This window comes from Ochotona curzoniae, unplaced genomic scaffold (genome assembly GCF_017591425.1).
Source record: "Ochotona curzoniae isolate NIBS_2020 unplaced genomic scaffold, NIBS_Ocur_1.0 contig_4502, whole genome shotgun sequence".
NCBI classification, from domain to species: Eukaryota; Metazoa; Chordata; class Mammalia; order Lagomorpha; family Ochotonidae; genus Ochotona; species Ochotona curzoniae.
This window is the reverse complement of record NW_024466308.1, coordinates 1154463-1206256: the sequence shown is the minus strand read 5'-3', so window position 1 is coordinate 1206256 and position 51794 is coordinate 1154463. Positions and strand designations below refer to the sequence as shown.

Genomic DNA, 51794 nt, shown 5'->3' with positions numbered 1-51794 from the left:
ATGAGAGGCCGGGACGGGCGCGCAGGCACCTGCCAGCCCCACGGTGCGCGGGAGAGGCGCTCCGGTGTGCCCCCCGTTGCACGTGGGCTGGGAGGAAGACCGGAGGTCTGGGCCCCGGTTAGGGTGTTCCCCCCCACCTTCTGCCTCTGCAGGGAGAGGGCTGGAGTTTGTCCCCACTCGGGGCGGCGGGGGGTGGGGTGGATAGGAGGCAGCAAGACAGCAGGACAAACACCTGGGTCCTTACTGCTGGGCTCCCTTGTCAACACCTCACGGGCCACAGCGCTGGACCGCAGCCCCAAGGGCTGCCAAGGGGAGGCGTTTGGCGTCCCACGGCCCGCTGGACAGCACCTGTGCTGCTGTCAGCCCAAGGGGGCAGGGAGGAGGCATGGCCACGTGCCATCCTGGGCATGCAAGGTGGGCCCACCCTGGTCTGCCTTGTTAAGAGACCCCCAAGTCCCTGACACACACACCCTGAACCGGATCCTGCTTGGAGCCCAGGGCTCCCTAAGGCCGCCAGCCATGTCCCCTGAGCCAAGGGCCACCATTTCCCTCTCTTTGTTCCCAAGCTCCCTGTGGGGCCCCAGAAATGCATCTCCAGGGGCCCCCAAGCCTCCCGGCTTGAGAAATTAGCGCATCTGTCAGCAGAAGGTAAAGCAGAAAGGGACTCTGCCCTCGGCCCAGTGGCATCACCCACCCCCATGTCAGGGGTGCAGGAGCAGGGGCTGGGTGGGGCGGGGGTGGGAGGACACGGTGCCTGCAGCTTGGACTCTGCCATCGCCCGGTTTGACAAACACAACCCATGCCAGTGCCCATGCCAGTGCCAGTGTAGGAAGGGACCGCAGGCAGGCCCAGGGGCTGCCTCGCACGGAGGGACCCGAGAGCTGTTTTTTTCTTGGGGTCCTGAAGACTCCAGGGTTGAGGAGTGTGGTGTCTGGCCCGCCTGATGCATGGTAGCCAGGTGCAGTGTTGGGCCGTGGTGGGTGTTGGGCAGGTGCAATGAGGATAGCAGGGAAGCCGGTGTGGCTTGGCCAGGGAGCTGGACAAGGACAGAGAAGTCGCAAGGGCACAGGGCCAGGCAGTGGGGAGGTGTGTGAGCAGGGGAGGGCTGTGGCTGACTTTGGGGTCCCCAGGAAGGTACCCGTCCCTTGCATGGCAGGAGATGGGCAGTGTCGGCAGAGTGAAGGAGGCAGGCCCGTGGCCACACCTGTGGTCAGCGCACCCCAGGGGATCAGCCTGGATGGCAGACAGGCTTGGAGAAGGAGGGCCCGTGGCAGGGGGCAAGGAGAGATGAGCTCAGACAGCGCTCGAAGGCTCCTGTGCCTGCTGCCAGCTCCGACGGCACCCAGCAAAGAGCTGGCTGCCTCCCCTCACCTTGGGGGCACGGCCATACACCACGACCCTGAGGTCCTTCCTCCGCTGCCCTGTCCAGGCGACAGATCCACGGAAGGCCCTGTAGAGGCCCAATGTACATGAGGGACAGCACAGACCAGGGCTGGGACGGGCTCCCCAATTCCAGACGGGCAGCACTGATGGCCAGGGCCAGAGGCACCTCGAGTCTTCCCAGAGGCTGCGGCCCCGATGTGTGCACAGCCGCCAAGCTGGGCTGCAGCTCTCTCCCAGACAAGCGGGTGGGATGCCGAGGTCAGCCTCAGCCTGCCTAGGCTGTGGCCAGGGAGCTTGGAGAAGGGCTGAGCAACCTTCCCCACCCTCAGCCTGGCTTTTGTCTTCCCAGGGACTGAGGAATGGCCTTAAACCCGGTGTCTTTCCTGGCACCGGACCTTAGCGGCTAAAGTCCTTATTTTATATGCACCAGGATCCCAGATGGGCGCCGGCTCTAAAATTCCGGCAGCTCCACCTCCCATCCAGCTCCCTGTCTGTGGTCCGGGAAAGCAGTGGAGGACGGCCCAGAGCCTTGGGACCCTGCACCCGCGTGGGAGACCTGGAGGAGGCTCCTGGCTCCTGGCTTTGGATCAGATCGGCTCAGCTCTGGCTGTTGCGGCCAGAGAGTGTTGTCCGCTTGGAGAGTGAGCCAGCGGACAGAACATCTTTCTCTTGGTCTCTCTTCTCTGCATATCTCTCTTTCCAATAAAATAAATCTTAAAAAACCCAGCACCTGTGTCTGCTGCACATGAACTTGCTGTCTCCTCAAATCCTGAAATTCTCTCCCCTGGGAGTCGAGGTGCGCTCCCAGCTTCAGAAAGCCGTGGTAAGGGAAGGCCGGCTTTCCAGGGAACCCTTGGGCCCTGGATTTGAACCTGGCACACTCGGGTCCTTCCACATCTAATTCCTCTCGTCGCTGCAAACAGTCCATGGATCCAAAGTCCCTCTGAGGACTCGCAACGGGCCCGGCAGGAGTGTGGCCTCACACCTTCCCCACACTTCTCTATTCTGCAGCTGGGGGAGCTGGGACTTGGAGCTTGGCGGGGGACAGGGGTGGTGGCCACTGGCCCAGGTTGCCAACCGTCGGCAGCGCTGGGCCCTGAGGTGGTTGGGGGGGGGGGAAACATGGCTGAGATTGGAATGGACACTCCTGGAGTGGTGTGGATGAGTTTGTCCCTGTACCCATTTCCCAGATGGGGACACTGAGGCACACAGAGCTGCTAAACTTTATGGTTCCGTGGCTGCTATCTCCGGGGCGGGGGAAGGCATCACAGGCTAGGGCTCAAAACTGCTCCCCCACCTCACTCCCCCTGCCTGCGGTTAAAGCTGCCAGGCACACCTCCTTAAACACACACGACTCCTACAGCACCCCCAGACGCTGGACCCCCATCAGACAGCGCTTCATGCTCACACACACACCCACACATGCCACCTGCGGCCTCACACCCTTACTCCGCTGGGACTCAACGCCCCCCACACCTCGCAGACAAGTTCCCCTGGGATCCACACTCCCTCGGACGGACCGACGCATCCCTGAGCCCCCCACACCTCGCAGACAAGGCCCCCGCCCACAGAGGCCCTCCCGCCGGCCCGACACGCACCTGCTCGGCTCGCCACCTCCGTCGGATGCTCCGAGCTCGCCCCACGGCCGCAGGTGCCTTGCAGAGGCCGGCCCCGCCCCCGGGAGTGGACTGGCCAGCGGCGGGTCCGTTTGCATAGAGGGCGTCGCTGTGGGCGGGCTCTGGCGGGGTGGGCGTGGCCTCTCCCTGGGGTGTGCAGGGGGTATTTGGGCAAGCAGGCTGGGTTAGGGGGTCTCTGGAGGAGGGGGTGCTGCACCAGGCTTCACCGCTTCAGGACCCCCAACCCTGGACTCTCCCTTCCGGAGGTAAATCCAGCTGTGTCCGGTTCCCACCGAAACTTGCTCGGTTTGCAAGGGACTCACGGATTTGGCCTCCTGGGAGCAGGCATGTGCAGGGGCACGCGAGAAGCCCGCTGTCACCCCCAGCCATGCCCCCCTACCTCCCCGTCCTGTGCTGTTCCAGAATTGGACCCCAAGCCCCCAGCCCAGCACCCTCCGGCCCCCCACACACCCACCCACCCTTTCCTCGCAGGCAGCGACACTTCTCAGCACAGGGGCCTCGGGGCTGGCGAGGGACGGTCAGAGCCGCGTTGGTGAGCTGAGGGATGCGGAAAGAATTCATGACCGACAACACCAGCAGGTGTCTGGCCTAGCGGTTAAGACACCCACTGGTTCAGAGGTCAGTGACCCAAAACAGTAGTCGGCTTTGGGGGGGCCCAGTTCTCCTGACATGCACACCCCGGGGGGGGGAGGCAGGCAGCAGGTGACAGGGCCTGTGGGGGCCCCCCGCCACCCACGTGGGAGACCCAGATGGCGCCCCAGGCTGCAGCCTAGCCCAGCCCTGGCCCTTGCAGTGGGGCTGTGGGGGGAGAGAGCCAGCTGGGCTGACGGAGCCGTCTTGTCACAGTCTCAAAGGACTAATTAAAAACAAAAAGCTACAGGGTGAGGAACCCTATAGATTGTAGGTTGGGGGGTTAGGACAGGCCCCCGCCCCAACTTGCAGGCTAGTAATGGGATGCCCGGGTGGGAGGATGGCCAGACAGACCCGAACTGGGTGTGTGTGTGTGTTTCGGGGGGCAGGGCTCGGCTGCTCTCAGAAGAGGGGACATTTCATAGGGGCAGAAGTTGGTCACCCAGAGAGGGAGGCAGGAGCTGAGGGCTGGGGTGGCTGTGGCGGGGTGAGCGGAGGAGGCCGAGGCCAGCGACTTGGAAGTAGCCGCCCGCTGGTGTGCGCCTCCTTGGGGACGAGGAGAAAGTGGCTGAGGGAGGTGGGGTCTGTGCAGTAGGGGGTGTGAAGGTGACGGCTCGTCGCCCTCCCCGTGCCTCAGTTTACTGTCCTGCTGCTGTGAGTCTGTCCCCGGGACCCACGCCGTGTCCCAAGGGCCCGGATGGGAGTCGAGAGGGTGGGGGGATCGACGGAGCCAGGCAGAGGCTGGGGAGCCCCAGGCCACCCCCGCCCCCCGGGGGGCCGCTGTTTACCCGCCTCCAGCTCTGCTTCTGATGCAACAGGCAGGCTCTTGTTACATGAGCGTGGCTCTGGGAACAGCTGGGATGTGGCCCAAGCCAGTGACTGAGTGAGCCAGGGAGCAGGAGAGGGGATGGCCAGCTGGGGGGCCGCCCCTGCGGTGAGCTGCAGCCCCCTCCTCATCCCAGCTTCTCCCCTAGTGCCAGGGCTCACCCTCCTCCTCCAGGCAGCCCGCCGTGTCCTCTGTGAGGTGCCCCCACCCCCAGGATGGGAGGGGGCAGTTGCCTGAGTTGCTGGGGTGGGAGAGAGAAGGGGCTAGGACCCCAGTGCGGGGCGGGCAGTGGGCTGGAGAGGCCCTCCCTCCGTGCCCCTACCGCGTGACCAGTCAGTGGCCGAGGCCTTGAAGGTCCTCACACATCAAGGGCAGTGTGGACCGATGGGTGGGGAGCGAGCAGCTGATGTATAACCACTGTCCCAGACACCTGGAATGAAGGGGGCTGGGGAGGACCACCTCCAGGCCACTTCCTCTTCTGGGAGGCACTAGGAATGCCCCTTGCATGGAGGGGTGTTTGTGTATGGGGGGGACCTTCCTGTACCTTCCCCTCTCGCACTTTGTGGGGGTTCCCAGCCTGGGAGGACCCCCCCCCCCGGGAGCCTGCGAGCTCCTGTGTGCGATGGGGCACAGGCAGAAGGTCCGTCCCCAAGTGCCCTTCCCCACCCAGGAAACCCACCGGGAGACCGAAGGCTCGGCCTCTCCCGCTGGTGGCCCACCCGGTGAGAGCCATGCAAATGAGATGCAAATGCACCCCGCCAAAACCGATCCCACCCACCTTCAACACCCCGGAACCCTGGTGGGACAAGGGAGGGAGGGGTCACGCTCGGGTCTCCTTGGAGGGAAGACACTGGCACCCCAAAGCCTTTGGGGGACGGAGACACTCCCTGAGCCCCCCCAGACTCCGAGCACCCCAGGGCAGGAGAGAGGCTGGCAGCCCAGAGCAAACGCATGCCGAGTTGAGTTTTTCCTGTGGGTGACAGGTGCGGTGGGACCCAGGCCCGCTCCCCGCTGACCGCCCTCCCTCTGCCTCCCACCTCTCTGGGTCGTGAGCTCGGCTCAGGCCAGTCACCTTGACCAAGGAGATGGGGGATGTGGCTGGCCAGGCCACCATACCCACTCCTGGAGCTGGGGGTGGACCCCGAGGATCCCCAGAGCAGACGCGTTAACTGTGCACCTGCTGGGGCTGGGCAAAGCCTCGGCCTGGACACTCTGGTCCAGCCCCCTTGCTCATGTGCCCAGGGGGAGCAGCCCGGTGCCTGGGGCCCTGCACCTGTGTGAGACCAGGACACAGCTCCCGGCTCCTGCCCTTGGGAAGCTGGGTTCTGTCCCGGGCTGCGGTGACGCTGTGCAGGGTGGGGACCACGGAGATGAGATGTGGGCACCTCCGGTCTGCCCATGACCGGCACACAGCCACGCGACCCCAAGTCCGGCCCAGTGAGAGGGGGTACTTCCTGGGTGCCCAGGAGAGGGGACTGTGACCCGCAGGTCAAGGTCAAGGGGAGCACGGGGTGGGTGGGAAGGAGGCCCCCCCAGCCGTTGTCAAGTGGCCAGCGGGGACAGTGTGTGAGCCCACGGGCTCTGAGCTGGCTGGGGGAGTGGACAGCAGGCGGCAGCCCCGGCCAGGCGGGTGAGAAAGATGGCGAGGCCAAGCCCCAGATCACCTGGAGAGCCCGTGAGTGCAGACAGCAGGTGCCCTCTGGGAAGTGGAGTTGAGTGGGGAGGGCAGGGTGGGACTGAGCTGGGTTGGGGTGCGGGAGGCCCCAGTCTCTCCTGGGATCAGGCTGAGGGAAGCAGGGAAGGGGGACTGGGTCATACCGGGTCATTGCGTTCCCCCTTCCAAACCAGGACCCAGCTCGGGCCAGGCACCGTGGTGCAGCGCGTTAGCCTGCCATTGGAGCGCCAGCTCCAGTCCCAGCTACCTTGGACCTGTGAAGGTAGTGGAGCATGGTCCAAGTGTTTGAAGCCCTGCCAGCTGTGCGGGAGACCCGGATGGAGCTCCTGCCTGGTCCAGCCCGGGCGCCGTGGGCATCTGGGTGACTTAACCGCACGGGTTAGATAATTCTGAACTGCATTTCGAGTTCAATGTTCAGGGAGTCCACAGCAGGCACAAGGGGGCGCTGGAGAGGACGGATGGGGACAGCCAGCCAGCGTCCACCCGGGCAGGAGGGATGTGGGTGGAGTGTCCCCCGTGGGCTGTGACTGCCTGCAGGAGCCCGCAGCCCTGCCAGGGGAGGGCACCCCTTTCCCGCCCCTTGTCATGGAAGCTCTAGGTCTTCCAGCCGCTCTCACACCGCGCGTTTATTAAATTACAGGGAAAACGAAAGGGTTGCCGAGAACAGCTCCCGGGGTGAGGCCCTGCACCCACAAGGGCTTCACCCCAAGGGTCTCACCTGCCCGCTGCCCTGCTCCAAGCCCCCCCGTGCACGCACACCCCCCCCCCCAGGCTCCACTAGCCGGGGTTCCACAGACCGGCCACTCCTCCCCGCCCAGTCCGTCAGACCAGCCACCTCCTGGGCCCCTGCTGCCCTCTGTCCGTGGACTGCAGGGTGAGCTGGCGACCAGGGGCAGAGGCGTGGCCGCCTGAATGCATCGCGTTGCTGTTCTCCCGCCCAGCGCCCAGGTCCACAGCACAGTCAGGCGCCAGAGGTGGAGGGGAGTCGCCAGAACCCACCCCCCAGGAGACGCTGGGCCGGCAGGTGCGTGGGCGCGGCTGCAGGATGGCTACCTGTGGCCCTGGGCGGCCGCGTTCATGTGGTCGCGGATGCTGATGGCCTGCCTGAGCAGTCCCTCGACGCTGTGGAAATACACGCTGCTGTCCACCAGGCTCTTCACCGCGCTGCCAAAGTGGGGGCGGGAGCGGGGCAGTGAGCCCACCGAGGGGCTGTGGCACACACCTGCTGGGCGACCCATCCCTCCTCCTCTGCGACAGACGGCAGGGGTGGCCAAGGGGCCGGGGCAGGGTGCACGGGCAGGCCAGGGGCTGGGCAGGGGGCACAGGCCTGGGGCATGCGCGCACCTGCAGGCATACTCCACCGTGTAGATTGCTCCCTGGCTCTGCTCCTCCCAGCGCTGCATGTCGGCCTGCAGGTAGGGGCGGGCAGGCGGGGCTGTCAGCCGGGGTGTGGACAGCATCCCCGCACTGTCCACCCTAACCTGCCACGGGGAGGGGCTGGCCTGCCTCCCACACAGGAGGAGGGTCCTGCAGCCCCCTGCCCCTGATGACAGGACCCTCCTGACCCCTGCCCCGTCCCCACACGGCAGGACCCTCCTGCAGCCCCCTGCCCCGTCCCCACACGGCAGGACCCTCCTGCAGCCCCCGTCCCCACACGGCAGGACCCTCCTGCAGCCCCCGTCCCCACACGGCAGGACCCTCCTGCAGCCCCCTGCCCCGTCCCCACACGGCAGGACCCTCCTGCAGCCCCCTGCCCCTGATGACAGGACCCTCCTGCAGCCCCTTGCCCCCGTCCCCACACGGCAGGACCCTCCTGCAGCCCCCTCCCCTGTCCCCACACGGCAGGACCCTCCTGCAGCCCCCTGCCCTGTCCGTCCCCACACGGCAGGACCCTCCTGCAGCCCCCTGCCCCGTCCCCACACGGCAGGACCCTCCTGCAGCCCCCTGCCCCGTCCCCACACGGCAGGACCCTCCCGCAGCCCCCGTCCCCACACGGCAGGACCCTCCTGCAGCCCCCTGCCCCGTCCCCACACGGCAGGACCCTCCCGCAGCCCCCGTCCCCACACGGCAGGACCCTCCTGCAGCCCCCGTCCCCACACGGCAGGACCCTCCTGCAGCCCCCATCCCCACACGGCAGGACCCTCCCGCAGCCCCCTGCTCACCTTGTGCTGGGCCAGCTCGGGCAGGGAGCGGCGCACATGCTCCTGCAGGCGGTACAGGGCCACGGACGGCTCGTTGGCCAGCACGTACACGCTCTCGGTGAACTTGTCCGTGACTGAACGCCCACCCCGGGGACGGAGACAAGAAGACCAAACGTTAGAGCCTGGACTGCTCTCCCCTCGGCCCCGTCAGGCGCCGGTTCGAGTCCCGGCTGCCGCAGCTCCGGGCCCGTGGCCCGAGCACCCTGGGCCCGCGTAGGGGACCCGGCGGGGCTCGAACCGGCCTCCCCGCGCGCAGCCCCGGCCCGCCGCCCCGACCACCTTTCTTCCCCTTGATCTGCATCTCCGCCTCCTCCATGGCGGATCCCGGACTCGGGACAGCCAGCACCGGAACCGGAAGTCGGGACGGCGCGCGGCGGCAGTTCCGGGTGTCGCCGGGCCTGGTCTCGGGGTCCCCGAGGTGGAGAGTCGGGGGGCTGCGGAGGGGAGCAGCCCGGAAGCGGGTGAGGAGAGGAAGGGGCCGCCGACCTGCCCTCCTACGCAGACCCAACCATGGCACGTCCCCCTTTAAAGACAGGACGCCCCGCCCACTTTCCCGGGCGATGCCCCGCCCTAAGCAGAAAGCGGATTGGTTCGTCCTCGAACGCTCCTCCCTTGTGGGCGGAGCCGCACAGGCAGCGTTTCCACCCCCTCCCGCCCGTCGCTTCTTCAGCTTCGGGAAGAAAGAATGCGCAGGCGCTTGAGTCCGGCGGAAGCCACGCCCTCCCTGTTCTTAAAGAGCCAGACAGCCTGGGTGTTGGGGTGCGCAGGCGCGCTGGGCGGGGAGCGCTGGGGGTGGGGAGCCAGCCGAGGTGCGTTTCAAGTTGCTTTCTGTCCCAGCAGCGGCCGGCGGTGCCCTGAGGGTCCGGCCTGCCGCCTTGTGCCCAGCTAGATCGGAAAAAAGGGAAAACTTTGTGAATTGCACCCCCAACTTTTGCGGGGGGACCCCGGCTTGCGGTGCGGAGGGCCGGAGACCGCTCGAGGGGGAGGTGAGTGGAGCCCTGGGCGGGGGGTCGGTCGTGCCGGGGAGGGAAGGGAGGCGCACACCAGCTCTGGGGACCCCCGAACCCCAGAGAAGCCCCTGCTGTGGACAGGCGCCCCTGCCCAGCGCCTGTCGGGGGACATGCTGGCCTGGACGCCTCCTGACCCCATTGTCTCACGGCTCAGAGTTCTAAGTCACTTCTCCCGGGCTGGAGGGTGGAATGCACCCCCGACCCCCCCGACAGGCTGGCCACAGCACCCCAGCTTTGAAAGGGGGTGCAAGCTGCAGGTTTAGGGATGCGGGTGGGCTGGTGGAGTCGGGGATTTTTCAGCTCGCAGTTCCAGCCATGTATACAGGGGCGAGCATTTGGGGGTGCAGCCGTGAGCGCGCCCCACGAGGCACAGATGCAGTGTTGGAGGGCTTGGTGTCGGGGTGCCAGGTCTTTGCGTTTTGTTCCAGTTCCCTTGTGTATGGGCCGCGGCGCCCGGGCACCTGCCAGCCCCAACACCCACCCGTCGTGGGCGTCTAGGGGTGGGAGATCTCTGTTTCGAAATCAATATTGAAAACAACAAGAACCCGGAGTTGTCACGCCGTGCACGCCCCTCTGCCGGCTCCTCCACCCATGGAGCTCACACAGCCTGCGCAGGAGCTGGGGCTGGGCCAGCAGCTGGCCCCCGGCCCGGGCCCCGGGGACCCCGAAGAGGACGCCGCCGATGGCTCGGACACGGTGGTTCTCAGCCTGTTCCCCTGCACCCCGGAGCCGGGCAACCCTGAGCCGGAGGCAAGCGTCTCCCCGCTGCAAGGTGAGTGCCTGGACCTGGGGGGGAGAGAGAGAGAGAGAGAGAGGGAGAAAGGGAGGGAGCCCCTATCCGCTGGTTCCTGTCTGCTCCATTTTCCAGTCCAGCTCCTTGCTGCTGGGCACCCTGGGGGCAGTAAGGACCAGCTCAAGGACCTGGGCACCTGCCAGCGACCTGGGAGACCCGCACAGGGCGCCCGGCAACACAGCAGGGTGTCCCGGGCTGGGCATGGTGGGAGATGCCAGCCCCGCACCCTCTTCCCCCGCTTGCAGGCAATTCCCTGAAACACTCCACTACGCTCACTAACCGGCAGCGGGGGAACGAGGTGTCGGCGCTGCCTGCCACCCTGGACTGTGAGTGAGAGCACCCCGGGGTGCGGAGGGAGGGAGGAGGCAGGGGGCTGAGCTGCAGAGGGTAAACTGAGGCACGGCGCGAACTCTGCCTCCCGCCCCCAGCCCTGTCCATCCATCAGCTCGCAGCGCAGGGCGAACTGAGCCAGCTGAAGGAGTATCTTCGCAAAGGTGTGTTTTCTGTCGGGGATGCGCGGGCGCGGGGCACACACAGCCCGTCATGCCCCCGTGGCACTGTGCCCCCTCTGCCCGCCCGGCAGGCGACAACCTCGTCAACAAGCCAGACGAACGCGGCTTCACCCCGCTCATCTGGGCCTCGGCGTTCGGGGAGATCGAGACGGTCCGCTTTCTGCTGGACTGGGTACGTGGCTGCCCGCCCGCGGCCGTGCGCCCGGGCAGCAGCATGGGGCGGCCGCGGGGAGGGGGGTCCAAGCGGACAGCCGCCTCCTGCCCTCCCGTCACCGCCCGCCCTGGCTCGTCTCCAGGGGGCTGACCCCCACATCCTGGCCAAGGAGCGGGAGAGTGCCCTGTCGCTGGCCAGCATGGGCGGCTACACGGACATCGTGGGGCTGCTCTTGGAACGGGACGTGGACATCAACATCTACGACTGGGTGAGCGGCCCCTCCTCCATCCACGGTCACCCCAACCTGTAGGAATGTCAGGCCCAGGCACCGCCCCCTCCCGGTCGGGGTGGGGATGTGATGGCAGGTGCACAGGCAGCTGTGAGGGGAGCAGGCGTCAAGTACTGAGATCCTAGGGAGGAGAAAGACATGCCAAGAGGGGGTGAGCAGGGAGGGAGGAAGGGGATCCCCTTTAAATCAGGGGGTCTGGGGCAGCAGGAGGCGGGGCTGGAGCCAAAGCTTCAGTCCCCCCCCCATCACCACCACCCCCGCCGGACAGAATGGAGGAACACCTCTGCTGTACGCCGTGCGTGGGAACCACGTGAAGTGCGTTGAGGCCTTGCTGGGTGAGTGAGGGTGGGGTCCCCGAGCCCCCCAGCTGGTCCTGCCCACGGGAGGTCACACTGCCTGCACTGCCCACGGGAGGAGCTGGGCGTGGGAGGGCGGGTCATGTCCTGGCCCTGGGCCTCAGGTCTTGGGGACCCCGGAGCTCTTTGTTGAGTGCAGACCAGGCTGGAGGGATGGAGGGGTCACCCAGGCTGTACCCCGAGAGCTCCCCGCACCTGCTGTCTCAGCCCGAGGCGCTGACCTGACCACCGAAGCCGACTCTGGCTACACTCCGATGGACCTGGCCGTGGCCTTGGGTTACCGCAGAGGTCAGCCGGGGATGGACGCAGTGGGCAGAGGGGGCGGGCACGGCAGGCTGCACGGGCACAGCGGGCTGCACGGGCACGGCGGGCTGCGTGGCCCACTCTTCCCTGGACACTGAATGAGGCAGCTCCCGCCCAACACTGCGATTTTTTTTTTAAGATTTATGTCATTTATTTCATTGAAAGACCAAGTGACAGGGACAGAACAAAGGTCTTCCACCGCTGGCTCACTCCCCAAGTGGCTGCAACAGCCAGAGCTGAGCGCATCCACAGCCAGGAGCCAGGAGCCTCTCCAGGGTCTCCCACACGGGTGCAGGGTCCCAAGGCTGTGGGCCGTCCTCCACTGCTTTCCCAGGCCACAGGCAGGGAGCTGGGTGGGAAGCGGGGCCTCACACAGCCACCAGCGCTGCAGGTAGCAGCTTAACCCACTGCAACCTCAGAAGATACTTTATAGAACTCTGAAAATAGTCTTCAGGACTTTTACGGGCTGGGACGCGGTGGGTGGCTTCCTCCAGGCAGGCCCCCAGGACTGGGTAAGTCTAGCTTGGCCAGGGCAGCGTGTCCAACCTCACGGATGCCTTTCTTTCTCCTCCCCTCTGCCCTCAACCGGACAGTGCAACAGGCGATGGAGAACCACATCCTGAAACTCTTCCAGTGCGACCCCGAGTGACCGCCAGGGACCCCACGCGCGGCTGGGCGCAGGCCGGGCGACTCCAACACTCAGGGAATTCAAGCGGCCCACCCGGGACCGGGGCGCAACCCGGGACTGGCTGGCATTGCGGCAGCTCCTGGACAGACGCGGGGAGGACGGGAGGGGAGCGGGGCCTTCCCCACAGCGGCCAATAAAACGTTCCGCACATACAAGCTGACTTGCCGGGGCCGGAGGAGGGCTCCCAGGAGGAGGCGGCTGCCACCCGACCACCGCCACCTTCCCTTGCGATCTCACGCCACCTTCTCCCCCAGCACCCGTAGGTGGTAGACGACGACGCGGCCGAAAAAGTCCGTGGCCTCCTCGAAGGTCACCTTGAGCCGGTCGGCCTCGGCTGCCGGCACGGGGAAGCTGTGGAGCTGGGCGGTCAAGGACAGTAGCCGGCAGGGCCTGGCGCTCCCCACCCGCTCCCCGACCCTGAGTCGTGCCCCCCAGAGCCAGGATATCTGGAGGGAGTTACTGTCCTCGGGGAAGAACTCTGTGACCTTGCGGAGGGCATCCTGCCCTTGGGAAGCTGCGACAGAAGGAGACACACACAGGGCAGGGCCTGGGGTGCAGCCCACCCCCTCTCCTCCCGGAACCTTCCAGTACCTTCCAGGCGCACGCGACGACTGGCGAAGCCCCCCTGGAACTGGATCTGCAGCTGGAGGATCCGGCTGCGCTGCGGGAACTCGAGCGTCACCCACTGGCAGGGACCCTGGGGGGGTTTCAAAGGCCCTTACGCGGCGGGCCCAGCCATGCGGGCGACGGCCGGCCATCCACATCCCTGGGGTCGGGGCGCCCCGTCACTCGCCACCCTGTCTCCTTCACGTCAGGGCCCCCAGTCACTCGCCACCCCCGTCTCCTTCACGTCGGGGCGACCAGTCACACGCCACCCCCGTCTCCTTCACGTCAGGGCGCCCCAGTCACCCGCCACCCCGTCTCCTTCACGTTGGGGCGCCCCAGTCACACGCCACCCCCGTCTCCTTCACGTCAGGGCGCCCCCAGTCACTCGCCACCCCCGTCTCCTTCACGTCGGGGCGCCCCACCTGGTCGGAGTTCCAGCACGTCTCCTCGTCCTGGTCAAACAGGTGTTTCTTTCCAAACTGCCGCGTGTCACGATTCAGCACCGAGCTCACCCTGCAGGGACGCCACGGGAGGAGCAGGGGGCGGCTGAGCCCAGCACCGTCCCCCACACCCCTCCCTGAGCGCCCCACACCCCTCCCTGAGCGCCCCACACCCCCACACCCCTCCCTGAGCGCCCCTCACCCCTCCCTGAATGCCCCACACCCCCACACCCCTCCCTGAGCGCCCCACATCCCCACCCCTCCCCGGGGTTTCCCTCCATACTCCCCTTCCCTGGGTACGCCCCCATCCCTTCCCTGGACACCCCCACACCCGTTCTTGTGGTGCACCCCACAACCCTTCTCTGCGTGCCTCCACACACACCGGACACTTCTCTCCTGCTCCCCCTGCCCCTCTCCCCTGCCCCTCTCCCCCCGCCCCTCTCCCCCTCCCCCTGTCCCTCTCCCCCTGCCCCTCTCCCCCCGCCCCTCTCCCCCTGCCCCTCTCCCCTGCCCCCTCTCCCCTGCCCCTCTCACCTGCTCACAGTCTGGGCGCAAACCAGAGACTGGGGATTCATCTCGGCTCCCCAAGCCCGGAGTTCGAGCCCCGCCGTCCGGTCACCGTGTCCACCGACCACCTCCCGAAGGCGTTGGGAGGGAGAAAAGTAGGAAGAAAAACTGCCCTTTCCCGCGGATCCAGAAAGAAGGAGGGAAAAAAACAAACAACAATGTCGGTTCGGATCTGGAACCCGGAACCGCGTGGAAGCCGCGCCTGCGCACAGGGCCCTCCCCGGCTCCGCCCACCGCCCGGCCCTGGGCGGGGCTTGGGTGTGTGCCCGCCTCTGGGGCGGGGCCTGCGCGTGTGCCCGCCCCCCGCGCCGGCTTCTTAAAGGGCCCGTGCTGGAGCCTCCCGGGCGTGCTCCAGGCGCCCTGACCCCTGGCTGTCTGGACTCCTAGCTCAGGAACTCCCACAGCGGCCAAAGAAGCCGACTGGGGAGGAGGAGGCAGGCCTCCATGCTGCGAGGTGTCCCAGGAGACCCGAGCAATCCCATACAGATGGTTCAGGCATGGGACCAGGCGGACAGTCCCAGCCCCATGGCGCCAGGGCCGAGGGCCAGCAGAAGGCTGGGAGAACTGACCCGGGGGGCAGTGTGGCACCTGCAGCTGCCTAAGTGGGGGACAGGGTGACAGGTGTGGAAGGGGACCTGTGGGTGGGTGAGCCATGCTGCATTCCAAGGAACCGTGTGTGTGTGTGTGTGTGTGTGTGTGTGTGTGTGTGGCTGCATCCCAGGGAGGCGTTTGAGACAGGACCCGGCTCCGTCCGATCCTGCTGTGTGACTACAAAGTTCTCAGACAGTGGCTGCCGGCAGGATGCGGCTCCCGGCTGCAGCTGAATGGTGCGTGGTCCAGGTCCTTTCTCAAAGGGCTGGGAGTGAGAAGGACGGGAGTCCCTCCTGGCGACAGGGGGCTGGAAACTGGGTCACTGGCCAAAGGAGCTGCTTCCTGGACCAGCTGCTGCCTTCCAGATCCGGCTCTGCCAACACCCCAGTCCCAGCCCCACACTGAAGGCTGGGCCAGTGTGCCCTGCCTCCGCTTGACCCATTTTCTGCCTTCCTAATTAAGGAGGAAGTTGCAGCAGGGTGTCTGGCTGGGTGGGACGCTGTGAGCTCATGGCACCTGTTGTGCCTGAACTTGGACACTCCCCCCACGACCCACTCCAATGCCGTTTGACAGCGGACACTGGGCCAAGGGACGGCCCTCCCACTCTCCAATCAGGGAGGTGTGCCTGGCCCCAGCACACTCCATGCCATGCCTCCTGGCCAACTCCTGGCTCTCCTTCCCTCTCGCCTCACTGGCGCCCTGGGCCTGAAAGAGCCTCCTGTGGCTCCCAGCACGGCTGCCAGGAGTGGAGCATTTACCCCTAATGTGAGCCTGTATAGACAACGCCCACCTCCCCAGCCTCCATCCCAGGGCGGCTGCAGAAAGCCTAAGAGTGGCGCCTCTGGTTTGCTGAGGTGGGTGGGGGCACAGAAGCTGGCACCACGTGCTAAGCCACCACCTGCTGCCCATCCCACACGGGTGCCCCCGGCTGCCCCACTTCCCATCCAGCTCCCTCCCTGCTGTGGCCTGGGAAAGCAGTGGAGGACGGCCCAAAGCCTTGGAACCCTGCACCTGTGTGGGAGACCCGGAAGAGGCTCCTGGCTCCTGGCTTCTCCCTTGGCCCAGCTCCTGCTAGACGAAAGATCTCTAATGGTCTTTCCCTTTCCAGCACATAAATTAATTAATTCACTTGGGGAATTAGCCGGCAGATGGGCAGCTCTCTCTCCCTCTCTCTCTCTCCTTTGTGCCTCCCTGCCTGTCACTACATGTTGGAGGAAGCAGTGCTTTGAACGGCTGGGTGAGCTGCCCCGTAAGAAGCCTTTGCCAGAACCGCTGTCCACACATGTGGGTGTCAAACCTTTCCTTGCCCTGGAGATGACCTCGATCATGCTCCATGAACTTCAGCAAGGACCCTGGCCACCTCGCACGGGAGCCGCCAGAGCTGGTCCGGGCTGGGCTGCCACTGTGTGTGGGGAGTTCCGGGGGACTTGTGCCTGACTTGGGTCACCTTGGGAACTTGCTGGAGCTGCGGGAGCGGTCGGTCGGGTCCGGGAGGGTACTTGCACTGGTTTTTTTTTTGACTCTGTTCCACCATCCCTCCCCACCACCGCCAGCCCCCTTCCCCACACCGTTCCCACTGCTCCCAGCAACTGGCCCAGGGCCCCAGTGTGAGTGCATGGGGTGGGGGTGGGGGCGGTGGGATAAGAGAAGGCCTTGAGGGCTTGGGACCGGGGGCTTGGCCAGCCAGCCCTCCTTCAGACCTAGAAATAGCTCTTTGAGCCCCGGCGGATTCCCAGGGAAGCCTGCTTCATTCAAGGCCCCCCTGGCAACAGGCTGCGCCCCTTCCCTTCTTTCCACCAGCCCTGGGACCACGGCCAGCCCCTCTCGGCCCAGCCTTGGCACAGGCCAGGGCTTCCCCGCCCCCACGAGCCGCCCCCCGCTAGGCAGGAACAGGAGTGAGCAAGGATGAGGACGGCAGAGTAGGTCTCCCACAGAGCTCGGCACCTGCACAGCCACACCGGCCCGCGCTGGGCCACGCCCAAGCCAGGAGCCAAGGGCTTCATTGCAGTCTCCCACATGGGTGACAGGGGCCCGAGGACTGGAGCCTCCCGGGGTGTGCACCAAGCAGGGAGCTGGATGGAAAGCGGAGCAGCCGGGACTTGAACTGGCGCCCCTGTGGGATGCTGGCACTTGCTGGTGGAGGATTAGCCAATGGAGCCATCACAGCAACCTTCTATTAACTTGATGCCCCAAACAGCCTGCCCCTTCTCCTCCCCTGCCCTGGTCCTCCTCTGCATCACTGCCCATCCCCTCCCTCGGCCTCTGGCCACCGCTGGGGCTTTCGGCCCTGGGCAGTCACCGTGTGTGCGGTCTTTCGTGTCTGGCATCTCTCACGCGGCAGGAAGTTGCTCATGTTCCCCGTGTGCTCCAGCGTCTACAAGTCCCAGAGCCTCCGTGTTGTAAATGGTTGGACCAGGGTGCTTTCGCGCAGGTGGGGCTGGGGCTGACAGCGTTGTGGAATGACACGGTAAGCATGGGGTGCCAAGAGCTCCTATCTCGGCATCGGTTCGAGTCCTGGCTGCTCAGCTTCCCACCCAGCTCCCTGCCTGTGGCCTGGGAAAGCAGTGGAGGACGGCCCACAGCCTTGGGACCCTGCACCCGCGTGGGAGACCTGGAGGAGGCTCCTGGCTCCTGGCTTTGGATCGGCTCAGCTCTGGTTGTTGCGGTCACTTGGGGCGTGAACCAGCATATGGAAGATCTCTTTGGCTCTCCTCTCTGTAGATTTGCCTTTCCAATACATATAAATAAATCTTTCAAAACAAAGATTGGGGGCCTCCCAGGGTGGACATATACTTGCTGAGTCCAGAGCCATGGAACCCGCTGTGTGAATGTTGATTGAATTCAGGTTGAATGAATGAGTGACTGACATGTGTCGGGGCTGGAGCTGTTGGAAAGTGTCTGGGGCCAGGGGTGTCACAGCTGGATTTGCAGCTGTGTTTCCTGTAGCTGAGCGTGTGGTGTCTGTGTGTGTGTGTGTGTGTGTGTGTGGCGCGGTGGGGGAACGCCAGTTCCGCCCATGCCCTGGGCGTGACCCTGGCAGTGGCCCCCGCCCTGCTGGGCCTCAGTCTTCCCAGCTGGAGGATGGGGCGAGCCCCGTGTTGGGGCGTGCGGAGTGCCTGTGTGTCATTCGGTGAGGTTCCCGGGGTGCAGGGAGGCGGCCGAGCCGGGCACGGGGCCCCGGGGGAGGTTTGCATTGTGTGTGTAGGGAAGGTGGGGAGACCCCCGATAGCGGGGAGCCCCTCGCCCGCGGCCCGAGGCGCGCATGCGTAGAGCGGCCCCGCGGCCCCTTTATAAGCGCCGAGCGGCGCCGGGGCGAGCGGAGCGCAGGGCGCAGGGGCTGGAGCGAGCCGGAGGAGCCAGCCGGGAGCCAGCCGGGCAGGGCCGGGGCGTCCTTTGTGCTGGGCGGGCGCCCCCACCCCGGGATGCGTCCGCGCTAGGAGCCAGGTGGGGGCGGGGGTCCGTCATGGGGAGGTGGGGGGCTCCGTGCTGGGAGGTGGGGGGGGGGAGAAGAGATTGGAGCTGGAACCCCCTCGCCGGGATCGGGAAGGTGGCGGGAAAGGCGGGGGCAGAGAGCAGGGAGACCCCCCTTACCCCACGCCACCCCACTCCCTGCTGGGGAAGGGGCGGAATGGGGGAGGGGAGCCCCAGCTTGGGCCAAGGAGCCCCGGCTGGGAGGGGGCTCGGCTGGGCCGGGGTGCGGGGGTTGGGGAACAGGGGGGCACGGATTTGCAGGAAATAGGAGATAGCCCCACTGAGGGGCAGGGGTCGGGCTGGGCATGGGAGGTAGGGGTGTCTTGGGGCTCTTCAGGGAGCCAAGGTACGCTGGGATTGGGGTCTGGGATAAGGGCACCCCGAGTTTGAAAGATGCCCAGTTGTGCTGAACCGGGGACCCCCGGATGGGGTACCCCCACCATGACACCCCAGTCTTGTAAGAAAGAGGGGGTTCCCAATTTGGGGGTGCAGGGACGAATCTGAGCTGGGCTGCAGTGGGAGGGGTCTCCCTGCATGAGCTTGAGCCCAACATGGGTAATGGGGAGGAGGCGGGGGTCTGCGCTGAGACTGAGGGTCCTGGGCAAGGGGCGCCTGCCCTGTGAGAGGCTCCGACTCTGAGAAGGCGCGACAAGGGGGGCCCCTTCCCAACGTGCTCCCGGCTGTCCCCCACGCGCCACACTCTGGCTGTCCCAGGTGAATCCGGCCTGGGTGGGGGGAGGTCGTTGTGGGAGCCCCTCGTAACCCACAAGGGACCCCAGCTCCAAAAAAGGAGGAGCCCCCTTTCGCATGGCACCTCCGCGTCTGCCGCCTCCCGGGACCGTGCCAGCCCGTCTTGCCTCACTGCCTTTCCCATCTGTGCCTTTGGGGGTGTCTGTGGGAGCCCTGGCTGGGTGTGGGGGCCATAAGCCCTTGGAGGTGGGAGGACCAGGGCCCCGGGTCAGCCTGGTTGGGAGCGACCCCCACATCCTCCCGCCGGGGGGCTTTGTTCTTTTCTAAGAGTCTCTCCCATTGGGGGTGGGTGGCAGGAGAGAAGATGGGCCAGGACAGGGTGCATGGGGGTGGGGCGGGGAAGAGGGGGTACACCATGGAACCCCAGAACCCAGCAGTAATCTCAGTAGACTCTCCGACTGTCGCCTAGTGGGAATTGGGGAGGGGAGAGCCTTGTGAGGTTGTGTGTGCTCCACTGCCCTGGGGCTGGGATGCAAGGATATCTTGAGTCCGTGACGTGGGGGCGTCCGGACTTTGGGTCTGATGTGACTGCGATCGGTGTCTTTGTGAGCAAACTTGTGCTGGAGGTCACGTCACCAGGTGGCAGATATGTCCCCATCGGTTGCCAATGCCACAACGCCGGGGCTTGTGTGTGTGTGGCGCCAGGCGCTGGCTCTGGGGGAGTGTGTAAGATGGGGTGGGCTGGGGGCGGGGTCTGGGGGTGCTGGGTTTCCTAGGGGAGGGAGAAAGGCCTGAGTCTTTGTGTGGAAGACACGCTGCCTGCCGTGGGAGTGCCCACTCAGGCTGTCTTTGTGTGTGTTTCTCCTCCCCCATGCGTGGACACCGAGCCTGGGTGGGGGGTCGGGAAGGTGGTCTTCGTGTGTGGAGTTGGCTGAAGTCTGCACCCCCTCCAGTGGGTGGCCTTGGGGGTTCCTCTTTAAACCCAGCTTTCCTCCTGGTCCCAGACACATTGCTGCAGCACCTGCTGGTGCCCGAGACACACCATGTGCTCATGGCCTCTGCCAGCGGTGGGGGGGGGGGGACACTCAGAGCCACGCATGCCACCCCCAGGACAGACGCCCCTAAACCGCGCGCGGGCCAGCTCAGCCACACTCAGCATGTCCACGGAGACGTGGGGAGGAGGGGATGGACCAGGGAGGGGACAAAGTCTCACACTGATCCGGGCCGCCCCTCCCCCACGCCAGGCAGGCCCCTGCTTGCCTATGCATGAGGCTTATGCATTATTCAGCAGGGGACGGGCTCCAGACAGCTGTGTGAACGTTCGACCTCTGTGAGCCCCCGGGTGTGTGTGTGGGGGGGGTGGGAAGGGGAGGGGGAGGAGCTATTTTTGGAGCCAAGAGGGCGCAAGGTGCGAGCGAGTGGGTGCACCTGATGCTGTCTCTGCAGACAGGAGAGGGCCAGACCGGGAGCTTGGGGTACAAAGAGCCACTCTTAAATGGAGCGTGTCCAGGACTTCCCAAAGCTCAGCTTGTTGGGTCCTTGCTGGGAAGACCGGCTCAGAGACTTGAAGACCGTTGTTGGGGTCACCCAGCATAGGGAGAGGAAAGTGACCATGCATGCGTGTGTGTCGAGAGAGAGGACGCCTCGAAAGCCATGCCCACAGTGACAAATTAGGAATCTCTGACACCAGCAGTGGCTTTTTTTTATTATTATTATTTTTAAAGGCTTACAAGCCAGGGACCTAACCTTGATCTCTGAAGCTTGGCACAGACCACTGTGACGCCAGACGAGCTGTGTCAGCAGCAGGCAGGGGTCGGCTGGGCAGGCAGGGGCAGCTGGGGCAGGCAGGGCTGCCGTGAGAGCCCCCAGCCCACCCCCGGCCAACCTCAGCTTTCAGCACCACGGACAGGTCGCGGCCAGCCTCCGGAAGTGCTCAGGGCAGGGGACCCCTGCTGTCCCCCGGACCCTCCCACTGCGGGACCCACTCCGACACCCCCTGCCTCACGCTGCCCCGTCCTCTCCGGCTGGGTTAAGGAAAGGTGTCTTCCTTTGCCAGCCGGCCCCCACCACCTCCAGATTAGAAGGTTCCAGAGGGGTGTGTGTGTGTGTGTAGGTGGGAGGCCTTGGGGACAGCCCTGCCCAGTTCCTTGGCTTGTGCAGCAGGCGCTTGATAATTGCCATCTCTTAGGTTCCCCCACCCCCATCAGCACCGCCACCACCAGACCTCATTTGCCTGACCCACGCATGGGGCTAGGGTCTTCCGTGGAGTGAGGGTGGGGTGGCGCGTAGCTGGAGGGTGGATGCAGTGAGCAGGGGGGACGGGGGCTTGCTCCAGCTGGGACTTGCCAGTGCCTACACACACACACACACACACACACACACACACACCAGACACCCAGAATAGAAACTCGGTGACAAGCCGATCTGGAATCGAAGCCGAGAATCGTGTCTGTGCCGGCTTTGAGGCTGGTTTGGCGGCCGGCCGGCTGGGGATCCGAGCAGGGTTAGTGGGACCCAAGGAATGGTCATCTCTGGTGACCCCCTAGTCTGAAGGCGGAGGCACACTTATTTCAAAGAAAAAAAAAAAGCATAAATTTTCCATCTTGCCTGCGTTAAGGTCAATTGGTTACAATAGCAACAGTTCAGCAGCACATGGCGGTCCTGTGCTGTGCCAAGCAATTTCCTCTCTGCGCTTGAAGCATCTCTCTTCCTTCTCGCCACCTGCTCTTAACTCCAGCTCATCCAGGAAACAAGTGATGCAGGCACAGAGAGGCAAAGCCACTTGCCCACCATCACACAGCAAAGGGCTAGGCAGAGAGAACCCCGTGGGTTCGAATCCCGGCTCTGCCTCCTTGCTTGCCCTCAAGCCTTGGCGTGGGACACTGGCCTCGCTGAGCTCTCGATGGCTGGATTTCCCAGGATGTGGGCGAGTGACGTGAGCGGTGGATTTGGGTGGTCGCTGCTGTGCGTCTAGAATGTTCAAGTCCCTCTTCCTCCCTCCCTCCCTCCTTCTCTCTGCCATCGGCTCCAGGTCCAGGATGGGGACGGCGTCCGTCGGGGCCTCAGCCCTGGTGCTCCTTCCGCTGCTGCTTTTTGCGGCTGGGGACGAGGGTGAGTCTGTCCCTCAGGAGGGGGTCTTGGCGGCTGGACAGCATGGGGGCAACAACCGCCATGTCCCTCTCTTCCCGCTGGTGGCCACTTCTCCAGGATAACAAAAAGAGTGAGAACGGATGAAAAAGGTCTTTGAACCATCAAAAGAGCCAGCAAGATACCGGGGGGTTATTTTTAGTCATCTGCTGAAATGAGCTGAAAAAGAGAGAGGAGGTGGGGGAGGAGAGAGAGCAGTGCTGAGGTCGAGTGGCGATGCAGGCTAAGGCGAATCCGATGACTCACTCCCCAAGCGGCCACAGTGGCCGGAGCTGCGCCGATCCGAAGCCAGGAGCCGGGGCCTCTTCCTGCTCTCCCACGCAGGTGCAGGGTCCCAAGCACTTGAGCCGCCCTCCTCTGCTGCTTTCCCAGGCCGTAAGCAGAGAACTGATCAAAAGTGGAGCCGCCGGGACTCGAACCGGCGTCCCTGTGGAAATCTGGTGCTGTAGGTGGAAGCTTAGCTGACTATGCCATGTTATTGGCCTCATGTGTTTTTCAAATAAGGCCCACCTGCTTGCCACCACGAAGCACCTGCTACAAACACTGTGTCTCCTTCGCCGGGGGCTGGCAGCGCCCCGAGTGGAGCCAAGGAAGGGGAGCAAGGCTGTAGGAAGGGCTGTAACTTTCCCGAGGCCCCGCGGCAAGGGGGGCGGCCCGTGGCCTGCCCCGTGATGCAGCCCTCCCAGCGGAGGCGAAATTCCAAAGGGATTGGCTGGCTGCGTTCCTGGTGGTTCGGTTCACCTTGGGCACAGGTTGCAGATCTGCCTGTTGCTTTACGGCATTGGGGGTGGCACCCTGTGCTGGCCCAGCCTTGGCTTTCGTGTCTCCAAAAGGAAAGTGGGGGGGGGGGGGGTAGCCACATCTGCCTTCCTCCCTAACCTGTCTCTCTCCTCCACCCCAGGCATGGAGGACACGGCCCACAGCACCCCGGGCATGGAGGACACGGCCCACAGCACCCCGGAGCTGGGCCTCCGGATGCACAAGCTGGGCTCTGGGGCCGTGCGGGCCGCCCTGGCCGAACTGGTGGCCCTGCCGTGTCTCTTCACCCTGCAGCAGCCACGGCAGCCCGCCAGCACCGCCAGCGCCCGAGACGCCCCTCGCGTCAAGTGGACCAAGGTGCGGACAGCGTCCGGCCAGCGACAGGACGAGCCCATTCTGGTGGCCAAGGACAACGTGGTGCGGGTGGCCAAGGGCTGGCAGGGCCGAGTGTCGCTGCCCGCCTACCCCCAGCACCGGGCCAACGCCACGCTCCTGCTGGGGCCACTCCGGGCCAGCGACTCCGGGCTGTATCGCTGTCAGGTGGTCCGGGGCATTGAAGACGAGCAGGACCTCGTGCCGCTGGAGGTGACGGGTCAGTTGGAGATGGCAGGTGGGGTTGAGGCCTGGTGGGAGGAGGGACAGAGACTCTCCCTGGGCAGGACGTTAGCCACTAGGCTACCGCACTGGGCCCGGTTGCCTGATTTTTATGTAAGAAAATATTGGCCTCCTCTTCGAATCAGAATGTGGATTTCCTTCCAATAGAAGTGCAATTAGACTTCTTCCGAGTGAGGCTGTTTCTAAAAGGTGAGTCGATGAAAAACCTCTCCTGAGTAAGCAGCAGGACTGAGCGCCTCCTGCGCCAACTCCCTTCTCAAATCCCACGGCCAAGGAAATGCAAGTACATTGTTTTCCTACGTGATCAAGGTGGTGGAGCCTGGAGAAAAGAGTCCAGCAGGAGAGGGCTTCCCAAAGGTCATGAGAAAATGCAATTTTAAAAAGAAGCTTAGGGACCAGTGTGATGGCTCAACAGGCTAATCCTCCCCCTCCAAGCGCCAGGACCCCATAGGGTCACCGGTTCATGTCCCTGCTGTCCACTTCCCATCCAGCTCCCTGCCTGTGGCCTGGGAAAGCAGTGGAGGACGGCCCAAAGCCTTGGGACCCTGCACCCGTGTGGGAGACCAAGAAGAGGCTCCTGGCTCCTGGCTTGGGATCAGATCGGCTCCAGCCATTGCGGTCATTTGGGGAGTGAATCATCAGACGGAAGATCTTCCTTTCTGTCTCTCCTCCTCTCTGTATATCTTTTTTCCAATAAAAATAAAGAAATCTCTAAAACAAACAAACAAAAGAGATACATTCGAGGTCTGTGTCGGCTTCGCATAGGCGAAGACTCCATATTTCCGACACTGGGTGTGTTTCTCTAACTCCAAATTAGTAACTAAACATTATTTAAAATTTAAATATATACTAAGCTTTATTTCTTCACTTGATCAAGTTACAGAGAGAGAGCTTCCATATGCTGCCTTGCTCCCCACATGGCAGCAGGGACCCAAGCCCTTGGGCCGTCCTCCTCTGCTTTCTCAGGTGCCCGAGCGGGGAGCTGGATGGGAAGTGGGGCCGCCAGGACTTGAACTGGTGCTGCCTTGGGCCTCTGTGACCCATTGGGAATCCCAGATGAAGCTCTTGGCTTCCGGCTTCCGCTGGGCCCAGCCCTGGCATTTGCGGCCATCGTGGGACAATGCCAGCATCTCCCAGTACCATCACTGTTGTCAGTCTGCCCATCTGTGAAATGGGTGCGCAGCAGCCAGTGTTGAGGAAGTGGACATGGCTCCTGCAGAGGTGCAGGGGGAGGGCCGGTCCCCATCGCACCCCCATCCTGGCTACACCGTCCCTCCCTCCAACAGGCGTGGTCTTCCACTACCGGGCAGCCCAGGACCGGTACGCCCTGACTTTCGCCCAGGCCCAGGAGGCCTGCCGACTGAGCTCAGCCACCATTGCCGCCCCACGGCACCTGCAGGCTGCCTTCGAAGACGGCTTTGACAACTGTGACGCTGGCTGGCTCTCGGACCGCACCGTCCGGTAAGTGGGTGCCTCCAGGGAGAGCTGGCCTCTGGGGGGCTGGGGGGGTGCAGAAGTCCCCTGGAACCGTGCATCTGAGGGGAACAACTGTTACCTCGGATTGTCAAGGTACCCCATCACTCAGTCGCGACCTGGTTGCTACGGCGACCGGAGCAGCCTTCCGGGTGTTCGCAGCTATGGGAGGCGTGACCCGCAAGAGCTCTATGACGTGTACTGCTTTGCCCGGGAACTGGGAGGTGAGTTCATGGAGGGGCCTAGCAGGTCTCCCTGCATCGTCACGGGCCTCTCCTTCGCCCCCGGCCCCCGGCCCCCGGCCCCCGGCTCAAATGGGGGCCATGCAAATCCAGCCGGGTTTGGATGTTTGGGGTCCCACCGCCTCCTGCCCTCTCCTTGCTGGCCTGAGGGGTGAGGACCACCCAGCCCGGCCGGGTTCGGCTCCCTGGGGTCCCACCGCCCCCTGCCCTCTCCTTGCTGGCCTGAGGGGTGAGGACCACCCAGCCCGGCCGGGTTCGGCTCCCTGGGGTCCCACCGCCCCCTGCCCTCTCCTTGCTGGCCTGAGGGGTGAGGACCACCCAGCCCGGCCGGATTCGGGCTCCCTGGGGTCCCACCTCTCCTTGCTGGCCTGAGGGGTGATCACCCAGCCCAGCGGGGTTCGGGCTCCCTGGGGTCCCACCGCCCACCTGCCCCTGACCGCCCGCCCGTCTCCTCAGGCGAGGTCTTCTACGTGGGGCCCGCCCGCCGCCTGACCCTGGCCGGGGCGCGCGCCCAGTGTCGGCGCCAGGGGGCCCGGCTGGCCTCGGTGGGGCAGCTGCACCTGGCCTGGCACGAGGGCCTGGACCAGTGCGACCCCGGCTGGCTGGCGGACGGCAGCGTGCGCTACCCGATCCAGACGCCCCGCCGGCGCTGCGGGGGCGCGACCCCGGGCGTGCGCACCGTCTACCGCTTCGCCAACCGCACCGGCTTCCCTGCGCCCGCAGCGCGCTTCGACGCCTACTGCTTCCGAGGTGCGCATGCGCGGGGCGGGGCCACGGCAGGGCACGCCCCCGGGGAGGGGCCACGCCCCGGGGAATGACGGCCACGCCCCCTGGAGGTGGGTCTCGTCCCAGCCCTGTCACTCTGAGTGACGTGCCTCCCTCTGGGTGGAGCTTGTCCTCTTTTAGCCCCGCCTCCTGTGGAGGAGGAGCTGATGCGATTGGCTGTGCCCCCCGGGGCGGGGTCGCTTCCGGGGCGGGGCCAGGGCTGATGGACGTTCAGCCTGCAGGACTGCCACCAACTTGGACCCCAATGGCCGCAGCACCGGGTGAGGGCTGCACCCAGTCCTGGGTGATGAGGAAGGGGACAGCCACTGGGCACCCGGTCCTCCAGCGCCCACCCAGGCAGCCTGCCCCCGACCCAGTGGGCTGAGGCGTCATCCGGCCTCCCACCCCTGTCTCGAGGGAGCGACCCCGCACGGGGGGCTGGGGCTCGGAGCCTCCACCAGGCAGGGCTCTGTCTGTCCTGCAGCATGCTGGACCGGGGTCAGGTCCCTGGGGACACTGCCCGCCCCTGAACCTGACCCCACACCTCTTGTCACAGCTCATCACACCGCAACCCCGCATGGAGACCCGGAGATGCCCTCCTCCGGGGACGAGGGGGACCTGCTGTCGGCAGAAGGCCCCCCGAGCCCGGAGCTGGAGCCCGGCCTGAGGGAGGCGGAGGACGTGGTCACACCCGAGTCCCAGGAGCCCCTGGTGTCCAGTGGGGAAGAGCAGGCGCCCCTGATTGTCATGGAGGAGCAGGCGTTGTCGGACACCCCCAGGCCTGCCTCAGGGGGCCCCACTCCAGCTTCGTGGCCCACGAAGGCAGAGGAAGCGTGGCTGGACAGCGTGGCGTCCAGCAGCAGCAGCAGCTCAGGCTCTGTGGCGTCAACACCCACGGATGGAGCCCCCGTGAGCCCCCCACCGCGAAGGAGAGGGCGCTTCAAAGGGCTAAACGGGCGTCACTTTCAGCAACAAGAACTGGAACCGGAAGCCAGCGCCCAGCAGCCTCTCATCCCAGAAGCTGCTGGAAGTCCTGTGGGGCCTCCCGTGGCCACGGCAGCCACCGACAGGCTGGGGCTTGGCTGGAACCAGAGTCCCTGGGGCGAGCTGACCAATGAGCTGGGTGTGTCTGATGCCGGTGAGTGGGGGTCCAGGGGGCAGCCTGGGAATATGTGGGGTCCATTTCGGGATGGGCAGGGATTGGAGGATTATACCCAGGCCGGGATGAACTGCTGGGAAGCCACTGTGATGACTCTCTGGGTGTCGTTACAGATTTCCATGGTGGCCCTCCACGGTCCCCAACCAGGGCCCCTGCCAGTATCCCAGGTCCCAGCCGGACTCCTGCCATGATGCAAAAGGAAATTACAGGCGCCAGCATAAAACCAGCCACCTCCGTCCTGCCCTGGTCCCTTCCGGAAGCCACTGTCACCACTCCCATCCCTGGCTCTGAGGACCCCCGCACGGACACAGGGTCCCCAGACTTCCCAGTGGTGGCCATGCTGCGTGCCCCCAAGCTCCAGCTCACACTAGACCCCACCGATGGGCACCGTGAGGCCACGGCCACAGCTCCCCCCTCGCTGGTGACCGACGCTGAAGTGTCTGCCCCGTCCCCTTCCTGGGATCCCACCGGACGGAGTGGAGAGGCCAGGCTGGTGACAGCTGTGGACACGGGCACTGGAGCTGGTTCAAGGACCCCCAACACAACTGGGGGGCCCAGCCCCAGGACGCCCGTGAGAGCTGATCTCGCCCCGGCAGAGCCGACACGCTCAGGAAATGTCTTGGGACCCGAGTCTGCAGTTCTCAGCATGGCGGACTTGTCTAGCTTACAGGCCACTGTGGATGAGGTGGACTCCGTGCCCTCGGCCGCCCCCTCCGGGGACCCTGGGGTTTTCGTGGCTGCTAGAATCGCCCCATCCACTGTGGGGCCTGGGGCTGCCACGGAGCAAGGGACCGTGGTGGGTCGCACGGAGTCCACTGTCCCGCCGGAATCTAGTGACGCTGGTGGCGCTTGGGACTCTGGGTCGCTCGTGGTGGTGGGGACCCAGCATCCCACGGGGCACCCTCGGGTGACAGTAGCTGCAACGTTGGCAATGCCCCTCACACCTCCAGACCTGGAGACCAAGGCGGACGTCCTAGCTACATGCATACCAGCTTCCTCCAGCTCTCAACCCCAGCCAGAACCGGAGGGCGGGGTGCTGGCCGAGGGGGCCACACCTGGAGTGCCAGTGGCTCCACCTCACGCGCCCCCTGCAGCCAGCGTGGATGAAGGAGAGCCTGCAGGACCATGGGACGCCCCCAATACCCCGCCACCTGTCTCCAGAGGCACAGAGGAGTTGGAGCTGGGGATCTTGGCAAGCGGCCCCGCCTTGGACAGCTTCTGGGAGGAGGTGGCGAGTGGAGAAGAGCCGGCTCCACCAGGAACCCTCAGGAATGGGAGTGCAATGGGGGGTAAGGTCAGACTCCAGCCCCCCAGCTGTGGATGACCCTGGGGGAGCATGAGAACCAGGGGACAGAGTGCCCTGGGAATCTGGAAGCTTCTAGAAAGGGGTGTGTGTGGCATGGGAGGCAGGTGCTTGTGAGATGGAATGAAAAAACTGGGCCCGATGGGTTTGGAGCACGGTGAGTGTGTCCCAGGGGCCAGCTGAGGGGTGACCAGACGTGGAGTGGATTGGTTCTGCGTGGTGGGTTTAGGGCAGAATTCCGGTCCAGGTCCCCCTGGGAGCCCCGGGGTGGATGTGGCGTTGGGGGCCTCCCCGCAGTCTGTGCATTAGGCCAGAGAGGGTACAGGGAGGGCATGGGTGGGCGTGGCCTGCGGCTTGCAGTCCGCAGTGTAGATGACCGAGGGGATGAGTCTCCAGCCACAGGCAAGGCGTGGCTGGGGAGGAGTGGCTCCCTTCCCTGCCGGGGTGCAGACAGCAGACCGAGACTCCGAGGCCACCGGAGACATTGACGCAGGGCTGAGCGCATGGCCTGGTGGAGGGCAGGTGCTGGGGTGCAGTGGGCGAAACTGCCCCTTTGGACACCAGCCAGCTTTCATGGCAGTCGCATGGTTCTGGGAGGCTCCAGGGACTGGGTGCCTGCCTCCCCCAGTGGGGAAGTGGGGCTGCCGGGATTAGAACCAGTGCCCCTATGGGATGCTGGCATGTGCAAGGCAAGAACTTTAGCCACTAGGTTACTGCACCGGGCCCTCACATTGCTTTTTTTTAAAGTGTATGGAAAGGGGAATTGAAACAAGCAGCTTATTTGGGGGCAGAGGATTTCTACATGAGGCGGTCGCTGGTCGCAGCGAGCCGGCGCACGCCAGGCGTCTTGATCTGGTGTGCAGGTGCGCTAACTGCTTTGCTGACTCCTTGGCCCCGCGCAGCGGCGCGCGATGGCAGGTGCGGGGCTTTGCCGCTCACCCTGCCGCCACGTCCAGCCGGGTCCGTCTGAGGAGGCTGTGGCGGGAGGGAGAGTCTGTCTTCCCCCAAGCTTGCCCTTTCCTGGGGTTGACTTGGTGGATCATCTCACAGCCGCGTGGGACAAGCAGGACGTGCCTCGGTCAGGTGGAGGAGCCCGAGTCCCGCGGAGTCCCGGGACTAGGCTATTCACGGAGGTTGCGCATGCCGCCCCTGGGGGTTCCAATCGTGACCATCCGAAACCAGTGTCCTGACAGCTGGGCTGTGCCCAGACTGGCTTGTGGGTGTAAAAAAAAAATACATATGCGGACTGGGGCCGTCCGTGCCACTGTGTCCTCGAAGGGGGTGCAGGGGCTGCTGGAGGCATTGGAGAAGGGGCAGTCGGAGCAGGGCGTTGGGAAGAAGGGAACTGCCCTGGCGGATGCACCTGTACCCCGGGCTGGGGCTACCTCAGGCTCACCCCCTCCCCGCCCCCCGATTCTGGGCTCCAGGCTGAAACCAGCGGCCCTGGGAGGGGGAAACCCAGGCGCCTGGCCTCCCCCCGCCGGCAGCCGGAATGCTAATGAGACCAAAAATAAACCGCGGCACCAGTGAGTGACTGAGTCAGCGCCAGTCCGTGGGCAGCTGTTGGCAGCAGCAGCAGAGGGCACCTGGCGGGGACACACCGCCTCCCGGCAGCCCCACGCATATGCACACGGCCGTGCTGGGGCCTCCCCACCCATGGAGGGCAGAGGAAGGGGAGGGGCTCTTCCTGAAAGAAGGAGAGAGGCCACGCGCCACCCCCAGTGCGGGAGGACCAGCCACAGCACCCGCTGTGTGCCAGGCCACCCCCCCGTGGAGACCAAGTTGTCTCCAAGATGGACAATGTGGAGCCACAGGCTAGACCTCCCCCAGGGGTGCTAACGATGTCTCCAGGGTCCAACATGACCTTGGCCAACACGGCTCAACTGGCTAATCCTCCACCCGCCGATGCCAGCATCCCGTGCGGGCACTGGTCTGTGTCCCGGCAGCCCTACTTCCCATCCAGCAGCAGGAGATGGCCCGAGTGCTCAGGTCTCTGGCACCACCCACAACAGCTCCTGGCTCCTGGTTGCCACTGTGGCTGTTGTTACACAGGGTTCCAAGCACTTGAGCCGTGCTCCACTGCTCTGCCAGCTGCACGAGCAGGCAGCTGGATGGGAAACAGGGCAGCTGGGACTGGAACCCATAGTGGGCGCTGGCTATTGCAAGCAGAGGCTTAGCCCGCTATGCCGTAGCACCAGTCCCCTTCACAGACAAGATGTTGATGAGACGGGCTACGGGGCTGAGTTCTGGATCCTCAGGAAGACATGTGATGTGAGAGCCTGTTTCCCCTCCCCGACACAGCCGCCTCGGATCCCTGTGAAAACAACCCTTGCCTGCACGGAGGCACGTGCCGTGCCAACGGCACCATGTACGGCTGTAGCTGCGACCAAGGCTTTGCCGGGGAAAACTGTGAGATTGGTGAGTGCCCCCCGAGTTTTACCACAGTGGCCCAAGTCCCCCCCGACACTTAGGGATCGCCAGCAGCCCCTCCCCGCCCCCTATGGCTGGAGTCCGACAAGGCTTGGGGGTCACAGCCTCCAGGACTGCCAGAGCGGGATCGAGGGGGGATGGTGCTACTACAACTGCTGCCGGGAAACCCTTGGGAAATTCCGTGTTTTCCAGCGTGGGCAGGGATAGAGCAGCAGCCGCACCGTCGAAGCTGCAGGACGTTAGCAGTGAGCACCACACATTGGCACCCCTTAGGAAAACGATAAATATCAATGATTGAATTTCTTGAGCTCTTTGCTCCCGCCCTACTCCGACTCATGAAATTAAAACGCCAGCTATTGTGCTATTAAGTGATCTGGCAATGCAATAGGAAGAGTGCAGCTTTTTGAGCTTTTGTACCGACCACAAGCAAAGAAGCACTCGGAGTCACAACATCTCTGAAGTGTTGGATGCTGCCAGCGCTGAGCACACAGGGCCTGGCAGAAGTGCTCCCCCAGACACCCGGCACTACCTCCAGACAGCCATGTGAAGGTGCACCATTCTGCAAAACCCACCTCACCCCCAGCCCCAGTTGGGGGCTGGACCAGAAGCACTTGTGGGCATTCATCTCTGGTTTATGGGAAGTTCCACCCACCATGGCCTGCAGAGTAAATCAGGGCATCTTCCTGGAGCACCAGTGCCACACACAGGAGCAGGCCCACGGGGGAGGATCGCGCCCCTGTCTCAGCCGTGGACTCCCACGGGGGCTCAGAGCCAGAGGCAGGGCTGTCCTGTGACGTGGTGACACCTCTCCCCGACCCGCCCCCTCCACCAGACATCGACGACTGTGCGTGCAGCCCCTGTGAGAACGGAGGAACCTGCATTGATGAGGTCAACGGCTTCGTCTGCCTCTGCCTGCCCAGCTATGGAGGCAGCCTGTGTGAGAAAGGTGAGTGTGCCCGGCCACGCCGGAGACAAGGACAGCAGAGGTGTGACCGGGAGCTGGATGGGAGGCGCAGCAGCCTGGGCTGGAACCAACACCCCTATGCGATGCTGCCACTTTTAAGTGGGAGGTTAGCAGCTCCCACACGGGTGCAGGATCCCAAGGCTCTGGGCCGTCCTCCACTGCTTTCCCAGGCCACAGGCAGGGAGCTGGATGGGAAGTGGAGCAGCTGGGACCTGAACTGACGCCCATGTGGGATGCTGGCACAGTAGGCAGGGGTTTAACCCCCAGTGCCACAATGCCAGCCCCTCTCCTTCACTCCCTGAGCCACATTCCTTTTAAGCTTCTGCATGGTTCTCCCTTCCCATCCACAACGCCCAAGGGTTCCCGCTGCCCACATTCGTTGACTCTCTGCCCCTTTGTTGAACTCCTCATCCTCCTTGTGGGTGTGAAGTGCTGCCGCCTGGGTCTGTGTCCCTCGTGACTGACGGTGTGGCGTCACTTCTCCTGGGCCTGCCGGCCACAAAATGACAGAGAGAGAAGAGAGAAGCAGTCACAGGCATGCCTGTGGGTCTAGCGAAGTGGCTTGGGCGGCCCCTGCCTGTCACCGATGTGTGTCCGTTCCCAGACACGGAGGGCTGTGACCGGGGTTGGCACAAGTTCCAAGGCCACTGCTACCGTTATTTCGCACACCGGCGGGCGTGGGAGGATGCCGAGCGAGATTGCCGCCGCCGGGCCGGCCACCTGACCAGCGTCCACTCCGCGGAAGAACAGAACTTCGTCAACAGTGAGGACTTGGTGGGGGGCCGGGGGGGCCGGGTGGCCGTGGAGGGCGAGAGTTCCCAGCCAGCATGGGGCAGGGGTGGGTAGGGGTGGTCTCTTTGCAAGACGCCATGTTTGCAATTTGATGAAGAAAGGAATGAATGAACACAGCAGGGAGCAAAAGCAGACATCCCCGTGTGTCCACCCGAGGGAGCCATCTCGGCCTGGGCTGGGGCGTTTAGTAATGAGACAGCTCGTCTGGGAGGAAGGCTGGCGTCCTTCTGCACGTGGGCTGTGCTGGGGACTGTGGCCATGTGCGCGCGCACGGGGTCGGGGAGCAGCTGGGAAGCGTGGGCTGAAGCGAGGATTCAGCAGCCGAGCCTGGCATCCTTTCAGCCGCCGGGGGCCGCGCGTCCTGCCCTCCCTCCTGCCACCCGTTCGCCCCGTGGAGTCCTGGGCTGACGCGTCCTCCGGATACCCCATGCCCCTCGCCCTCTGCACCCGCGTCCCCCGCATACCCCATGCCCCTCGCCCTCTGCACCCGTGTCGCCCGCATACCCCATGCCCCTCGCCCTCTGCACCCGCGTCCCCCGCATACCCCATGCCCCTCGCCCTCTGCACCCACGTCCCCCGCATGCCCCATGCCCCCTTGCCCTCTGCACCTGCTGCTGCGCCCCCTCCCTCCCTGAGGACAGCCTGGGCATGCGCAGAAAACGGAAGGGCCTTGGGAGGGGGCTCCTCCCCGTTGCTACCTCTGCCCCCCGCGCTTCCTCCCCATCCATCACCTGTAAGTGCAGGGTGCAGGAGGGACGGGTCCACAGCCCTCACAGCCCTCCCCTCTCCCACCCCTCACTCCGTAGGCTTCGGGCATGAAAACACGTGGCTGGGGCTGAACGACAGGACCGTGGAGAGAGACTTTCAGTGGACTGACAACACGGGGCTGGTGAGCGGCCTGGCCTCAGTTTATCGTCTTATGCCAAAGACACTCCCTTCCCCCGCGGGCGCTGGGTGGGCATCCAAGGGGAGCATACGGCTGGGTGAGGGTGAGTCTCCCGAGCTTGGTCCAGAGAAGAGACCCCCAGGCCATGTGGCTGAGGGACCCAGCACCGCCCCCTTCACCGGGACAGAGAGGGGACGGGTGGTTGAGCCTGGCTTGCCTGGCACGCCGGTCTTGCGAGGACACGGCGGCTTCTCCTCCCTCCTGCAGCAATACGAGAACTGGCGAGAGAACCAGCCGGATAATTTCTTCGCGGGCGGGGAGGACTGCGTGGTGATGGTGGCGCATGAGAGTGGCCGCTGGAACGACGTCCCTTGCAATTACAATCTCGCCTACGTCTGCAAGAAGGGCACGGGTACCCAGTCCACCCCGCCCGCCCAGTGCGGCTCCCCCATCTCCCCGGAGCTCAGCCCAGCCCCCTCCGGGGCCGCCCCTTACCACCGTGATGGGCAGGTGCCCACCCTCTGTCCGTCTCACGACTCCGCCCCTTCTGGGACACTTCCTGTTATCCTGTATCCGGTTTGTGGATGCATAAACTCTCGGATGTGTTTGCGGAGATCTCCATCCGCTGGTGCCCTCCCCAAACGGCCACAGTGGCCACAGCGGAGCTGGTCCTTAGCTGGGAACCCGTTTCTTCCAGGTCTCTCATGTCGGGGGGTGGAGGGGTGTGGGCCCCAAGCACTTGGGCTGTCCGCTGCTGCTTTTCCAGGCGCATGAACAGGGAGTCGGATGGGAAGTGGGGCAGCCGGGACTCGAACCTGTGTCGATGTGGGATGTTGGTGCTGCCGCTGGTGGCTTAAGCTGCTGTGCCACAGCGCTGGCGCCTCTGTTCTTATTGATTTCTAAGAACTTTTTACATAGGGAGGACACCCTTTTTAGGCATGTTCCTGTCCCACTTTCTGCTGTTGCAGAGACCGCCCCCTCCTCCCTAATTGGAGATTCTTGTGCCCCCAGTGCTGTGTGGGCCCCCTCCCATGGTGGAGAACGCCTCCCTGGTCGGCTCCCGCAAGACCAAGTACAACGTCCACGCCACCGTCCGCTACCAGTGCGATGAGGGCTTCTCCCAGCACCACGTGGCCACCATCCGCTGCCGCAGTGACGGCAGGTGGGACAGGCCTCAGATCGTCTGCACCAAAGGTAGGTGGCTGACACCGCGGCTCTGGCTGAAGGCCCCGACGCAGGCCCCAGTCACGCGTAGCTCTCCATCCACACGTCCCGCTCGCCGCGGGAGGGTGCTGCGGGGTGGGCCGTCTCCCGGCTGCTCCTGTGGTGAAGTCCCCTTGCAGCAGCCTGCGCCTGCGCGGGGTCCCCTCTGCTCCTGTACCCTCCCCACTTCGTTTCTGAAGGTGTATTTGTTTTTATTGGAAAGGAAGATTGACAGAGAATAGGATCTTTCATCTGTTGATTCACTCCCCTAGTGGCTGCAATGGCCAGAGCTGAGCCGATCTGAAGCCAGGACCCAGGAGCTTCTTCCGGGTCTCCCACGCAGGTGTAGGGTCCCCAGGCTGTGGGCCGTCCTCCACTGCTTTCCCAGGCCACAGGCAGGGAGCTGGGTGGGAAGTGGGGCTGCCAGGATACGAACCGGCGCCCCTTATTGGATGTCGGCGCGTGAGGGTGGAGGATTAGCCCATCAAGCCACCTCTTTTTTTCGCCTCCCTCTCCTTGTCCCCTTCCATGCCCGCTCCCCTGCAGCTAGACGCTCACACCGGACGAGGCGGCACCGCCACCGCCACCGCCACCGCCGCCACAGAACCCACAGGGAACGCAGAAAACACAAGGGCCGCCCCGCGGAGGACTGGGAGAGGGACGAAGGCGCCCTGTGCTGAGAAGCAAGCAAGACAGACGCGAGCAAGCACAGCCCCCTCCCGCAGCCCCCTCTGGATTCTTCCCGTGGGGGCGGAGACCGCCCAGAGAGCAAAACAAGAAAGTCTGGGAGCCCCTGAACCCCAAAACACGGCCCTCCCCGCTCACCGTACATCCCCCTTTGTACAAATTCCCTTTTTTCTCTTCTCTCTCTTTTTTTTTTCACACATGTGGTCCCGGGTCGCCCAGTCCCCCACCGCGCCCGTGGCTGGGCTGCGACGTGCCCATTCCGGAAAGCCGGTGAGGGAGAGAAGGCGGGCTGCGCCTCTTCCCAGCCGGAGCGACCGATCGCTGGCCGAGTGAGGCTTGGTGGGACGTGACGACGTGTAGGAGTTCAGCAAAGACTGGAAGTGCTGCGTGCTCGCTGACTTTTCGGGAGGAATCCGGGGACCCGTCTCCGTGGGTCCTGGGTGGTAGAAGACTTCATCAGCGTTAGATGTCAGCGTTAGATGTGGGTATGGAGGCTGGGGGGGTGCAGTGCAAGGAGAGGCTGTGGTTGTGCACCTGCAGAGGGATGGCGCACGCGGCGTGGGTAGGGGCCGGGAGAGCCCAGCTTCCAAGCCCTCCATCTCTCAGGGACCTCAGCACCCAGCTCTCCTTCTGGAAGCAGGGGGACGCCCTCTGGTGGACACACACCCTCTTTTCAAGATCCTGAGGCTGGGTTAAATAAAGAAATCTGTAAATGAGAGAAAGAGCAAGGCGGATGATGAAGGAAGCGGCTCCAGTGTGGTCACCGAGCAAGGAGCTGCTGGCTTCGGGTTCCACACGCCAGGCGCCAACCTTGAGGGGGTCCCCCTCAGTCTCCGTTGGGTTGAAAGAAAAACAAGACCTTTTCGGGTGCCCCCGTGACACACGAAATGAAAGCTTCTCCCTTGTTATAGGGGTGGGTGGGGACTGGGGACCCAGCATGTGTGCGTGCGTGCGTGCGTGTGTGCGCCCATGTGTGTTCCTTGTGCGTGCGTGTGCGTGTTGGCATGCGCCCAGCCGCGGGGCGCGTGTGGGTGCGGGCGTGGGCACCGTGTCGGGAACCGTTGGTTCCGCCGTGAGCTGCAGCGTGCTGTGGGTCTGACACTGTGCACATTCATGAACTTCTCGGACATTTGAATAAAAGTTTGTGTTTTTTTTTTTAACAGTTCCACTTGCCCGTTGAAGTCCTGAGCCTTCTGTCCCTGCAGCGCATCAGCACAGAGCAGTGTTGGGGAGCTGTGTGTGGCGCTGGGAGGCGGAAGTAGATGCCCCGGGGTCGGGGTGGCAATCAAGGAGGGCTTGATGGAGGAGGTGTGGGCAGGGGCCGAGCCTGCAGCTGGCAGAGACTGGCTAGGCAGGCTGAACTGCAGTTCCTCCCGCAGGAGGGAGCATGAACTGCTTGCCAACGGCGACCAGCCTGTGGTGGCTGGAGCAGAATGTCAGAGGCCGGCGGCCAGAGGCGGGTGAACGGCTGCCAGTCAGGCTTTTGTCTCTTTTTTTTTTTTCTGAATTATTTGATTTTTATTGGAAAGGCAGATTCACAGAGAGGAGAGACAGAGAGGAAGATCCTCCATCTGCTGGTTCACCCTCCAAGCGCAGGCTCTTTTCCTTGTCATGGTTTTACCAACAGTGCCACAACTGTGTCAACACCAGGCGCGATGCGATGTTAGCCGGCCACCCAACATCAGGTGGGACCCAGAGGCTGCACGCTGTGTGGGAGCGTTGCGTGGGTTCCAGCAGATACGACCCTGTATTTAGGATTCGGATCTGACATGCTGAGCTAAAAAATGACTTCTGAGATGTGAACTTGAAGGCAGGTGGCTCCGCCTCCCTCAGCCCCCCAACAGCACAGGAACCCCAGGAGAGGGAGGGTCTCTTGGTTGCCAGCCTTGAACCCACATCCCAAGGACTGAAGTCTCATTCATGGGTTGGCTTTGAGGGGATGCCACACCAACTTCTAGACCAATCAGGATTGCCCACGGCAATATATCACAGTATTTATTGGCTGGACCGGAAGGAGGTGGAGGCAGCCCTTCACCAGAAAAGGGGAATCTGCATGCTGGAGTTCCAAGCAGGGAGCAGGTGTTGGGGGAAAGATCTAGCTTGGGATGCTGAATCACACAGCCCGGGCTCAGCTCCCTGCACCCAATCGGGCCTCTTAAAATTTCCTTTTTTTTTTTTTTCCTCTCATTTTCTTTTTGTTTGCATCCTGGAAGCTTCCCAAGTTGGCATTGATACAGAGCAGATCTGGGGGCCTGGGGGGGGGGGTGGCTCAGGGGGAGCAGTGAGGAGGGGAGGGAGAAAGAGAAGGGTCCGGAAGCCAGGACGCAGGGAGTGAGAGAGGGGGGCTCCAAGCGACTTTCAGCGGAGTCAGAACGCAGCCAGCACCAACCCCCCAAGAACACTGAGCAGGCGCTGCTCACTGGCTGCCTGGTTCTCATTCACCACAGGAGATTTATTGAGTGCCTGCTGTATGCCAGGGAAGACCTCCAACAGCCCCAGAGCACGCGGGGCTCCCAAGGGTTTTGTCATTTGGTCACACGTTGAGCAGCAAAGAGTCAGAGGTGCGATTCGAACCGTAGCCCACCTGGGGTTCCCAAACTCAAGAGATGGTCATGACGAATACAGAGCCAGAGGCCAGAGGCGTACTCCGGCAGAGCTGGGGTCTCCGACGTGGGCGACACGGCCGTTTCTCTCCCTTGGACGGGTCCTTAAGCCTAGGACGGAGCGAGGGTCGGGCTGGCTCCCAACGGCGTGGCACAGACCGTGCCTGGGAACCGTGCCTGGTGGGCTGCAAATGCAAAGGCATTCCATCTTCCAGGGTCCAGGAAGGAGAGAGCTTGGAGAGTGTGGGGGAGGGGGTTTCAGACTGTCAGGGTCTGCCCAGCTGGAAAACGCACCCCCGGGGGGTTGCAAGGGTGTGTCATGCAGAGCTAGTCAGATGAGATCGCTCGCGTGCAAATTGAGTGTGTCTGGGAGCGCCCGAGTCCCACGCTGCCTGGACGAGCCCCCCAGTCCCCTGACGGGATGCAGCAGGCAGCTGCCCCCCACATCCTCCCCGTGGGTGGGAGACTCCCAGCCCCATAGGGAAAAGCCGTTAAGAAATGCGAAGCTTGTTGTCATGGAAACAACACAGACGTCTCTATGGCAACGGCTTGATGGGGTGGGGAACCCTGTTGATCAGGGGGTACAGGTGTTCTGGTCGCCGTGGCAACGGTTGTGGGGTCCCAGGCGCTGGTTTGGCAAGGAGCTGGGGTGAGCCTGGGAAAAGAGGTGGCCGGTTTCCATGGTGAGAGCTGGAGAATCCAAGGGGGCGTTCCCCCTCGGGGATGGTCGGGGGAAGAAGCATGGTCCCCGTGGTGGGCGGTCAGCGGGGCCCAGGCAGAGCGGGACTTGCAGGGGCCTGGGGTGCGGGCCTGTGAGATGGGCAACCTGGGGTTTTCAGGCTGCCAGCGGGAGGAGGTGGGCCCCCTCCTCTCCCAGGAGCGATGGCTCCTGAACCCCGCAAGTCTCTGGGCCTGGGCTGTGTAGTCTCTTTGGTGACAAATTACTCTTCTTCAAAGGATGGGGCATTGCCCCTGCCAGGCGGGCCAGCGGGGGCAGGGGGAGACATGCCCGCCCGCCTTTGTGGCATGGATGAGGGAACTCTCCCACGAGACTGGGGTGTGGGGTGGAGCTGGGGGGTGGTCCATCAGAGAGCGAGGGGAGGGCTGGCTAGGATTCGGGGGGGGGGGCAGAGACGTCCTGTGGTCTCAACAGGGCGCACATTGGGGTGACTGCTGTCTTTCCAGGTGATGGTGAGGGGGAATTTGGTGTCCAAGGGGGGGACCCCAGTCTCAGGGAGGGGGGTGCCAGGATGGTTTCCAGATAATCCTGGGGGTCCCGCCCCCAGGTGGCCGCAGGGGTGGGGGACGGTTCCTCGGAGCTGCAAGGTGTGGGATCAGCCGGGCGCTCCAGAGGGGTCTGGTCCTGGAGCAAGTTGAGGAGCGAGGTCCGGAAGAAAGTAGGGTGTCTCCAGAATCCGGGGAACTTCAGTCTCAAGGTGTCCCCGGGGTGGGGGGCACTGTGAGTGTCCACGCTTGTTCAACCTGCCGTCCAGGGGACCACAGATGGGGCGTGACACTCCAAGCCCAGGACGCCCCCTCCCCACTGTGGTCCAGCTGGAGGTGGAGGGGCAGGAGGCAGGGCAGGGGGCTAGACCCGCAGTGGGGTCCACGCAGCGGGATCGCGCGCTCCCCCAGCCCAGCCCCCGCCGCCAGCCCAGCCCCAGCCCCAGCCGCCGGGTGCAGGGTCGGGCGCCCCGGGCGCACGGTAGCAGTAGACGCCGAAGAGGCGTCGCTGGGCGTCGGGGAAGCCGAGGCTGCGCACACCGGGCTTCGGGCCCCCGCAGCGCGCGCGCGGGTTCACGATGGGGTAGCGGGCGCTGCCGTCGGCCAGCCAGCCGGCCGTGCAGCGGTCCAGCAGCTGCAGCTTCCACGCGGCGAACAGCTGCCCGACCTTGGCCACGGCTGCACCGCGCGCCGCGCACGCACGCGCCGCCCCCGCGAAGGGCACGGGCCGCAGCGGCTTCAGAAAGAACACGCGCCCTGCAAGGGGAGAGGCGGGCTGTTAGGGGGGCCCTTCCCGGGGCGCCGAGTCTCGGGGTGCAGGGACACCCCAAGTCCAGGGCTGCTCCAGCACCCTTCCGCTGAAGACGGGGTGTACGCACCGGTGGACCAACACCCAAGCGCCTGGGGGGGGGGGGGCTTCGCTCCTGGGCGGTTCTAGAACCTGGGGGTGGGGCTTCTGCACCTCCACCCCGAGTGAGCCAGGAGCCGGGTGGGGCCTCTGCACCTCCACCCCGAGTGAGCCAGGAGCCGGGTGGGGCCTACGCACCCGGCAGGTTGGACGTGAAGCAGAAGGCGTCGTAGCGTTCCCCGGCGTTGTGGCGGTAGCCGTAGTTGCGCACCCCGCCGCCCTGGACGCCACCACCGTTGGCCGAGCTGCCCCCGCAGGCCTCCCGGGGCTGGCTCACCGGGTACTGCACCGAGCCGTCGCGCAGCCAGCCCGCGTTGCACCAGTCCAGCCCATCGCGCCAGGCCGCGTGCAGCTGCTCCGCGGACGCCAGGATGCCGTCCTGCTCTGCGCAGGCCCGCTGCGCCTCCAGGAAGGTCAGCTTGTAGCGGCCTCCGCGGGGGTGGTAGGGGAAGACCACGCCTGGTGGGCAACGCACCGGGGAGGGAGATTGGATCAGGCCCGGAGCCCCAGCGCACCCCCCTAAGCTCTGAAACTCTGGTCCCCAGCGACCCTCCCCAGCCCCCACAACCGGGTCTCCAGCGCACCCTCCCAGCCCTGACACCCGGGCCGTCAGACCACCTCTCCAAGCCCCCACACCCAGTGCACCCCTCCTGGCCCTGCCAGCCCATCCTTCACTGGAAACTCCCCCATGACCACACTCCTTATGGCTATCTTTGCCCTAAGCTTTGGACTGGGGACAGTGCACTGTGGCATAGTGGGGAAAGCCACCGCTTGCAATGCCAGCATTCCCTCAGAGGGGCACCAGTCCCAGTTGCTGCACCACGTCCTGGCCAGCTCCCCTGGGCATGTGGCCTGGGAAAGCGGCGGATAATAAGCCAGTCCTTGGGACCCTGCACCCACGTGGGAGACCCCTGAGGAAGCTCCTGGCTGCAGATCAGCCACCGTGGCCCCCTGAGGAGGAGACCAGTGGCTGGAAGACCAAAAGCCACGTTTGGGTGTTTGTGTGGAGGGGGCAGGGCTTGGGATGTGTAGGGGGGTGGCGCTCAGCTGGAGCAGGAGGCACAGGGACCCCGGCTTGGTCCCCCAGGAGCAGGTGCAGGAGGCAGGACAGCATTCTGTCCGCTGCTCCTAACTGCTTCCAGGATATCTGTGGGAATTCCAGGATATCTGTGGGAATTCCAGGAGACCCTCGGGAGAGCAGTTCATCCCAATGTCTCGCCTGCTCCTCCCCATAAATTATTAGTTATCACTACCAAGTTGAGCCGAAGCGCCCAGTTCCCCGACCGGTCAATGAGAGCATCCTCCCTCGCAGCCACACCGATTGGCTCGCAGACAGGCCATGTGACCCCAGCTGGCCCAATGAGAGGCGAGCCAGGGACTCTAGCTGCCGCTCTTGCGTCATCGGTTGCTAAGCGGGGAGGCAAGGACCGGGGAGAAGTTTGGCATTTAGGAATCTTGGACAGAAACTGGGGAATCTGGCTGAGGCAACAGGGACGGGGGGACAGCTGAGGAACCTGGTGTGACTGCCCGGCTCTCCCTGAGGCTCCAGAACCGTCTGTTCTTTTGGCGATGAGGAACGGCTGTCTCACGTCTTGCAGGATTTTTTTCCCCCCCTCTCCAATCATCACCAGTTTTAAGGAACTTTGCGCTATCGGGCCAAGCCTCTCTAGAGCTCGCATTCTGTCCCCGGGAGCTCCCCCTACGCACCCACGCACCCACCTCCACCCTGCTACCCAGGAAGAGCTCCTGGTCACCTTCCAAGTCCAGCTTGACCATGCCGGCGTCATCCTCCAGCTCGTTGGTCACCTCGCACTCATAGCGCCCGTAATCCTGCAGGGTGACATTACGGAGGACGAGCGAGGCGTCTCCGGGCCCGTCGTCCTGCAATTCTGCTCGGCCCCGGTAGGTACCGAAGGCCCGGTGCTGGGGGCCCAGGGCCACAAAGACATCGGCGAAGGCCAGCGGGTCCACCACCTTGGTCCACTTGAGGCGGACGCCGTCGTGGCCGTGGCCGGCTGCCTCGTAGTGGTAGCGGCATGGCAAGACGATGGTGCCACCGCGATGGCTGACCACCTGCCCGGGCGCCGTCTGCACCACCACGGAGCCGGACTCACCCTCTGTGGGTTCAGAGGGAGGGATGGCTGGGGGTCAGGGTTAGGGTTAGGGGTCAGGGGGTCCAGGGGCTGGGGACCCCGGCTGTGGGGGACCACCATCCTGGGGGCGCGCGGGAGGGGCTGTGTCTATTGTCAGGGTTCCTTCTTGGGCAGGGGTGGGGGGCAAACTCACCAAGCACGTGCACCACCTTCTTGCGACCACGCTGTGCGTTCACCGAGGCCGCCAGCAGCAATGCAGCACCCCACGTTGCAGCCCAGAACAGGCAGGGACCTAGGGCTCCCCGAGCACACACCTGGAGGGGGAGAGACACAGGATGTCCAGTCCCGGCTGCTGGCCCTCTGTACCTGCGCCTGGGACCCCAACGCCAGCCAAGGGGCCGAGGAGGAGGCTGGGCACATACATGGCCCTGAGCTGGTCCTGCCTGGGTATCCCACCCTCCCACACACACACCCCACTGTTCCGCTCCTCCTGTCCCATCTCTCTGCCCGCCCCCTCCTCTTTCCCGGCCGCGGTGGCTCCGGTGGCTCCGGTGAAGGGGGTGGGGTGGGAAGTAGAGCAAGGTTAGCCCTGCGCCATGAGACTGCAGTGAGCGGCTGAGGGGAGGAGCGGGGAGTGTGCTGGGGACACCGCGAGGACAGAGGGAGATGGAGAGAGAGGCAGAGAGATGGAGGCAAGGATAGAGAAGACAGAGTGGGGGGGATAAGAGCAGAAGACGGGGCAGGGGGTGGCTCCCCACCCCCACCTCAGTCCCCCCCAAAAGAGGCAGAGAATGACAGAGGAGACAGAGGGACAAAACCCCGGAGGCACCTGCCGCCAACTTGCCCTCACCATCCTGCCGGCGCAGCCCCCAGCCTGCCGCACCAGCAGCACTGCCCGGTGCCTCCTGGCTCCTCGGCGCACCCAGCCAGCACTGGGCAGGTCCCTGCGGGAGGCAATCCTGGCGTCTGCCTGCAAGGGGAGGAGGGAGCCGGACGGGTGTGTGTGTGTGCTGGGGGTGCGGGGAGCAGTTAAAGGGGACGCAGTGCTTAGCGGCGGGCAGGTGGGCGGGGAGGGAGAAGGCGTGTTCTCTGGGGCGCAGGGCCAGGCTCCCGTCCCGGCTAGCTGCCATCTGTGGGTCTCGGTTTTACCATCTTTGGAACGGAGGAAGAGGCCTGGGGGAGTCCGGATTTTACCCCCCGCCCCGGCCCTCCTGGGGCTGCCCTGCGTGAATCCTGCACCCAACTTCAATAACAATAATAAACCGAAGTGGTGAGTGTACCTCCCAGTCTGGGTTCTCCCCGCCCCTGCCTCAGTCTACCCAAATGAACTCAGCAGAAAGGCCACTCCGAACTGTAACGGGCTGACAAGGTGGGACATTCCTGGCCGGGCTGTGTGATCGCCCCGAAAACCTTCACCGCCCGTAGCCTCCTTCTTCATCTGGAATATGACTGTTACTTAAAGGTTACATATTTTCTGTTGGAAAGTCAGATCCACAGAGAGGAGACAGAGAGGAAGATCTTCTGTCTGATGATTCACTCCCCCAGCGGCCACAACAGCTGGAGCTGAGCTGATCCGAAGCCAGGAGCCAGGAGCCTCCCCCGGGTCTCCCACGCGGGTGCAGGGTCCCAAGGCTCTGGGCCGTCCTCCACTGCTTTCCCAGGCCACAGGCAGGGAGCTGGGTGGGAAGTGGAGCTGCCAGGATTAGAACCGGCGCCCCTTATGGGATTCCAGTGTGATCAGGGCAAGGGCTTTAGCTGCTAGGCCATGGCGCCGGGCCCAAATTTTCTGGTTTATTCAGGTCTGGGCCCTGCCGAAGCCAGGAGCCCCCGCTGTGTGTCAGGGCCCCAAGAATGTGTCATTCCCTGCTGCCTGTGGGCGTGTGTGCGGGCAGGAAGCTGGAATGCGAAGCAGAGGTGGGACTTGAACCAGGCACTCAGGGGAGGAGGAGACAGCAGGGGTGTCCCACGTGGTGGGTCAACAGCCAGGCTACGCACTGGACACACCCAGCAGGAGTAGGGCTGACTTTTGTCGTCCCAGCCACCGTGGGGAGCCAAGAAGAGGGTCCCTTGCCGCTTCCCCGGAGCCCCGAAACACGCAGGCACCAACGCTGTGGACGTCCAAAGGGCGTTTACTGAGAGGAAGCCACGGGGGGCCGACCGGCCATGCTGCGGGTGGGGGGCCGACCGGCGATGCCGCGGGTGGGGGGCCGACCGGCGATGCCGCGGGTGGGGGGATGACCGGCCATGCTGCGGGTGGGGGGCCGATGCCGCGGGTGGGGGGATGACCGGCCATGCTGCGGGTGGGGGCGATGCCGCGGGTGGGGGCGATGCCGCGGGTGGGGGGCCGACCGGCGATGCCGCGGGTGGGGGCGATGCCGCGGGTGGGGGGCCGACCGGCGATGCCGCGGGTGGGGGGCCGACCGGCGATGCCGCGGGTGGGGGGATGACCGGCCATGCTGCGGGGGGCGGCCAGCGGGAGGGCGCGTGACGGCAGCCCGGGGTCGGGGTGGCTGCGGCCTGCCCGCGCCCTGCCCCCTTAGCCTGGAGGAGCCCCCTGGGTTCACCCCAGCACCCTCCCCACTTAGAGCTTCTTCTTGTGGGGGTCCGGGGCCCCCCCGGGGGGCGGCGGGGGCAGGAAGAAGGAGGGCCGCCGCAGGCAGCGGTAGGCCAGCAGGTGGGGCCCCAGCGCGTAGAGCAGGTTGCAGGTGAAGAAGCAGGCCCAGGCGTCCTCGGGCACGCGGTAGGTGAAGGCCGTGCGGAGGTGCGTGGACGCGCCCATGTGGGAGAACTGTGCCTGGAGGCCCGGAGTGCGAGGCCCGGGGAGGAAGGTGAGGCTCCAGGCGTGGCGGACATGCAGCTCCCCACTCCCTGTCCTCCTCTGCCCGCGGGTCCTCATCTATCCCCCTGCTCTGTGAGCCTCGCCCGGCTGCCTACACAGAGCTCTGGAGCACTGGCACTGCGAGCAGTGGTTTAACCCACAACACCGCTACGCCCGTCTCAGAGTCAGGCATCTTAACTGGTGTGTCAACCACGAGGCCGTGAGGTGCCCACTTGGCGGATCCAGCCTTCGCCACATCCCATCAAGAACCCCAAACAGGCCCCCAACATGGACTAGGCCTGCCAGGGCTCAGACGCCGTTAGGGGACACCATCTTTGCACCGGGAGCTCCCCGGCTGGCCGGCCTGCCTGTCCACCCCCCACCCGCTCCCCTGTCTCACCTGGCCGATGGCGCCAGCAAACACGAGTGCCCAGTCGGGCAGCCAGGAGCACCCGGGGAAGACGAGGGCGTAGATGGCCAGGACGTAGAAGGGCAGGACGTAAAACAGATACGTCAGCATCTATGGCGGAGGGGACACGGCCGTCGAGGTGGGGGCCTTGGCCATGATGCCCGCCCCACGGCACCCCACACACATCCCCTAGCCTGGCCAATCAGAACCCTCCAGGGGAAACAGGTGGGATCCCCCAGCCCCACCAAGTCCCGTCCCCGCCTCCGACCTCCCCACCAAGTCTCGTCAGCAGCTGTCTGGGCGCTCCTGGAGGCAGCAGTACCTGAAGGCCACATCTCTCTTATTTGGACAGGACACTACCTTTCCTACGAGTCCCAGCTTGTTTCCGCCAGCGGCCTCCCGCCCACCTGTCCACTCACCTGCACCTTTGGGTAAGCCACAGGGTCCCGCAGGTACGGCTCGTACTGGTAGATGTATTCAAAGCAGGCATCCGTGGGGCATTCGAGGACCACCTAGGACCAGACAGGGCCAGGAGCACTGGCTCAGACGCCTCCTGCCGGGCGTCTCCTTCCACAGCCCCAGCCCCCGTGCTCTGGCCAGCGACCACCAGGCCCAGCTGTGGCGCTGAGGAGGAAGTCCCAGGCAGTGGGGTCATGGGACTCTGGGCGGTGGCTAAGGGGGAGCTTGGTGGTGGTGGGGGAGAATGAAGGAACCACTGCAGGATGGGTGAGCTGGGGGAGGGGGCAGGGAGACGGGGGGACTGGACGCACCAGACCCCGGAAGAAGGTGAAGATGGCAGCCAGGCTGAGGTACAGGACAAAGGCCAGGTCAGCCGGCCGCTGCAGGAGCCCCTTCCGCTGTTCTTGTTGCACCTGTGGGACGGGGGACACATGGAGGCAGTCCCCGGCGGGGCACCATGGAAACGCCTCCCACCTTTCCCCACGGCCAAGAACAACTCCAACGGGGTGGGGGGCGGGGAGAGCATTCGGCATCCCGGAGACGGTGGTGGCAGGAGTCGGGGGGCCGGAAATGGGGGACTCACTGCTTCGGGGGTGCAGCAGGTGGGCACCCGAGGCTGCTGGAAGACCTTCATGCCAGCCCAGCATGGGACGAGCATATAGGGTATGGCCAGCAGGAAGGCGGGCCTGAGCTCGGAGCTATACTTGCCTGCCGTGGGGGGAAGGAGGAGGGGAAGTGGGCCGTCAGAGCCCTGCCCAAGCTCCCACGCCCTCCACGGCCCCCAGCGCCCACGGGCTGATGGCCTGCCTGCCTCCCGTGGCCTGCTGGGCCAGAGTGGGGTGTGGGGGTGTCCACTTTCCATGAAGACATGTTCGGGTGCCCCAAGGGGTGCCTGCACTGATCCATCCTGGCTTGACCTCAATGGGGCTAGGTGGTTGGGGAGGGCACACAGGTTGGGGTGCGGCACAGTGGGCTCCCCCGAATTCTTACCAAGGATGTTTCCTGGGAGGAAAACCAAGATACTCATGACCAGAGAGCCCAGCCAGTACAGGCCCAGGTTCCGATATCCCTTCCTGGATGGCGGAGAGAGGGGGATTGGTGAGTGACACACCCCCCAAGGCCACCCCTGTCCCCACCAGCTCTGGGTCAGCTGTCCCCAACGTGGGAGAGGCACCAGGGAGCTGAATGGAAGCGAGAATGTTCACATGTGGAACAAAACCAAGACCCGGAGCTGGGCCTGGGGCTCAACTGGCTAATCCTCCACCTCCAAGAGCCAACATCCCACAGAGGCACAGGTTCCAGTCCCGGCTGCTCCACTTCCCACCCAGCTCCCTGCCTATGGCCTGGGGAAGCAGTGGAGGACGGCCCACAGCCTGGGGACCCTGCACCCGCGTGGGAGACCTGCAGGAAGCTCCTGGCTCCTGGTTTGGGAGCTTGGCTCCGGCTGTTGCTGCCGCTTGGGGTGTGACCCAGCGGACAGAACTCTCTGTCTCTCCTTTTCTTCTCCACCCACTGGTTAACTCTCAGTGCCAGCAGAGCCATCGCACCGGGGCCCAGAGTGGCTCTCTCTGAGGGCCCCCTGCTGGCCCTCCCTGCCCGCCTGCCCGTACCTTCTGCGGATGGCACCTGCCATGGCGAGGTACAGGAGGTAGTGGACGGTGCCATCCCAGTAGCAGATGAAGATGCCATGGGCGGTACGCAGGTACGGGTCACCCTGCAGGGGAAGGGCGACTCAGATGGCGGTGGCGGTCAGCAGGCAGGCCTGGCCCACGCCCCACGTACCTCCTTGGTGTAGAACTCCATGAAACCCACCACGTAGCCATCTTCCTGCAAAGCGATGATGAGGTCCACCATAGACGTGAAGGCAAAGACAGCAAAGACTGCAGGGAGAGTGGGCGGGTCCTGGGCTGTGCAGGCGGGGTCACAGAGGGGGTGGGCGGGTCCTGGGCTGTGCAGGCGGGGTCACAGAGGGAGTGGGCGGGGCCTTGGGTGTGCGGGTGGGGTCACAGAGGGGGTGGGCGGGTCCTGGGCTGTGCAGGCGGGGTCACAGAGGGAGTGGGCGGGTCCTGGGGTAGGTGGGACCATGGGGTGGGTGGGTGAGAATCTGGCACGTGTGGGGCCATGGATGGGACCACTGCGTGGGAGGGTGGGGATCGACAGTGTATGGGCATCTGGCATGGAGGAGGCCACGGGTGGGTGGGCAGGGTGACAGTGGGAGGGCCAGGCCATGGGTGGGTGGGCCATGGGATAGGTGGGGTGAGGTGAGCAGGGCCACAGGGTGGGTGGGAGGATGGGTAGGTGGGCGGCGACCTCGCGAGGGTGGGGCTCTGGCAAGGACACAGTTACAGCTGAGTATGGGTTTGAACATGCAGAGGGGCTCAGGCCAGTTCAAGGGAAGGATGGGATTCTGGGCTGTGTCCTTGTCCCACCCCACAGGGCCGCCCGCCCCACAGCCCGACCGCAGCCCGACCGCAGCCCGCACAGCTGCTGGAGGAGGCTCCGTGTTTGGCAGAAATGGGCTGTTCCAAGTCCCTTAGCAGGGCTACCATCCCTGCTCTGAGGGTCCCCCACGTCTGTGGGGCCCCATAGGAAGTGAGTGTGTGTGGGGGGGTCTCCTGTGACTTCATCTCTCCCAGTTGGATGGAGACCCCTCCGTGGGCCCTGGGGTCGGAAGGTGGGGTGGGGGGCACTAGCCCAGCCAGGCCTCTCCCAGCGCGTTCCGTCTGACTTACCAGCGTAGAGCGGGTCGTAGTTGATTTCCCCACGGGCCAAGCTGTAGACAGCCACAAACAGTAGGCCCAGGATCAGGGCGCTCATTAGCGCCACCCACAGGGGCCTGCAGAGGGGAGGGGCGGGGTGGGACCGCGTGCTGGGGGGCTCAGAGAGCCCGGGCAAGGAGGCTGATGCAACTGTCGGCCTCCTCTGTCTTGGCATCGCCACGCTGCTTTGTCCCTTCAGGAATCTACTTCCAGAAGTTTCCATCAGGCAAAAGCTTCCCCTTTACAGCCCACGGGTATTGGTCCTCCTCCAGGAAGCCCTCCTGCAGTCTTTGTCCCGCTCCCCCAAAGAATCAATGACCCAACTTTATCCTCTCTGATGCCAGCTCTTTCGGCATCGCTCACCAAGCCAGTGCGTCTGTCCCGCCAAGCCGTTGCCTGTGCTCAGGCCTGGTTCCCGGGCCGAGGGCGGTGCGGAGGTGGGGGCTGGGTGAGGCTCCCGTCCTCCACTCGGTCAGCGTCCCTATCTGAGGCTCCTGGCTTCTCCCCGCTAAAGTTCAAACGCTTCCACCCACTGCACCCCAACATCTGCCCTCACCTCCCACGGTGGCTTGGCAAAGATGGGTCGACCAGTTGCATGGCCATATGCCAGTCTGGTCTCTTTTTTTTTTTTTTAGATTTATTATTTTCTTTTTACTTTGAAAGTCAGATATATATAGAGGAGGAGAGACAGAGAGGAAGCTCTTCCATCTGATGATTCACTCCCCAAGTGGCCACATCGGCCAGAACTGTGCCAGTCCACAGCCAGGAGCCAGGAGCCTCTCCTGGGTCTCCCACACGGGTGCAGGGTCCCCAGGCTCTGGGCCGTCCTCCACTGCTTTCCCAGGCCACAGGCAGGGAGCTGGATGGGAAGCGGGACTGCTGGGATTAGAACCGGTGCCCATATGGGATCATAGCACGTGCAAGGAGAGGACTTTAGCTGCTAGGCTACCATGCTGGGCCCCAGGCTGGTCTCTTAGAAAAGATCTGCTAATGTGGGCCCAGGGTGATGGCTCAACGGGCCAATCCTCCCCTCAAGCACTGGGATCCCATGTGGGTGCCGGTTTGTGTACTGGCTGCTCCACATCCCACCCTGGGAGGGCCCACAGAGGGTGTCAGGAGTCTGAGCCGGCTAGGGTGGCACAGCAGGGTGCTGCCCAGCAGGTCCCACGCCCTCCCGGCCTCCCCTTGCCTTGTCACGCCCCCACTCTGGTCACACCTAAGCCAGTTAGAGTAACCAGTTCCCAGAGCAGGGCCAGCGCGCAGCTGGAACACTGAAGGTTCCAGACAACCACGAGGCTGAGCGAGGGTCCCGGGGAATCGGAGACGGGGCTCTGGGACCCCAGAAGCAGCCTCTCTCTGTGTCCCATAGCTTGGGACCAGCTTGCCCACACAGGTATGGAGAGCCCCATCTGAACATGCAGTGAGGACAAGCAGGGTGTGTGTGTGTGTGTGTCGGAGGGGCAGAGCCTGGAGACAGACACCCCCAAATGTGGACGAGAAAGTTGCAATCTAAAGGGGGTGGGGCGCGACGGAGCAGGCATATGTGGCAACGAGAGCTGGGTCATCAGGACCTTATCTGGGACAACTTTGACCTTTGACAACTCTGGAACCCTTGCCGGGTAGCACATCCCTGGGAGGCCCCCCCAGAAGCCTGCCTGCTCTCACCCTCACTGAACCCCGGGACTGGGGGGTCCATCCCCCACAGCCCCAGCCTCCGCTTGGCGCGCGAAGGGGACTTCCGGTGGGGGAGCCCGGCGACGGGAGCAGGGTGCGGCCCCAGCTCCCCAAGCCCCCCTCGCCAGCAGCCGGAGCCGAGGGGTGCAGGGCGCGCTGGGGGACAAGCCGCCCTCCACCCGCCAGCCCGCCCTGGCGCATCCTCCCTCCAGCGCCCCGGGCCTGCCCCTTCCCCGCCCAGCCCGGCCCCTGCCCGCACGCACTGCGAGAGCGCCGAGACCTGGTTGAGCACGTAGGACAGCGGGAGGGCGCCGAGCGACAGCGCCGCGATCCTGCCGGCCAGCGGCGGGATGTCCATGGCGGCGGCTCGGCCCTGGCTGGCGCGGCCTCGGCGGGGGACGCTCGGCTCCACGGCGGCGGCGGCGCGCGCGCGTGGATGGAGGGAGGTGGTTTGCCAGCAGTCCCGCCCCGCACAAAGGTCGCCCCCGATGCGCCCTGGGCGCGCTGCAGCCGCGACCGCCGTGCGCCTGCTCCGAGAGCCTGCGGAGCCCCTCCCCCTGGCGGCTGCCCTGTCCCCCTCGGCCCCCCACGCCCCATCCGCGCGCACCCCCACGGGTCCCCCACAGATCGCGCCTCTGCCCACACTCCACCTGGGGGTCGCTCCCGGCTCTCGTGCTGCGCGTCCTGGCAGAGGTGGGGGTACCGGTATGTGTGTGTGGGCGGCTGGTCGCAGCCTCAGCTGGAACGGGGACCCTTGGGCGAGCTCCTTCTCTTGGCTTCAAAATGCCCTTCTGCTTCGTGGCCATATATTTATAAAACAGGTGTGAAAACAGCAAACTGGGACTGGGAGGGGGGAGGCAGTGGCTCCGGCTCGGGGAGCGGGGTCTTGATGGAGCCGGCTGGGTGCGTGGGGGCCCTGCGACTTGGAGTCGGGGGGAGGAAAGCAGCTGCCAATGAAAGGGCAGTGGGCAGGAGCGACACGCCGTGGGGGGACGAGTTAGCAAGAGGCCCCATGTCACCCTCCTCAGGCCAGTGTTCTGCCACCTGAGGTCCCGGGGACCACCCAGTCCCGCCTGGCCTCTCTCCCCGGATGCCCCATTGCCTGGGGTGAAAGTCAGATCCCTGCCTGTGGCAGTGCCCACAACCTCCCTTCCCGCGTGTCCCGGGGCTCCCCTGTATCCTCACTTCCTAAAGTGGCCACCCCTGCCATGCCCTGGGCCTACGGGTGTGGGGGGGGTCCTTCCTGTACCTGTGGAGGGGAACCAGGTCTTGCACCCCTCGTTCCTGCAAGCAGGCCGGTGCAGGAGGCCTCCGGGTCCCCTGCCTGGGTGTGCAAGGTCCACACCCTTCTCCTGGGGGGCTGCAGCTGGCCTGGCCAGTGGGGTCCATTGTCCCCCAAATGTCTGGCTGCCCAGAACTATATGAGACTCGGGGTCCCAGTCCACTGCCCGCTGCCTGTGCACTGGAGCCCCAGCGCCAAGCCCAGCAGTGTCACCCCACTGCGCTGGCGGCTGGAGTGACCCCCTCATTGGGGCCCTGCCCTGGCCGACTCTCTCGCCCCAGCCTGCCTCTGGACTCTCCCCTGTCCCCCAGTGTCTGCT

The 51794-nt window shown here is 64.7% G+C and overlaps 6 protein-coding genes across 6 annotated transcripts; 2 read left to right on the top strand and 4 right to left on the bottom strand.

Moving 5' to 3' along the window:
- Positions 1-6759: 6759 nt before the first annotated feature.
- On the bottom strand, positions 6760-8855 carry BORCS8 (BLOC-1 related complex subunit 8). Its single transcript, XM_040986210.1, has 4 exons — positions 8632-8855; positions 8314-8426; positions 7496-7560; positions 6760-7315 (listed from the first exon to the last, which is right to left on the bottom strand). Exons 1-4 carry the CDS (start codon positions 8666-8668, stop codon positions 7201-7203), a joined length of 330 nt encoding a protein of 109 aa, XP_040842144.1. The 5' UTR covers positions 8669-8855; the 3' UTR covers positions 6760-7200.
- A 259-nt stretch (positions 8856-9114) lies between these two features.
- Positions 9115-12441, top strand: RFXANK (regulatory factor X associated ankyrin containing protein). Its single transcript, XM_040986375.1, has 9 exons — positions 9115-9338; positions 9791-10134; positions 10401-10481; positions 10584-10649; positions 10739-10839; positions 10964-11089; positions 11379-11445; positions 11674-11754; positions 12363-12441. Exons 2-9 carry the CDS (start codon positions 9954-9956, stop codon positions 12416-12418), a joined length of 759 nt encoding a protein of 252 aa, XP_040842309.1. The 5' UTR covers positions 9115-9338; positions 9791-9953; the 3' UTR covers positions 12419-12441.
- A 136-nt stretch (positions 12442-12577) lies between these two features.
- On the bottom strand, positions 12578-14247 carry LOC121160507 (nuclear receptor 2C2 associated protein). Its single transcript, XM_040986376.1, has 5 exons — positions 14038-14247; positions 13486-13576; positions 13049-13154; positions 12904-12971; positions 12578-12810 (listed from the first exon to the last, which is right to left on the bottom strand). The coding sequence occupies exons 1-5, from the start codon at positions 14076-14078 to the stop codon at positions 12691-12693; spliced, it is 426 nt and encodes a 141-aa protein (XP_040842310.1). The 5' UTR covers positions 14079-14247; the 3' UTR covers positions 12578-12690.
- Positions 14248-18079: 3832 nt separating this feature from the next.
- NCAN (neurocan) lies at positions 18080-35240 on the top strand. Its single transcript, XM_040986233.1, has 16 exons — positions 18080-18105; positions 21854-21941; positions 22909-23320; positions 24630-24804; positions 24913-25040; positions 25515-25808; positions 26380-26961; positions 27096-28227; positions 29375-29382; positions 30587-30703; positions 31548-31661; positions 32284-32442; positions 33278-33360; positions 33625-33769; positions 34369-34551; positions 35107-35240. Exons 2-16 carry the CDS (start codon positions 21861-21863, stop codon positions 35238-35240), a joined length of 3747 nt encoding a protein of 1248 aa, XP_040842167.1. The 5' UTR covers positions 18080-18105; positions 21854-21860.
- A 4198-nt stretch (positions 35241-39438) lies between these two features.
- Positions 39439-44529, bottom strand: HAPLN4 (hyaluronan and proteoglycan link protein 4). Its single transcript, XM_040986232.1, has 6 exons — positions 44287-44529; positions 42925-43044; positions 42268-42388; positions 41736-42098; positions 40120-40440; positions 39439-39830 (listed from the first exon to the last, which is right to left on the bottom strand). The coding sequence occupies exons 1-6, from the start codon at positions 44527-44529 to the stop codon at positions 39439-39441; spliced, it is 1560 nt and encodes a 519-aa protein (XP_040842166.1).
- Positions 44530-44655: 126 nt separating this feature from the next.
- TM6SF2 (transmembrane 6 superfamily member 2) lies at positions 44656-50551 on the bottom strand. Its single transcript, XM_040986231.1, has 10 exons — positions 50457-50551; positions 48493-48596; positions 47543-47640; positions 47371-47474; positions 46751-46833; positions 46344-46468; positions 46072-46173; positions 45721-45813; positions 45293-45412; positions 44656-44868 (listed from the first exon to the last, which is right to left on the bottom strand). Exons 1-10 carry the CDS (start codon positions 50549-50551, stop codon positions 44656-44658), a joined length of 1137 nt encoding a protein of 378 aa, XP_040842165.1.
- Between the last annotated feature and the right edge of the window lie 1243 nt (positions 50552-51794).

What these genes read in the sequence shown, in the direction of transcription:
- TM6SF2 (XM_040986231.1), bottom strand. Translation starts at nt 50,551, where the DNA reads ATGGACATCCCGCCGCTGGCCGGCAGGATCGCGGCGCTGTCGCTCGGC. An exon ending in CTACGACCCGCTCTACGCTG is followed by an intron (nt 47,641 to 48,492) that starts GTAAGTCAGACG and finishes CTCTCCCTGCAG; the next exon opens with TCTTTGCTGTCTTTGCCTTC. An exon ending in CCTCCCAGGAAACATCCTTG is followed by an intron (nt 46,469 to 46,750) that starts GTAAGAATTCGG and finishes CCCCCACGGCAG; the next exon opens with GCAAGTATAGCTCCGAGCTC.
- BORCS8 (XM_040986210.1), bottom strand. Translation starts at nt 8,668, where the DNA reads ATGGAGGAGGCGGAGATGCAGATCAAGGGGAAGAAAG. An exon ending in CCGAGCTGGCCCAGCACAAG is followed by an intron (nt 7,561 to 8,313) that starts GTGAGCAGGGGG and finishes CCCTACCTGCAG; the next exon opens with GCCGACATGCAGCGCTGGGA. An exon ending in ACGGTGGAGTATGCCTGCAG is followed by an intron (nt 7,316 to 7,495) that starts GTGCGCGCATGC and finishes CCACTTTGGCAG; the next exon opens with CGCGGTGAAGAGCCTGGTGG.
- HAPLN4 (XM_040986232.1), bottom strand. Translation starts at nt 44,529, where the DNA reads ATGGCCGGTCATCCCCCCACCCGCGGCATCGCCGGTCGGCCCCCCACC. An exon ending in CCCCACCCGCGGCATCGCCG is followed by an intron (nt 43,045 to 44,286) that starts GTCGGCCCCCCA and finishes CTCCCCTTGCAG; the next exon opens with GCAGACGCCAGGATTGCCTC. An exon ending in GGGGCTGCGCCGGCAGGATG is followed by an intron (nt 42,389 to 42,924) that starts GTGAGGGCAAGT and finishes CTCCCCCTCCAG; the next exon opens with GTGTGTGCTCGGGGAGCCCT.
- NCAN (XM_040986233.1), top strand. Translation starts at nt 21,861, where the DNA reads ATGGGGACGGCGTCCGTCGGGGCCTCAGCCCTGGTGCTCCTTCCGCTG. An exon ending in CTTTGCCCGGGAACTGGGAG is followed by an intron (nt 25,041 to 25,514) that starts GTGAGTTCATGG and finishes CCGTCTCCTCAG; the next exon opens with GCGAGGTCTTCTACGTGGGG. An exon ending in TCAGATCGTCTGCACCAAAG is followed by an intron (nt 34,552 to 35,106) that starts GTAGGTGGCTGA and finishes GCTCCCCTGCAG; the next exon opens with CTAGACGCTCACACCGGACG.
- LOC121160507 (XM_040986376.1), bottom strand. Translation starts at nt 14,078, where the DNA reads ATGAATCCCCAGTCTCTGGTTTGCGCCCAGACTGTGAGCAG. An exon ending in TGCGCCCAGACTGTGAGCAG is followed by an intron (nt 13,577 to 14,037) that starts GTGAGAGGGGCA and finishes GCGTCCCTGCAG; the next exon opens with GGTGAGCTCGGTGCTGAATC. An exon ending in TCGTCGCGTGCGCCTGGAAG is followed by an intron (nt 12,972 to 13,048) that starts GTACTGGAAGGT and finishes CTTCTGTCGCAG; the next exon opens with CTTCCCAAGGGCAGGATGCC.
- RFXANK (XM_040986375.1), top strand. Translation starts at nt 9,954, where the DNA reads ATGGAGCTCACACAGCCTGCGCAGGAGCTGGGGCTGGGCCAGCAGCTG. An exon ending in ACATCAACATCTACGACTGG is followed by an intron (nt 11,090 to 11,378) that starts GTGAGCGGCCCC and finishes CCCGCCGGACAG; the next exon opens with AATGGAGGAACACCTCTGCT. An exon ending in GTGCGTTGAGGCCTTGCTGG is followed by an intron (nt 11,446 to 11,673) that starts GTGAGTGAGGGT and finishes CTGCTGTCTCAG; the next exon opens with CCCGAGGCGCTGACCTGACC.